At 36.5% G+C, this 72,089-nt stretch overlaps 1 protein-coding gene across 1 annotated transcript; it reads right to left on the reverse strand.

The window, feature by feature from the left end:
• Nucleotides 1-27,180: 27,180 nt before the first annotated feature.
• On the reverse strand, nt 27,181-50,597 carry Slc5a7 (solute carrier family 5 member 7). The gene is made up of 8 exons (XM_046420280.2): nt 50,375-50,597; nt 47,213-47,326; nt 46,278-46,433; nt 40,511-40,659; nt 36,757-36,900; nt 35,448-35,601; nt 32,892-33,109; nt 27,181-31,217 (listed from the first exon to the last, which is right to left on the reverse strand). Exons 1-8 carry the CDS (start codon nt 50,550-50,552, stop codon nt 30,588-30,590), a joined length of 1,743 nt encoding a protein of 580 aa, XP_046276236.1. The 5' UTR covers nt 50,553-50,597; the 3' UTR covers nt 27,181-30,587.
• Between the last annotated feature and the right edge of the window lie 21,492 nt (nt 50,598-72,089).

The following is a 72,089-nucleotide window of genomic DNA, read 5'->3' on the forward strand; positions in this document are numbered from 1 at the left end:
TTAAACTATGATTCACACACAAAGAAAATTATATTAAAAATAAATCATGAGTATAAACAAGCAATTTATTCTATGGGGTTGATGTTTCACTAAAGTCTAAACTATGAGTGAGTTTGCAGTCAAAGAAAAAGAAGGCAAGCCAACACTGGAAAAGGGAACAATTGCTCAAAAGCCCAGAGGCACGGCATAGCAGGCTGTGCTTGAGGATCCACCAACATTTTAAGATTGCTGCCTGGTGGAGTCTGAGGAGGTAAACGCTGAGGAGGGCATGGTGCAGTGCACTTTCTGGGATATGAGACGGTCTTTGGGATTCATTCTCTAATCTGGAGCTTTTAATCAATTTCTCTACTGAGTTTTGGTGAGGGCCTTCTGGTTTTATCATAATATGGTGGATAGCACCATTGTGGGAGCATGGGTCAGAGTGGCAGGGACCAGCATGTGAGAAGAGGGATTGAGAAGATGAGCCAGTCTCCTGGTTCACAAACCATTCTCTCAGGAGCTAACAGGGTCCCACAAGACCTGAACTAATTCCTTCCAAGGGTGGAACCCTCAATAACCTAATTACCTTCCCGTAGGCCCATCTCTTTAAGGTCCTATCACTTCCCCAAACTGCCACAGTGGAGACCAAGATTCCAGAACATGAACCTCTAGGGGACAAACCACATGGAAACCGTAGCAGTAGGGCAAACTCTTCACCTTCTTAGTGACCTTAGCTCTACTCTACATCTGTAGGCTTCTTGTGGCTTTTCCCTCTATGAACTTGAGGTCATCAGAGAGACCTTTGCACTGCTGACCAGCTGACACTCACTTCCCTCCAAACCTGCATCTTGCCATGCCCACCACTGGCCTTTCCAAGACGTCCCTGGCTCCCTGTTCAGAACACTTCCTTTTTTCTCATTCCAGAGTTGAGACTGGTCTATTTCACCCTCTTTATTGAATCCTGTCCTTAGTGGAAATTTTCTGAGCATTAGTTTGGAAGTCAAATGAGTCTCTCTCAAAATCACTTGGTTTTACAGTCAGTTCTGCCATAATGAAATATATGCATTTCAAAAATTGACTGTGTTCTGTAAAATTACACAATAAATTCTGTAGGACTCATAGAAAAGTGGAGTTGGAGACAATTTTCCAAATATCATCTACTGCATGAAAAATTAAGAATCTAATAAAAATGGTAAAACCGTATGTACATTTCCAATAGTCAAAAAATACATAAATACCACAATAAATATGGCACTAAATATTGATAAAGCCCCAGTCTTGGTTGGAAGTAGACTTCACAGAGGTACAGTTTATGCATTATTATGACGTGCAGAAATAGTGTGATCAGAAACGAACAAAAAGTTGACCTGAGAAATGAGCACACAGAGAACAGAGATTGCTAGTGTGTGCCTATAGGCGTTGTGTTTATTACAATATCCCCATTCATCATGGTACCATTTCCAGTATTCATCTAGTGTTTCTAGTAGACAAAATCATATGTAAGAAACACAAAATTTGCATTATGCACAAGTTGCTGCCTAGTACACCCTTGCCATTGGAACAGATTGAGGGATTGAGACATGGCAAAACTGAATATACTTCTTCTCTGACCTATAATACTATCCTACTTACTAAGATTCTGTTTTATTCTATGCCCATCCACCTTATACATTTTTTATCTACTATGTGTACTATGTGGCTTCCTTGATCATCTACCAGTAGTTAAATTTTTTGTGTGTACCTGAGCCTGGGTCCCTCACTCTTACTTCTAGAATCTAGGAACCCCATCTGTTATGACTTTGATACAAAGTGTCTCCCCAAAATTCCCATGTAAATGCAGAAATATTGAGGTAAAATGATTGAATTATGAGAGCTATGCCCAATCAGTTCAATTCTAGTTGGAATGGACTAACTGATGTTAACTGTAGGCAGGTGGGGCAAGGCTGAAAGGAAGAGATCACTAGGGGTGTACCCTGGGAAGGTTCATCTTTCTCCTTTTTCTCTACTTCCTGGCCACCATGAATAGAGTAGCCCATCTCCACCAGGCCCTTTCACCGTGGTGGTGTTCTACTTCATCTTGGGCCCAAAGCAGTGGACTCAGCCCATCATGGACTAAAACCCCTGAAACCATGAGCCAAGATAAATATTTTGTTCTTTAAGTTCGTCTTATGGAGCATTTTAGTCACAGAAATATAACCTTGACTAACGCACCACCATATACCTACCTGTCTACTTGAATCTGCAGATATTACAACCCCTACCACGTGCTTTTTCTCACTGGCTCTTTTGTAGAAAGGGTCATCCGTCTGAGGCATAGCTCTCAAATTGGCTGCACATTAGAACCAACTGGGGAGCTTTGAAAGATCACAGTGCTCACTCAGTGTCCCAGAACAATTAGTTAACTCCATCTCTGGGGATGGAGTTCCAGATTAAGATTTTTTTCAAAAAATCTTCCTCACTGATTTTAATGTGTAGCCAAGTTTGAGCAAAACTGGGTTAGAGTGCTGTTGCTCAAACTTTTATGTTCATTATGATTGCCTGGGAATATGCATAAAGTGCAGATTGTGTGTCAGTGGGTCTGGGATGGGGCCCAAGGTTCTCTACTTCTAACCATCTCCCAGATTTCAGAGTGCTACTGGAGTATAAGGGTTGCATTTTGAAGAACAAAGCCTTACTAGGGAATCATGCAATACCTACCACCTTATTTATATTCAGGCATGGTGTTTCATCTGCCTTAAAAAGATTTTTCTCCATACCTGCCTCGGCATGTGGGTCTGATTGGTCACTGGGATGCTGCTTCCCCTGAAGTGGCCTCAATTCAAATACATATCCTGCCCCTACATATGCCATTCTTGTTTGGTGATCTTCAATTCAGATCTCAGGACTTTCTAAGATATACTATTTGGAAAGCAAGCTTATTATTGAAAAACTCATGGGAATAAAATAGGGGCAAGTTCTCTGGAGTCACACAATTCTAATCCCCCCATATTTCCCCTCTAGAAAACTGGTAGCATCCATGTCACTGGGACCTTTTTGTCACACAGTAAATGGCACAAGTAGCTTTGAGAACTGGGATTCCAGAGGGCTTCCTCTGTGTGTGCATGTGGGAGGTTTCTGCTTAGTAACCCTGGGGAGGTGGGGGAGGTCAAGTCCACAGTAACCTGCTCAAACTCCCAAGGTTGTGATTCATGTTATAAAGTGCTAACTGAGAGCAAGGGAGACTGATTTTATTGACATTGATTACCTGTGTACTGATTGAGAAAAACTTTAGTCACATTGGGATTTATCAAGGTGGTGAGATTTTAACTCATAAGGAGATTTCTGTAGGCAGCGCCAGTGTCTGTCTGTTAGTAAGGTTAAAAGTAGGACCAGGGGGCTGAGGAAGTGTTATGATTGAATTAGGGACCCCCAAAAGACCACCAGAAACCAAGATCGATGTAAGCAGAAAAGAGGTGTTTATTGTGAGCTAGCTCGGTCCTCCACACGCACACAGTAACTGGTGACGCTGAGAGGCCCGAGCCCAGGGTTTGCAGCAGTTTTATACATTCTTTGGGGGAAGGCAGGGACCCCACATAAATCATAGCATCTCTTAGCAAATCATCACACACCGCAGGAAAATCAAACAACAACTCTAAAACATGATTAGCACATTCACTGGCGGGAACAAGTTGGGTAGGGGTGATTGGTCAGTACAAAAGGGGTATTCATTTGAACTGATTGGTTTAAGCCAAGAGGGGTGTACGTGCTGAACTACATGGTTTCCCAACTTGTTATCAACCACCATAAACCACTGGCATCCCAGGTATTTCCCTGTCTCATGCTGATTGGTGGCAGTAGGGGGCTGCTATGGGTCCCCACCTAGCCTGACTGAGTCAGGGACACCTGGTGCAGCAGATCTCTCCTGTTATTTTTAGATAGACAACTCAGCAGGGTGGGAATGTGCCTAGGAGTGCTCTGTGGGTCTTTCCAAGGACAAGGGTCACACTCCCTTCCTTGGACAGGCTTTGCTCTGAGGTAGGGGCTGGTTTTTCATCTATTCCGTTTTCTTTCCATTCGGAGCTATTCCTCTGCATAAGTGACCTCTTACCTGACACGAAATGCTGCAATTCCATTATGGACCCCAAAATAACTGTGCTGTAGCACAGTCTCAAAGACAAGAGGTTATATAACTAGAAGTGTACTAACACAATACCAAGTTGTCTTCTCACAGAAGCTGATTTGTTCTTTACATAATTTCTATAAGTAGTGATTATTGTGCACATTCTTCGTTGACAACTACAGGTTCAGATTCTAGTGATGATAATTCAACTTATTCTTGTGAAAGTGCAAACTCTTTTCAAGCTGGATTTATAGCATGTCCAGCTTCACTTTGGCCTTGGTCCTCCCCAGGTCTGATTTTAGCTGTGTGGGTGAGAGCCCATGTTGCCTGGCTGGCAGATGTCATAAGATGGACTTCTCATGAAGTTACTATGCTTGTTAATATCGAATTCAGTAGTTATGAAGTGGGTAACAAAGATCATGTGAGCACCGGTCATCTGTGGCTGCCCCACATATTTTGCAAATTGCCTATATATATATATATATATATATATATATATATATATAATATCTCCCTAAGTAAATCCTTGTCTAATATCATAACTACAAAAGTCCAATGTTTTCCATATTTGGGGGAGCACACACCTCTTTGGTGGAGAGAGCTGGGAGACAGACCTCTCCTCCTACAGATATGGAATACAACCATGTCTCTCTTCCTGGGAGCAAAGGCTCCCAGACATAATCATTTTAACTTGGGTAAAATTCTCAGATCTTAAATCTCATTCTCTGGTACTTTGTACTTCCTTCACCATAATTTTTCCCCTATTTTGTGTCTTTTAAAGTTACTTTATTTTCCCTCAGAGTCCATTGTAATCTTTTACAGTTTTGGAAAACGAACCCTGGTTCTTCTTTAAAGACCCTACACTCTTTTTTGGTTTCCTAGCTTGGAACTTCCCTATCTCCCTGTTAACCTCACCTCTTATGTTATGGGACATGGAGAACACATGTTCTTTTTTCTTTTTTGCTATTCATTGCCACTTTGAAATATTATTATTGAGATTTTTGTTTTATTTTTCATTGACGGAATAATTGTGCAAATTTGTGAGATGTAATTTGATAGTTTAATAGACATTAATATATATTGATAATATACCTTGATTATCATACATTAATATACATTGCATGCGATCAAATCAGAGAAATTAATTTTCTTTCTTTGAAGATCAAAACTCTTCCTCTTATTAACCCCTGTTCTTGTTGCTATAATTGACAAAACTTTCTATAACTCCTCTTCATTCAGTAATGTCTTCATCAACAGCCGCTTAAACTTTCCCTAACGTGCCAGTTTAGGCCTTTGTTTTAGCTAACATTTTCAACTCTAAATTCGTATTCCCTTGGCTACCTACCAAATTTACAATGGCCCAGAACTTTGAGTATCTTTTTTAACCTAGGCCTTTACTGAAACAGCACATGACCAATTTGACTTTCTAAATGCCCCCCTTCCTTGCCATCTGTCTGGGAAGTGTTACTCTACTTGGAGATTGCAAACACTGTGCAAGCTCTCATGAACTAAAATAACATCCATAAAATGTAATCAATTTCTACATTATATTCGAGGATGTAAATAATATTTTTTTCCATAAACAAAATAGTCTTATTTTTACAGTTTTGTTTCCAGAGAAAACCATTCCTTAGGCCTACAGCTAGCATTTATGTATCATAATTTTGCTTTCTCTTTTATATACTGATTATATGGTCTGTGGAGCAGAAAATAAAACAACATCAGCAACAACAACAATCTGTTTCTTCTCATTCTGTCCATTACATCTGGGATAAGCAAATACCAAATATAATTAACATGCATCCTGAAAGACGATCCTCAGCACCAGCAAATTATGAGAGCAACCTGGAGCCAGGAGTATATTTACATAGGCACAGATCTTCATGCCTATCCAAAAAAGTGTGGTGTGTGTGTGTGTGTGTGTGTGTGTGTGTGTTTGTGTGAACTGTCATAATATAACTGTCATAATATATGTCCTGCAGAAGAAATTACATTTTTAAGAGATCCATTCTTTTTACTGACCTGAAGGAACGTATTCCAATAAAGAAGGCTGACTTCTTCCCTTGACCAAATTGCTTTCTCTATCTTCAGTTTCTTTAATATAAGATGCTGCTTTTGGGAAGGCAGACTTAGCTTCATTTAATCCTGCTGTCTCCCCTGCTATACCTACATCCTGGAGAGCAGTTGCAAGAGGATTTTGGGCCCTGTCCTAGGGAGTTACATAGGAAGAGGGCTATGCCCATAATAGTTCTACCTATAAATGTCTCTGGCATTTGTCTGTTCCTAGGCTTGTGTTCAGCCTCTGTAAGTGATGAGTTGATTAAGGATTTGTTTTTCCAAAGTCCCCCAAGGAACGTTTTTCTGTCTCTGCCATTCTATGTTAAGTAAGCAGCTCCTATTTAGCCAAACTCCTAGTCTTGTTTAGCCTTGTCTGATTTTTGTAATCTCCACACCAAGTTTAGTGAATGTGTCCTTTAATAAGTAGATACAGAGATGTAGGATATGAGTCCTGTGTGCACGACCCATAGAGGTCTGAATCCACAAAGCACTATAGTTCAGGAAATACTTAAAGGTAGAAGACATTTACTCTACTGTCTCAAAAAAGGGTTTGAAGATATTATTGGAATTTAATTTGGGGTTAGTGTTACCTGCCTCCTCTAAGTGCCCGGGCTGCACACTACAGAAGAATAGGATCTGTAGCAGGCACATTTGTATTAGAACCCCAGAAAACCATGCAATAGAAGTTTCAGCAGAAAATTTACTTCAATTTTTCTGAAATGTGCTCAGTGTCAAAAAATACATACAAAATTAACATAATGGCACAATGGGCCACAGAAGCAGCTATAGCCTTAATATTTCCTCCCTTAGACGAATGTTTCAATTTTTTAGTAAATTGCTTTTGTGAAAAAAATATTGTCAGAACCTTCATTTTGATTTATAGTCAATCAGAGTCTATATATATATGTACGTATATTTACATAATTATAGGTATGTATCTGTAGCTTTATCTTTTCACATTACTGAGAAAATAAGCAAGGGTAACAACTTCATACACATATATATTGAAATGTTAATATATTTAAACTCATAAAAAATTTGTTTCTATGGTTTGTGGTTGCAGTTCTACCAGGAAGGGCTTTTGTGTGCAATTTTATAGCAAATATTACCTGCCAAAAGAGTGAGATTTTAATAAAGTAGAAAATTGATAGAGGGCTGAAAATTAAGATTATTTACAATGAGAAAGGTTGATAGATTTACAAAAAAACTCACAATTTCTGTGTGTCAAACAATGATTACTTACGCAACTTTTTCCACTCTGTAAATGAAACAAACATGTTCTGAGAAGAAACAGATATCTAAGTTAAGGGTTTTTTTTTAAGACCAAAGTGCTGGTGTCTGTTAGGATTCTAATTCAGTATTGCACGTGATTTAATTTAAAGAGCTGGCCAGCAGAAAACTGTAATATTTTCTGAAGATTTAACTAAAGAGTCAAACATTTATTTATTTTTTCAACCAAAGTGTGTGCAGCAGGCCCGTCTAGCACTGAGTGTAGGTCACCAAATCCTGACAGGCTTATTTGGGAACTTTGATAAGCTACTGGTGATGGAAACAGATGCTAGAGGCTTGGGGAAGGGAAGACAAGAGGGCAGGCTTACATTCTGAGTCAAAAATGATATCTATCTGTAGTTACTTAAAAATATGTGCTTACATATTTCAAACAAGTATTAGCTAAATTAAATTCTATGCAGATGTTGGATATCCCTAATTTGAAATATCTCACTGTACCCCATCAATATGCATAATTGTGTATCAATTAAAAAGTAATTTAAAATGCTAATTTTAGAAACAGCATTTGACAATGCAGAAGCTTTGATAAATCTACATTTGACAATGCAGAAGCTTTGATAAATCTACATTTGACAATGCAGAAACAAGCTTAAATTTCTGCTCCTTTTCTTGCTTTTTTTTTTCAGTACTAGGAATTGAACCCACTCTACCATTCTATTACTGATCCAAATTTTCAGTCCTTTTATTTTACTTTTGATTTTGAGATGGGATCACTAAGTTGCCGAGGCCGGCCTCAAATTGGTGATCCTCTTGCCTCAGCCTCCTGAGTCACTGAGATTACAGGCATGTCACTGTGCAAAAGAAAAAAAAAACTGTGAACTCAAGAAACCCCACTAAGTCTGCCTCAAACAAATGTAGTTACTTTCTCTGGTGATGTCTTTACTGTACATACAATCCAATCACAGGTATACCAGAAGCATCACCTTAACAATGAAATGAATGCAGATCTCACTGTGTTTCACCAACGTTTCCTTATAACCACAGACTAGGATAACAATCAGAGTTAATAGTGTTACAGGTCATGGGCCTTCCACAAAATTGAAGCTGTGTGAAGGTCCCGCTTTAAATCTCAATTCTTATAATCATGCCAGAAAGATTTTAGACTTGTCAATCAGAGTAACAGGCATGAGTTTATTAGGAAGGAAAGAGTAGGTCCTCTAAGAGAGGAAAGCAATAGAGTTCCCCTCCTGCCCCCTAGTTTTACTTCAGGTCCCAGGGGAGTTTCCAGTCTAGCTCTTGCCTTTTGACTGACAGCAGGATGACACCAGATTTTTCAGTCCCGGTGTGCATGGCATCTCCAGGTCTCATTGGCTCATGGCCAACTGGTTCTAACTGAAACCTGTTCTTACAGGTTTTATGATTAGTGGGATCCAGTCTGTGTAAGCATCACAAAAGTACCCCTTTCTTCTCACTCCTTGATTTATACCCAAAGGACTTAAAATCAGCATACTATAGTTATGCAGCCACATCAATGTTTATAGCATCTCAATTCACAATAGCTAGACTATGGAACCAACCTAGGTGTCCCTCAATAGATGAATGGATAAAGAAAATGTGAGATATATGTTCAATGGAATATTACTCAGTTTTAAAGAAGACTGAAATTATGGCATCTGCCAGTAAATGGTTAGAGTTGGAGAATATGATGCTAAGCAAAATAAGCCAGTCCCATAAAACCAAAGGCCTAATGTTTTCTCTAATATGCTGATGCTAATTTACAATAAGTATGTGGGGGGGCACTGGGGAAGAATAGTGTTACCTTAGATTAAGAAGAAGGAAGGGATGGGAAGGGAGGGGATGAGGGGATAGGAAAATAATGGAATGAAACAGACATTATTACTGTTTGCATATAAGTGACTACATGACCAATATGATTCTGCAACATGTACACTCAGAAAAATGAGAAATTATATCCATCTATGTATGATATATCAAAGTGCATAAATACATTCTATCGTCATGTATAAATAATTAAAACAAATTTAAAAATTAAAAAAAAATATATATAAAAAAAGGTACACCTTTAGGGGAAAGTCATGTTCTTATTATTGGCATTTTGGGCCTGTTTTTCTCCTGCAGATGACAGGAAGTTTGCTGAGAAATGTAACATATATCCTGTTGACTTAAACTAGTAGGTTTTCAGATAAGCTGATTTTTAGAAAAGAAAGCATGTGGAAGCCAGCACAGTTGGCCCAGTTGATGGAATTATTTCTTAACCTCATGTCTGGACCACCCGTATCTCTCTGTCCCCTACCAATAGAATCCACCTCTATTAAGCAGACACCAACTCCACAGAAAACTGAGCAGTAAACAGCATTTTCTTTGTTTTACTTTCCCATTCTGTTGTAGGGACAGACGAGGCAAGGCTCCGAAGACAGCAGGAAACAGTTTTATTTGGCTGCAGCCAGGTTCAGAGGGCACAGCTTTTGCTGTAATCAATCAATCCCCTGAACCCCGAGTTCAGGGAGTTTCAGGGTTTTATACCCAGCGTTTAAGGGGAGGGGCTCAGAAGTTCACAGTCTGCAGAAGTTCACATAAAAGCAGCTTTTTCTTTTCACTGATCTGGGCAAGTTAACTCTTCAAGGACAACACCTGAGAAGGGGAGAGCTTCTCCCCTTTCTTTCCTCCCCTGACAGCTGTTACCATGGAGCCCATTTGTAACATACCTTAAAAATATAGACATCTCTGTGAAGCCCAGCTCAAGGCCAGAGGCCTTGTTTGCACATTTCTTCAAAGTACTATACTGGATACCTTTGTGAAAAACTAGTAAGGGGGTGTCCAGCACCTGGAGTGCTGGTATCTTCTTGGCCAGTGGCCAAGTAAGCAGGGTGACATGAAAATAGGAAGTTTATCTACAATGAACTCTTTTGCTGACAGTCTTAAAATCAGCCATGGTGTAGAAGGCTTTTCTGTGGAGAAAGGGGTGCCACTTCAATTCCAAGGACATCTCTTTGCATATATATAAAGATATATTAAATAAATTAAAGAATAGAACAAGTAGAGCCTGCAATGGGCCAGGCAGTATTCCAAGGACTTCTGAATGCTCATTTGATACAGGTGGAAATGAAGCTCAAAGAAATAAAGTAACTGGAAACGCTGAGCAAGTCCTCACATCAGGGTTTGATTGGTAGAACCACTCCAGCGTTCATCACCCAGACCATTCCACTCTGTGCACAAAAAAGGAAGAAAAAAAAACTGCTTTTAAAATTCAAAACATATAAATTAATATTTAAAATAGATGTATAAGTCTATTATAGCTGATTTTCCAAGATCCACGATTTTGCAAGGTTTATAAAACTTCATTAGTTTCATCTTTATCCAACATAAAAAATTATAATCACAAGTAAAGCAAAAAACAATGAAAAATAAAAGATAAAATTCAAAGTATTCATTGTGTACCCTAATAAGTGTGGTCTATAAACCAAGGTTCTGTAACAGTGGTCCACTCCACCTTTTGAATATAACTCTGAGGCTATTTTTTTTGAAGGTACACCTTTTTTCTTTGCCTCTACAGCCTCTTCCCCTCCCTAACTTGGGGTGGGGAGATTACTTTGAGTTATCCACATTCCACAGGAAGAAGGTGTCTGCCAGAGGATGTAGGAAATGAATATCTCCCAAATTAACAAGTGAACCCTAAATCACTGTCAGGGCAGCCTGGGGCCCCTGTCAGGCACACTTGGAATGCAGCCTTTGAATGGATCCGGTAAAATCCCCTTTCTTCCTGTTGGGCAGAATCACAGCCTCTGAGACAGGAGTCGTCTGTGTTTCTTTCTTTGCTAGCAAAGCAATGAAACTTCTTTTTCCCTTTTTTTTTTTTTTCCCCAAACCTTGTCCTCTTTATTGAATTGGCATGAGGGACAAGGACTGAGCTTTCAGTTACAGTACTATGCTTAATGCCCTTGATATCCATATGGGTCAATCCAAACTCAGAAACTACAAACATAGAAAGACTCACAAAGATTCAGAAAGCTCTGAATCAGTGTTCTGAAAAAGGCAGGAACTTATATTGAATGAAGTGCAAAGGCAGTGAAAATTCTTTTGTGGGGAAACTTGTATTGAAATTGAGAGTAGGTGCAGGAACTTTGTGGCCAATCGAAGATAAAGGAAGGAATGTATATAGTTAGAGAAAATGTCCATGAAACAGTTTAATAACCTCTTGAAATGCATCTTGAGTCTCTGGACACATTGTAGCTCTCTGTTCTAGATGACTGCATTCGAAGGATGAAGGTGACCAGAGTTCATATTCTTAGGCAGCAGCTGTATCACAAAGCAAGGGCTGGGAGTGCAGGCAGCTGCTGTGGTCCTTAGGCACCCATTTTTTTTTTTTTATCTTACTAGAGTGAATTCAAGGAAAACACAGAATAGCAAGTAAAAGTTTAATAGAATGAGAAGTGAAGGTGACATATGTAGAAATTGTATAAATGAACCAGTGCTCACCAAGTTGGAAGTTTTTTTTTTTTTTTTTTGGTTGTTTATTTTTAATATATTTATTTTTAACTGGGGATCAAACCCATGGACACTTCACCGCTGAGCCACATTCCCAGAACTTTTTAATTTATATTTTGAGACAGAGTTGCTTAGGGCCTCACTAAATTGCTGAGGCTGGCTTTGAACACCGTGATCCTCCTGTCTCAGCCTCAGGAGCCACTGGAATTAACAGGTGTGCTCCAAATTGAAGTTTGTAAAAAAATCGAATCTCCTTCAATTTTCCTGCTCCATGAATTAGTTTCAATACCGCTGAAGAAACTTTTCACTTTAGGTTGCCAGAGGATCTGGTTGTGACATAGTTTGGGTTGTATGAGAGGACCCTGGAAATTTGGTTATTAGCAATGATGACACATGTTGTGAAAACAGCAATTTCCCTTGAGAGGTTAGAATTATTTATAACTTGGGGGGGGGGGGGCTTTGACATACCATACCCCACTTTTCTAAAGCTCCTCTGCTCCAATTAGAGCTCCCCATGATTTTAAATTATAATTCTCTCAAGGGATTTTAATTGTCTACGGCTTTGGGAAGATAGGGCATTCCAGGTTTCCCTCCCCAAATGTTTTCTGGTTGCAGTTTTATTTATAACTCCTGAATTTTCCTTTATGCATATGCCTAATCTCTTTCCTTCATTGTCTTCCATCATTGCCCCCCCCCCACATCCGTTCATGGCTAACTAACCTACCTAACATCTGGAATCCTAAATAAATCCTGCATCCTGATGGCCTCCCAAGTGTATTTTGAAAAACTCTTCCAATGCTGCATTCATTGTAACTTTTTTTTTTAATTTCCATACCAACATGATAAACAGGAAAGCATTGTTATAAAGAGAGTGTTTGGTGTGTGATGTGTCTGTTCCCTGTGTTTGATGTGTTAGTGCCAGTGACCTTGCCTTCAATTTGAGATTGATGGCCATGTGCTGTGTTTCACTCCTTTTCACACTTCTCTTTACCCAACATGAGAGACTTGTAAAATATTCCACAAGAGTGTGTATATTACAAGAGCAAACCTGTCACTCAAAATTCACCCGGAGTCACTCTCTGTCACTCATGTAGCCTGAAGAAAAGAAAATGTATCTACACTATGATTTAAATAAAGAACTATATTTACACTTCATTGATGATGGTTTCTCCCAAATAAAAGAAAGTCTTTTCAAATTCTCGAAGACTCAGTGGGCCTGTTAAGGGGTAAGTTATAATTTATTCTACAAGTTTCACAAAGGTAGTTGTCTATGTTAGTGAAAATATTTGAGATCAATAAATCCTAATGCCTGGGCAACAGAAGAGGCACTTATTTATGAACTCTGCAAAGTGAACTGGACCTCTGGGTTTTTACATTAGAATTTTTTAGGAAATATTTTACATTAGATTTTAGGTTTTTACATTAGAATTAGGTTTTTACATTAGAATTTCCTGAGAAACCATTGTATGAAATGCTTTAGATTAAGTAAGGAGAATATTCCTCTATAAAAGTAGTATCCCAGACATGAGACAGGACATATATGTGTACTATGCACACACACACACACACATTTTACATTTATATATTTGTACATATATAGAGAGCATACATATTTTATATATATGTAAAGACACACACACACATACACATACATGTATACTTTATTTTTTATAAATGATAATGCATTGAATATTGTGTGGGGTCGCTCTCATCCACAGAGGAGGTCCAAGGAATAGGGTAGAGGAGAGTGTGGCTGCGGAGTTGCTATTCAAGACCTCTGGAGACCAAGCAGGAAGCAGGTCTGATTTTATTGGACAGTTATCATGTATATGTACTCAGGCAGCCACCAATGCAATTTCTGCTAACTGTCCTTGCAGCGACCAATCCAGGAGCGAGCCATGGAGCAAGGCCCTCAGACACCCTTAATATATGCCACGCATGCAGCACTCCATGCCCTTGTCCCCACAGAATATTGCAATTAGAATGACTTTTTTCCAGTCAGTAAAATTGCCTCATAAACAGGACTGGGTATCATCTTTCAAACTCTCCTAATAACCAGAATCACCAGAAATAATTGTTAAATATTCACATTCCTAGACCCCAGGAGCAAGACTAGAATATTTTTATACAGTGAGCATAGGATTAATGTTGAAGAATATGGTTACCTACCTGTCCTCCGGCCCCATCCTAAACTTTGCTTATTACAGGGCCCTGCCATGGCCAAGAGGCCCGCCAAAATTAACTAGCTCCTCCCAGGACCAGGCTCTGCTAAGGCCATGTAAGAGCCACACCCACATGTGGCCCCACTGCCATTTTTCCCCCAAAGATGTGCCTCTCAGGTGCTGAATAAAGCATCGATTTTCCATGAGGTCTCCCTCCATTTTCTTTTTTGTCCTCTTTTGTGTGCTTTCAAATGTGTGTTCATGAGATTCATGAGTGAAAAGAAAAGTTATTAATCTAGAATATAATGTTGTCAGATTCAGAACTCAATTAGATAAAATGCTTCCTGTATCTCATCATTCAAATGTTGTGCTTTGTAGGGCAAACATTTCATGGGTCTTTTTAGTCCCCTGAGTTGTTGTTCTTATAAAACAAAAAGATACTCTTCTACTATCAGCTCCTGGTTTTTGATTTGCTCTTAACCAGTTTATTACAACTTCCCAGTTTGGAGTACATTTTTCATAAAGGAAAAAAAAATGGAGAAGTAATAAAAGAGCTTTTTATTATGTGATTATTTATAGTTTACAAAACCCCTTAATTCTGATATTTCAATTGATCTTTACAATACCACATTTTATAGGAAGCAAAACAAATAAGCTGTGGATTATTTTGCACACAGTGTATTTCAGTACAAACAGGTATAATTAAGGAAAATTTTGAAATTTTTTTTTAATTCACCAAAAATTTATTAAAGATTCCAAATTTCAACTTATAAGAGAACATGCATTTTTTTTGTTTGTATTGATGTTTTTACTTTAAATCTCATATGTATTTATTTACTATAAATTATTTCACATATAAAAGCACAATATACATCAACCATAAATAATAATATCTTAGCACTCACATAAGAAATAAAGAACTGTACAATTTCATTTTTATGAAAATGTGCAGGTAGGCAAAGGTACCTCAGAAAGTAGATTGATGGTTTTCTGGTGCTGGAGTTTGTAATGAAGGCCACTTGAAGCTGGGTAAAATTGATTTTTAGGTTGATAGAAATGTTCTAAAATTATATTGTGATGATGAACAATTCTGTAAATATACTAAAAAAACTATTGAATTATACACTTACACTGGGTGAAGGAGATCACTGAATCATTACAGTAAGGAAAATAATTTCAAAATGTTACCTTGAGTTCTCAGGATAAGTAACAGATTGACTAACAAAATGTTTTTAAGGAAGGACACTTACAAACCTTCAGATCCTTATCTCCTTGAATGGTATTACATGCTAAATTTATGAATAGGATAATTGTGTAAAGTCCCCTGGCCTACTAATAGATTGGAAGTGTAAGAGTCCCCATAACTAGTATAGAATTCACAAAATCTTCTAACAAGTTTTAGCCTTTATACCTCACAAAATATTCAAAGAAAGGAAACTAATTTGCTATCTTATTTTAAGACATTATTTGAACGATAATATTTTTTTCAATCCAGATGGCTTTTCTTTCTTTCAATAATACAAATTTGTTGCTAAAATTATACTTATTGTTTGTGAATGAATATTTTTAAGCAAACATAGATGTGTATATAAAAATCACCTATGGTTCTAAAATCATAATTGAATATATGCAAAATCTCTGAAGCAATTCAGTGAATAAATTCAATAATTAGTGTAACAACACTTGAAAATTTTTTATAATGTGCTTTTTTTAAATGAAATCCTCCACTTTACAATAAATATAATCGGAACTGATACTATTGCTTGATCTTTCATTTTTATGACTACCCAATAAATATGTTGCCCAAACTCATAAAATCAAATGACTTGTTCTCTTACCAATCCAGGAGCATGCCTACTAGCATCAGGGGCTTTTTCCCTTGGCCAATGACACATGGCATATACTGGTTGGATGGTACATGGAACTATGATTCCATCCCATGAACTTACTAATATCCCATTAAGGAAAGAAATCTGAGGTCCACAAGTCTCTAGGCATTTTAAAGTTTTCTCACAACTAAATTAACACAAGCAAAACAAGGTTCTTAGGGTGTATGGGTTGGCTTCTGTTCACATCTGTTTGTAATTGAGATTCAGAATGACAGATTATTTAATTTTGTTGCTAATTACCACAGATTAGCAGAAATATCTCTAATAAGCAATTAAAAAGGCAAAGGCAGGGCATCCTATATTTACTTCCATCTTTCTATTCAACTCAACTTCTGACATATTTATAAGATTCATGGATTATGACACTTCTTCCGAATTATTTTAAGTCCTTAGTAAAATGTGTCTGAAACAGTGTGAAACCAATGGCATTTTCCACAGGCAAGAGACCAAACCAGGAATGTCCACATGAATCATGGATGAGCTCACTTGGTCATTAATGAGGGCTGCTCATGAGGTGACCAGGAAGGATTAATACAGAGATATGGAGTCCTTTACCATACAGATGATGTCAGTGGTTTGCCTTGGATGAATTACACCTGTTGCCTGGAAAATTAAAAACATGTTCACTTTTTGTTAACATTTGTATTTGGCAGTCACACCTATGGTATTGGGAAATTACACTTGGAGAATAATTGAAGTATATTTAGCTTCTCCCTTTCATAAACTCTAAAAGGACTTTTTTGTAAGTTTGCCAGCTTTGCTTTGTTCACCCAATATACAGGGTAAAGATGCAGGATTGAGGAAAACAGAGGTGACTGATGTTTTTTTTCCTACATCAGGAAGAGTAGGCAAGCTGATCAGAAATTTTGAGAGGAAATTTTGGGGTATCTTAATAAAAATGCAGCTTGGCATTTTGTTCAATAGGATTCTCACTGTATGCACTGACAAAAATATTCCTTCTTGGGGAGTTAAAATCCCCAATTCTGTGGGACTCAGAGATACAGGAATGAGAAATACAAATTGTCACTGAGCCAGTAGGAGAGATGGCTGAAAGGGCCATCCCCTTGGTTCCAAGGCTCCATTTATTTTTCCCATTGGAATCAGAGTACCGTACAGAGTTATTGTCTAAGCTGAATACCTCTATTCTGCAGAATGGGACCCTATCATTGTAAGGTGGTACCTCTGAAGCAATGCATCTGTTATCCCTCTAGAAGCCAATTTCTAATACAACAGGCAGTCAGTATCTGGATGAAACACTATAGACCAAAGAATCCTATGGTCATAAGCCCACTCCTGTATCTTTTTTTGCTGTATAGTGAGAGCCCTGGTGGTTTGACATAAACTTATAAGGGATCATGCCTTGGTATCTGGATGCTCTGTAAAGCCTTGCATAGTGATGCTATCAAGAAAGTCAAAACATAACCAGGGTATGTATCTATTCTTGTCAGAATGAATTTCTTGCTCTTCCAGAATGGAAGGAGCCCATGGAACTGACTTGCCACAGGGTGGCTTGTTGGTTTCCTCCAGGAATGATGCTGTATCAGGACTCAGGATTATTCTCTGTTAGTGGCAGATCAGATGCTGGAGCAGTGGTGTGTAGATTAGCCATTCTAAAAGGGATGTCCTGTTACTGGTCCTGTCGATAGCCTCCATCTCTACAAAGTGGCCACTTCAGTCACTTGCTACTGTGTCAACACTGGAGTGGCTGATGGCAGGAGATGGTGGACATCTTGTGTATTTGGTCTTCATTCCTCCTTGAGGCAATGCCCTGAGATATGGGACTTCACATTTTGACAACAAGTTCACCCAGGAGATGGTGTGAACTTGCTATTAGAATGACTCCTATAAACATAGAAATGTTTTGACTTAGCTCAGTGGAGTTGAAATGTCAAAATTGTCATCATAGATAGTAAGGGAGGAAGTTAAAAAATTGGGGGAATAGGCTTTCTGGAGTGAATATGTTAAAATATTCCTGGAAAAGCCCAAAATCCTTAGAAAAGCTTCATCATAATAACAATGTTTCATGAGAAGGTCCAGAGGATCTACTATTGACCAGAACTATAAAGAATGTGCTAGTAAGAGGGTCTGCAGAATCACTAAGAAATTCAAGTGATGCTTTCCCCCATAGGTAAGGCAGTTATTGGAAGGGGCTGACAATCGGTTAAGATGCATAGACCCCAAAACAATAGTTTCCCTGGAGATGCTCAACTATCAGATGATGAGTGGCGTCATTACTGTAATTAGCCAGAAGATCAAATGGCAATCAAGGGAACTTGGCTTATATAAAGGTATGGAGATGCTATACAGACACAGTATTCCTGGACATTGTACAGCCCATAGATGAGCAAGAATAATTTTTCTTTTTCTTTCTTTCTTTCTTTTTTTTTTATAATGGGGAAGGAGTCAGCTATCTTTGGCAACATCTGAGTCTCCTTGGAATGGTAATTAGTGTGGGTACTAATTTTAACCCTTTTGGTATTTAAATAAAATCCAAAATTCAGATAGCCCTGTGTGTCTTGGCTTTCAAGACTTAGAGATATGTTGGAGTCCTGTGGATTCAATATTTCTGAAATAAAAAAAAAGAAGAAGAAAGATGATGTTCTTTTATGTTGCTGACACCCTTGAACATAATGAGAGCCCTGGTACTGGCTGTAGTCATTTAGCATCCTCAGGGACATAAGAGAAGTTTTATTATACTTCTGAATCAAATCAGATAACTAAAAAAAAAAAATGGCTACAGAGTAGGAGGTTATGGTGTGTAGTGTCAGAAAGCGAGGAGTACTCTCCAGGTTATATTCTCCAAGGAAATTTCATTTCCCAGTAGTTCTGTGCAGCTATATCAAGTGTGTTTGTTTGTATGACCTTCACCACAATTAAAGTACAGAACAGATCTGTCACCCCGAGTTTCTTTTGTGCCATCAGTAAAGGCACACCTGTGGGTGCTTTCACTTTCTTCTTCATCTAGATTGTCTTAACTCTATCTTAGAGTCTCTGCCCTCCTGTGGATCACTTGAACATTTTTTAGAGTTCTTTCTTTATTGACTTACAGTGCCTTTGATTATATCACTTTCTATAGTGTTTTAACTGGCATTGTAGGTCTTGCAATACATGTATGAATACTAGCCTCACAGTATGCTGGTATCGGTGTTTCACCTCTTAGAGTGAATAGGTGTAAAAAGTTTACTTCTATTTGGGTCCCTTCGTCCTCTCCATTTAAAAGATGTAATTACCCTATGTATTTCCCTTACACAGTGGGCACTACACCAAATGGTGTTGTGATTATTGCTTTGATAATCAAAGGAATGGTCCTTTATCTGAGAAGGCTTTTATTTCCCCTTCATTTCTGAAGGCTATTTTTACCAGGTAATAGAATTCGTGATTGACAGTGTTTTCCCTTCTGTGCTTGAGACAGGTCATGTCACTTCTTCCTGCCTTTATGCCTTCAGATGATAAATCTACTGTTATTTGAACTCAAGTTCTCTTATAGCCATATGTCATTTCTCCCTGGCATACTGAAGAGCTGTTTGGTGTCTTCTGTTTTCAGAAGTTTCAAAATGATGAGTCTTGGCATCAACTTCCTTGAGTTTATTTGCTTAGCTTCTTTGAGTGATTTGCTTAACTTCTTAATCTATTTAGGAAATTTTTAATTGTTATTTCTTTGAGTACTTTTTATTATCATATTCTCCCCTCCCCTTCTACTGATCTGAGTGCTAGATCTATGGATTATCACCCCACAGGTTTCATACTCTGTTTCTTTATTTTTCTATCCATTTCTTTTTGTTTCATAGTTCTATCCATTTCTAATGTTCTATCTTTAAATTTACTGATTCTTTTTTTCTGCATTATTCATTCTGCTATTTGGTCCATCTAGTCTTTTCGTTTTTGTTGTAATTTTAGCTCTATAATGGCTGTTAAGTTCTTTTCAATATCTTCTATGTCTTTGGACATATTTTCCAAATTTTTTTCCCCCAGAATATTTTGTATTTGCACGTGGAAGCCTTTTAGGATGGCTGCGTTAAATTCCTCGTCAGGTAATTCCAACATCTCATTCATCAGAGTGTTGGCTTATCTTCTCATTCCAGTTGTTATTCTCCTGGCTCTTGGTATGACAGATGAGTTTTCAAGGGATCCTGGACAGTTTGAATACTGTGCTTTCAGTCTCTGTGTCCCATTTTGATCTATTTTAGCAGGTAGACACCTAGTCTGGGTTTAGGGCTCAGGTCATGCCCTGCCTGGCTGGCTGTGATTTCTATGACAATTTAGTGTTTAATTGCTGCAGCACTGCTCTGGGCTGCTTTATTTGGTGGGTGCAGCTGGGGCTCCTACCTGATCTCTATCAGTATCACATGTGTGCCTAGAGCATGCACTTCTGCAGCTGGTGCAGCTAACTCCTGCAAGAGTGCAGATGCCAGGCTGGAGTGGGCAGAGAGCTCGTCCCCTAGCTGCCCTGTGAGTGCTGCCTGTAGGACAGAGGACATCGTAACTGGCTGCCTGGTGCTTCCTAGGTGGAGGGCAGGAGACACTCCACAGGGCACATCTCACTCATGGGCTCTTCTGTCTGTTGACAAAACCTCAGCAGTTTGGCCTCTAGTATGAAAAGTCCCAGGCTCCTCTTGACAACTCTTGCCACAGAGTGGAAACAGCCATTTCCCCTGCAGAGTCCTGACTTACTTTAGTTGGATCTGGTAATTACTGGGTGGTCTGAAGACAGTTAACTATTGCTGATTATATGCATGAAACTTTATCATTTGAATGTGTTAAGCAATAAGGGGTAGCTACCCTTTCCTGACCTCACAAACTGGATTTGTTTCCCTTTTTATTCATTTCCACATGTGCCCATTCTCCCTTTTATAGCACTTCTCCCTCTTAAGATCATTTATTCAATGTCTATTTCCCTTGCTAGGTGAAATCATATTGGAATCTATCATTCTGTAGGTCAAATATAGAAAGAATCTGCTACGGCTGCTGTCACCAGGACCCGCAGTAAGCAGTGTAGACTTGCCCACCTGCTAGAAGAATACGAAAAAGCAGAGCAACTCAGTTAAAAGAAAGCGCCAAGATGACGGGCTGTTGGGTGCTACCCGGAAACAGGGGGGTTCAGAGATCCTGCAACGGTAGCAGAGAAGACAAATGAGAAGAAGGAGGAACCCAAGTAGCTTTGCGGCTTTGTCTCCAACCCCCTTGCCCTTTGCCTGTGTGCCTGGGGGGGCTTGTGTTTCCTCCTGTAGTGCCCAAAGGTCCCCGCACCAATGGCATCCCCTTTGCCCTGAGTCCCTTTTGTGCTTCCTTACCCTCAGGTAGCCTCTCTCCCCCTGAGCCACTCCTGAGTGTGAGGGGGATTAGCCATTCCGTGTTTTTTATTCCTGTGGGGCAGACCCCAAAGTATTAAAAGTAGCTTTGCAATTCCTTAAAAAAAAATCAGCTACACTTTAATTTCCAGGTTTTGATAGCCCGTTCTTCCTTATATTCTATCAATTTCCAGTTATTCTTAATCTTAGTTACATATTAGAATGATGCGAAGAAAAATAGTGATGCTAAGCAATGCTTCCAGAGATTCTGAATCAATTAGCCCAATGTATTGCAAAATCTTCCTGGTTGTCTCTAATGTACATCCAGGATTAAGAACCAGTGTTCTAGGTAAAAGACTCATTCATTCCATAAGCCTAGAATCTAGACTTTTTATCTTTATTAAATTATTTATTTATAATTTTTTGTCTTTAATAAATTATTTATTCATTCTAATTTGTTATACATGATGGCAGGATGCAATTCATTTCATATTAAACATATAGAGCACAATTTTTCACGACACGGGTTGTAGACAAAGTATGTTCACACCATTTGTGTCTTCATACATGTACTTAGGGTAAGGATGTCTAACTCATTCCCATCCCCTTGCCCTCTCCCTTTCCCTCCCTCCCTTTTGCCCTATTTGAGTTCCTCCATTCCTCTCATGCTCCCTCTGCCTATCACTATTATGCCATTATGAATCAGAATCATCATATCAAAGAGTCCATTCAGCCTTTAGTTTTGGGGGATTGGCTAACTTCACTTAGCATTATATTCTCCGACTCCATCCACTTACCTGCAAATGCCATGATTTTATTCTCTTTCAATGCTGAGTAATGTTCCATTGTGTATATATACCAAAGTTTCTCTATTCATTCATCTAACGAAGGGCATCTGGGTTGGTTCCACAATTTAGCTATTGTGAACTGTGCTGCTATAAACATTGATATGGCTGTGTCCCTGTAATGTTCTGTTTTTAAGTCCTCTGTGTATATTCCATTACGCAGAATTTGTATAAAGAGCTGAAATTGAATACAGTTAGCTCTCCTATCTGCCAATTCCACAACCATGAATTCAACCAACTATGGAGAAAAAAATTGTGTCTGTGCTAAGCATGTACAGAATTGTTCTTGTCATTATTCCATAAACAACGCAGAATAACAACTATTTCCACAGCAATTACATTGCAACTAGGCAGGAAATGATTTAAATCATAAGGGAGGATGTGTGTATGTGTATGCTGTATGTAAATACCATGCCATTATATATAAGAACTGGAGCATCGTGGGTCTTGGTATGCACAGGGCATAGGGTAGTGAGGGAGGGGATGCTGGAACCAATCCCCGCGTGGATACTGAGGCAAAACTGTATATAGGAAAGTAATTAATCACTCTCCCACACAAGCTCCTCCTGGCTTTCTCTTGCACATTATTGCGCTCACACCTTAATAGGTGTAAATCTTTGGAGTTTGCCTGCTGAAGCTTCTAGAGAATCTGCTGCTTCTCTCTCCAATTCATTCTATCCTGTACATGCTGATGGTCACTGCCCTAGTGCAGTCCTTGTTCTGTCTTTTAGTCTCTTTTTATATTTGTTTTCCAATCAGTATCCTGCTTTCCTTTTCTTGCTCTTTACTCAGTTCTGTATTTCCATACATTCAATTTCATGCATTTTCTCAACTTTCTCCACCTGATGTTTGAAGCAATGAAGACTAAGATGTCAGTATGACAGAAGAAAAGGGAAGATAAAGGAAATCTTGAGAGGATACTGTATGTTGATTATAATCAGAGGTTCAATTTAGAAAGATTGGGATAAGGTATGGTGACTCAAACTACAGTAAGAAGCTTGTCAGAATATGCATGCATTCAGAATCCAGGGATCAGCCCCCTGATGGCCGCACTCTGGTAAAAAGGAAAAATAGTTTGGAATGACTTTCCATTTTCTCTCTGAGGGATGGTCCTCTTCCTATTCTCCTACCTGATCCATCCTTCATACACTTGCAGACTGTCTCTGTTCATTCAAATTTCATTTTAAGCCAGTTCTTTCTGGAGGTCTACCATGCTTGCACAATTTAAAGTGCCCTTCCTCCTCCATCTCTCCAGCCATTACACCCTATTTGTTCTCTTCATTTGTTAGTTACCTTGTTACTCTTTCTCCCCTTAGCACTCATTCCCGCTCCTAAGTGTAATGCAAACTGCTTAAACAAAAGGACCTTGACATTTTTACTTATATGTGTATCTTCAAGTTCTAAAACAGCATAGGGCAGGAGTATAATAAAAATTTGTTGAATAATAAACAAATGGAGGAAACACATATAGAAAATAACACAGTATTTCAAGGATTTATTCTCAACATAGGCTGAGAGGTAGATGTTCTAGAGTGGGATAAGATAGGTCAAAAGTTTCAAGGGGGCACTTGTTGGAGATTTTGGATTTGTCCCATGCCTGATATTTTTGCCAAGTAGCTAGATAAAGTGAGAAGTTTATTTATAGCAAGCCTTAACTGTATATTATTATCATCACAAGAAAGTCTGAACACACAAATACAGGTAAACTATCCATCTCAGATGATAAGAAAGTGGGATGTGGAGGGGGTGGATGACTGTTATTTTTCTAATTATAAAAATGCATCCCACTTTATCTTTTGAGAGGAGAAAGTGGATAGTTATGTAAGGGAGGTGGTATCAGTAATCACCTGGGAATGCCAATGTTATGAGTGTGGGAATACTTCAAGTTGCAATGAACACTAAATTTGAGACCTTGAAATAATTAAATTTGTTCTGGTAGGAGTAACGAAATGTGTCTGGAGTGACCTGTAGGGCAGCTGTGAGCAATGCAGGTGTTAAGTTTCAAACCAGAGAGCTACCTTAAAGATCATTTACAGAAGTTTGTATAATTTACAGAGAATGATTTGAGACCAAGAAACATTCATTAACTCACTCAAGATCGAACAAGAGAGAGAAACCAGGACTGAATGCAGCATCTCCCAAAACCTAAGGAGGAAGCCAGGGGACTCTCCACAGTTCACTCTGAAGGGACATCAGTGTGAATGCTGAAAACTTACTTTTACCTAAGATTTCATTTTGTAAAAATTTTTAAATTTTGTTTATTTTCAATGTTGTTTTTCTATTTTTAGCCACACTTCTAAGAAACTAATATCAAAATGTTTATATATAAGAGGTCTAAAATTAGGAGGTGGAAAAGTGTTTTTATTTATGTTACATTTTTATATCTTAATTTCAAAAACCTACTTTCTAGGTCTTTGTGGTTTTCTCTGAAAAAAAAATGAAATATGGAAAGTATTTGCTAAATATATTTTTATTTAATGGAAATTTTGTTGTCTAAAATGAAATGAAAAGGGAATTGGTATAAAATAGAAGCCTATGTAGGTTAGATTATTTTTTTTAAGGGCTAAATTTGGACTTGATGTTGACTCACAAAAAGCAGATCATGCAATGTCCATTGTGTGTGTTTGAACTCTGTGAACATGAACAAATGTGTTTGGTGCTGCAATGGCTTTTCATGGGTTCAGCCCACATTGTTCCCTGCACTTAAGTCATAGCTTACATTCTATGCCGATGGCCATCAATGCCTGGGACATTTTAACCTATATAGAGTAATATGGTTTGCAATACTTCTTGACCTTCGTGTTTTAAAATTTCATATAAATCATGATTGGCTCAGTACTGATTTCTCACCAGACCCAGAACACACAGGTTTATGAACTTTAAAGGATCATTTGGCTAGTTCTCAAATTTAGAAAATTACTCTTGCGATCTCTCGTTATTTTTACACCTTTTAAAAAATTTTTCTGAGTTATTTTATGTTTTTTAAGGAAAAGATCAGAAATTTCCATGACAACTAAAGTAAAGAAATTTTCACTGACTTTTCTAAACTTGCACATCTCCCATGGATTTCCTCTATTTCTCACTCTTATCCCAAAGAACTCTTAGAAGGTGGTATTGCTCTAAAATCCAATGTAAATTAAGATGTAGACTTTGCCTAAGTCACAATGGAGCACAAATTGGGTGCACACATAGCATGAGAATTCTGTTAAATCATGTCCTAAAAAAAAAAAAAACAATTAAAGGGCGAGGATTGTGGCTCAGTGGTATAACGCTTGCCTAGCATATGTGAGGCACTGGGTTCGATCCTCAGGACCACATACCAAGAAATAAAATAAAATAATTCATTAACAACGAATAAAAATGTTTAAAAAAACAAGTAAAACAAATATGATCTATCCATTAATGTGCTTTAAAAAGTGACTCCATTTTCTTCGTGTTGATAAATAGTTGGATAAAAGACAAGGTTCAAAGTCAAAATGATTTCCCAAATAGCTACATATGTTTTTTCCACAATTTTCCCAGTTGGAGAGCTGTATTTATTATTCTACATCTCTACACATTTTAAGCGTTATCTACCACATTACTTTGAATGCCTCATATAACTTAACTAATGACAGGTACTTGTCATTCCCGTATGGGAAATTAAGGCCCACAGAGGTTATGTGACTTAACTAAGAGCATACAACTATGGAGGCCATATGTGTCTTTCTTTATAGCTCTATTCTTGACTCCTGTTATAAAATTGTTCTGTAATTCTTTGAATGGCTTCCAAATAAGAAGATAATCAAAATCTGAAAATATGAGAGACTTTGACAGTCTAATCAGAAGACTTAAAGATAAAAGTGATATCCTGAGTATTTCAATTATTCTCCAGGAACCTCCCTCCATATTAAGGCTCAGAAGTGATTCCTCAGTCATCTTTTGGTGTTTGCCTGCTCCAGATGCCTTCATAGGACAGTTGGGGAATGTTCACCATGATCCCTTTCAAGACCACCTACTGTTCTACCATTAGATTTAAATCCTACCTGGCTTGTGTGTTTCGTTTAACTGCTTCTAAATCATAAATTGATGTCAACACTGTTTTGCTTCCAAAAATACATCATGCAGTACCTCTTCTAAAAAGGTAACTATAATTTACCAACCACAATTCAAAACAGAATTACCTTATACTCCTTGATTTTAGAGAACTTAAATAATCCAACATGACTATTTTCACTGTTTGGGGGTTTTTCCAAAGATAGCTGTATTTTAAATGCTATAAATCATCATTGTTTTTCATCATCATTTAAATGGAAAAATCATCATAATTTTTCTGGGGCTCCCTGGGTCTCTTTCAAGAATGTCTATCTTAGGAAAGTGCTAATGATCAAATTCAAACTCTCTCCCATGATGTTTAACATACACTATCTCCAGTGTTGATACTGATACTTTCTCTTTCCTGGGTCCTAATAATTCCCCCGATAGCATAGATTTGTGATAAAGCAAAAATGCATGCTTACTGTGGACACATAGGAGAATGTCCACAATGACAGACAAGTGAGTGTGATGTTTCCCTCCTGTAACTACTTATTCTTTCCTTTGTTCCTCCTTAAGCTTATTCTGGTCCTTCCACCCAAAGACACTAATGGTTTTGATAAAGGCATAAGACTTCGAAGTTCTCTTGAGAGTATATATGATTTCATTTTTAAAGACCCCCTTGAAGAGTTATATAAGAGATATGCAATGCATATTTATAGCATAATTAGGAACAGTTCATCACTTAATGACTGGCTTTATGTACTATATCCACAACTATCTGACAGCTATTTGGTTTTTAAGATTTACATCTTCTTTTTGTTAATACAATAGATATTTTGTGTGCCAATTTCTTTGATTCAAAGAAAGTTGTGCATAGTGGTAGAACAGCTTTTGAAAGAAAGAAAATTTACATCTTGTTAGGAGATATGATACTGTATATTGGCCTAAGATCTATGCAAGGTGTGCTATTTCCATTTAGCATTTGCTTATCCTCAGAAATGAGATGGTTCATTTCAATTCCATTACATGACTATCTTCAAGCACCATTTATATTTATTTTAAGAGAGGTCCCCAAAAAGTCAAACCTGGACAATGATATCCTGAATTGCACCAGCACAATTTAATACAATACGTTTACATTTAAAACATTTACATGTATAGTTGCAAATCTTATTTTAAGCATAACTATATATAATATTTTGACAGACAAAAATATATGATTTAGAACCATTATATGCATCTGTCTGTTCAGTAGCAAACTTATAATAAATTATACATTATAGCAAACATAATAAATTATATATTATACCAGAGTAAATATTTTGAAAGCTAAAAAGGAAAAATTCATAATTCATGTTTAAAATATATTGCTAATTCATTATTTTCAAATAAAAAAGCCAATAGCCATTACATCAAATTTAATTGTTTCAAGCTTACATTCATTTGATATTCACATAAAATTCATGACTTGTAAGTGTAGCAATGAAGTTTAATTTTTGACACTGAGTATTTGAAAGCTTGTTTTTTATATATCAGTCCAGCAACAAGCTTGATGTTTTGAATGTGGGTTGGGGAAAAAAGCATTAAAATTACCCAAGAAACATGTTACAATCAGTGCAAAATATGAAAATGTGTTTTATTCTAATGCTTTAGCCACAGGTATTGCCTCCAAAGGTTAATATAGTTGGTGTCTAATATGTTCTGGGTAATTTATTTTCATTGAGGATGAAGTTTGAAGGTACACTGAATGAGGCTGGAAAAATTCAACACCATCTACATTACCCATGATGACAAAACAGAGCTGGCCTCCTCCATCTTCCTTGGAAATTGAAGGGGAGTTTATGCCTGAATGTTCAGATAAATAAAGATCTTGAGATTGTTTCATTCCTTTTGACATTTTGGCACTTTAAAAATCACTTGCTAATATTTAGTGCATTTATAAATCTGAAAATGCATTAGTTTTTTATATACCTAGTTTGAGAACAGATGGGAAATAATGGATTAAATGAAAGTCCATTATCTTTTAACTTAAATTATTTAACTGGTTTTAATAGTTGGACAGGTTAAACCTTGTATTTCCCTGTATCTTTCTATTTTTACAAAATGAATTAAATGGGAAGAAATTTTAATATTAGTTATTTTTTCACAGAATTTAAATATGGTTGTTAGAACAATTGTTACTCAAGAAAATTGTTAAAAGCAATGTCTGTGGAGAGTATGCCCTCCTGTTGAAGGCTACAGTGTACATGATGTGCTTCCTGATGCTAATAGTGTATACCTGTGCCTCCATGAGCTGAGATGAATGTTTCAGTGATGGAATGGACAGAGTTGCTATTTGGGTACATGGTACATGTGGAATACCAGTTTTCCAGGATCTGTAGTCCCCATTAGTCAATACTTTTACATGTCATATGTTTTTATCTGTTTTTTTCTCTAATCAATTTCCTTTCCCTGGCTCTCTTCTCAATCATGTCTCAGTATCTTGGATTCCTGTACTCAGTTTCCAAAAGTATACCCCTCACAAGTACTCCACAGTACTGAGTAGATCCTCAAAAAATACATGAATAAAAAATTATCTTCATTTAGGTATATATGGTTTTCAATAAAAAATTTTGAACGCATTGTCATATTTATCATCATGTTTCAATAAAGCACTGTAAATATATAGGACATGACAATATGTAAAATGATTTCATTTCACATTTAACAAACTACCTTGGGAATTTAACTTGTTTTTATAATGAAGAAAATATTTGTTTTGAGATAATTCTAATTGAAACCTAAAAAAATAAAATCTATTCTATTCATTGTACAGACTTAATGCCAGACATGGAGTTAACAGCATTTTGCTTATGAATCACAAAAAGGAATGTTTTTTGAAAAAAAAATGCTTCTGTTTCAAAATTCAGACTAGCTTTCTTTATTGAGTAGAATTCCCAGAATATTTTTCAGCTCATAAATTTACTCTGATTTTGTCAATACAGCTCCAGTTATTTCAGTAATGTATGATTGGTGGTCAAAGAATTTATAATTCTATAATGGATAAAAACCATTATATATATAGATATAGTATATGTATTTTAACTCCAGAAAAGGAGTGAAATAATAATGACTGACCTCATGAAAACTATGTACACATCAAGTGTTAAAATTGATGGCTTCTTCCTTTTAGAACTTATTTTTACTTTTCACTTTTGCTCACATTTTAAAATTCAATGTGAAATTTATGTCCAATATCTAAACCTGGTTTATGCAAAAAAGTGCCACAGAGCAGATCCCTTAATACTAGGTCACCTCATTAATGAATATAAAACAGTAAGTGTGATTTGTTTTTCCAATTTTACTATGAGGAGGTGCTTTGGGAACTTCTGTTAATATATGTTGATCTATAGTCTGTCTCTCATCAACCATAATGGTATTGCGTAGCTACTGCTCATTACCCATGGCCCATTTTCACTTCCAATCCTGATTTGAATAGTTACCCAAAATACTATTTCTTTTATCATGCAACAAAACTGTATATACTTCAGTTGAAGATAAAAATGTATCTTTTATCTCTTCATATCACTTTTTGTTTAATGTCCTTCTTGATTTATTGCTGTAAATTCGCCTAATAATTTTGCTATGCTCCAAGTATTATTATCTACACACATGCTAGTTATGGATGTACTCAAAGGATCCCAGTGTTCTTTTGCCAAAATTATCTCTCTTTTCTATCATCTTGCACATAAAAAAAAGTGCCACTATGAAATAATTTTTGTGTGTTTGCTTTGCCTGTGCTCAGAAAAATACATGCCATTACTCAAAGAATGACAGATTACAGGGCTGAGTGTGTAGTTTAGCAGCAGAGAACTTGCCTAGATGCTCAAGACGTTGGGTTGGATCCCCTGCGCTAGAGGCCGGGAGTGGAGATTGCATATTCAGCAAATGTTTCAGTGCAGACCACGAAAGAAGGGGTTAATCATCATATCAAGAAAAATCAACTGATTAACTCATTACATCATTCATCAGAGTAGCTGTGAGTTATTCTCAGAGCCTCAGTCTGACAATCTGACTCACCAGTGCATTAACACTGGTCATTAAAAAGTGCATTAACAAAGTTTGGATCAAAATCATCCAATTTCCTTTCTTAGGCTCTTTCATCTGCACACTATTTTTCCATAAAAATGATACACAATTGGGCCATCTTTTCTTTGGGGCATTTTCATTTTTATATTCCTAACAAAACTATCTAGTGTCAAAATAGAAACTACTAAGGATGAGAAATAAAATGAAATTAAAAAATAAAATAAAATTCATAGCTGCTTCCTTCTAGCTTAGTCTGTATTTGTGCAATTGCACATTACTTTTCCTGAATCCCTCCTTTAGTACATATTCATATTTTTTGCAAGGAATTTGTTCTCTTGAACGTTGTTTATAATTTTAATATGTATTATATGTGCCATGAACCATCTTTCCAGGACTATCCTACTATAGTGCTCTGTTTGCAAAAGCAGTATTTTATTTAGATGGTGTCATTGTAAATTATCTTCAGTCCCAGAGCCTTCTGGACTGGAATCGATGTCAAGAAGGGCCTCTTTATTGGTGAAAGTTGAGCTGAGAGTTATGCTCTGTCGAGGCTTCACAGGTGCAAGTTCATTTAATTTAATATTTTCATTTTTGACCAGAATTGTCTTATCCATGTTTTCTTCACTGTGCCTTGCAACAACAGCATCAAATACATCTAATTTGGGTGGCAAGGTTCCACTTTCAAATAGGTATTTGGTTAGATAAGAGATACCGATGTTAGCTAGGAATGAGGTAACCATCGCAAGTGTTTTAAATGGGAATCTCTGGTTATAGATACCGTTCTTATCAGAGTAATAACCAGGGTAGAAGATCAAGGGCTGCAGGTACAAGTATGGCTCCCCTCCAGTGATTCTCAGGAAAAGCCCAGAAATGTAACCTGCCACGGCCCCGTACGTGTTGGTCCCCTTGACGAAGAGCACACAGAGCAGCTGTGGGAAGATGATGATGTAGACAAGGTCAGAGCTCAGGTACCAGAGCCCATACACGGTCTTCGTCAGCAAGGCCATGGCTGTTGCAGATGCTCCAAACACAAACACAGTGATTCGCATGACCCAAACAATTTCTTTGTCTGATGCCTGTAAGAAATTGACGATGATCAGCATTGCACCAATATGTGGACTCATGTTGGTGAAGATCAGGATGCATCTTTATTTACCCTTTACAACTTGTCTAAAGAATCTCCCAGGGCAAATGATTTTCTCTGTGGGCAAACCCAACCTAACCTACAACACCTGAAGCTCACAATCTTGATGAACTCCCAGGTCGTTGGTGGAGTGGGGCTTCTGGGTACCATATGCATGAAACTAGATCACCACATCCTTTGCCTGAAGGCACAGGGGAAGAAGATGAGCTAATGTGATATCATCCAGGGACAATGGGGCAAGGGAGAATTTTGCTTATATATTTTCATGAATAGTCTTCATGTGGCACTGAGAGAGCTGTGACTATCCTTACTTCCTCTCTTTGTCGGAGTACTACCCTATATAAGACTAACCACCTTCTGGTGCCACACAAAAGGACTTTTCCATGACATTTTCTTGTTAAAACCACTGGGACTACTTTGTAATGATGACCTAAAAACACAAAGAGACCAAGCTCAGTAGGGAAGAAAGGCTCTCCCGAGGTGTTCTTGATCCCTCAGGGACTACAAAAGCCTTCTGTTCTACAACCACTTGATTCAGTAAAGAAAATTAAATCGAGGGGATATTTTATGACAAAGGTAGACTTGGGAGTCTAAATGAAGAGCAGTTCAGAGTTTACACAAATATGCATAAAATAACTTAGAGTGTCCTGCTTTTACCAGTGTTTTTCCGTCTCCTACTGTGCTTAATCAGACTAAATGGTTTGCTAAGATATTTTAAGATGCAGTAATCTTTTGTCAGAAGACAAGAAATTTAATTATGGCAACATGATGAAATATCTTGGAAAATAGTTATATTGATTCGTTCCTTTAAGTATAACATGAATGATAGGGCTGGGGTTGTGGCTCAGCGGTAGAGAACTCGTCTAGCACATGAGAAGCCCTGGGTTCAATCCTCAGCACCACATAAAAATAAATAAACAAAATAAAGGTGTTTTGTACACCTAAAAAATAAATATTAAAAAAAAAACATGAATGATAAAATGTATTGTTAATATGCATTTTCAGCACATGTAAGCTCAGTGTCATTTAAACTAGTATACCTAATCAAAGTTTACAGAATATAGAATTACAGAAAATGGAATTAATATAGGATATGAACACATACATACAGATTAAACATTCCTTATCTAAAATGCCTAGTATTAGTAATGGATTTCATATATTTTTGGATTTTGGAATATCCACTTATATAATGAAAGATCTTTGGGATGGGGTCCAAGTTTAAAAAAGAAATTAATTTAGGTTTCATATACACCTTATGCACATAGACTGACATGCAGAATTTTTAATAATTTTGTGTATAAAATTTTCATAGTGTGAAATTTCTTGCTTGTAACAACATATCAGTTATCAAAAAGTTTTAGATTCTGGAGCATTTCAAATTTAACATTTTGGATTAGGAATGCTGAATCTGAACTTGATAGGGTAAGATAACTTGAAGTACAGGTCTGTCTTCGAATGTGTAGCTTTTTTACTGCTTAGTTACAGCACAGGTTGAATATAAGGAATCTATAAGCATACATATTCTACAAACATTAAGTACAATGACAGCAGAAATAGCAACGATAATAATAAATTACAAATTAAAAGAAAAAAGTGTCCTTACATTTTGTCTGAAGGAAAGCTGGTAGATGTTCCGAGCAAACATTGAACTTGCTGACAAGATGGAAGAATCAGCTGAAGACATAACAGCAGCAGACACAGCACCAAGGCCAAAGAAAGAAATGTACACAGGGCAGAGATACTGCAAAACAATTGGTAAAATCATGTCTGCTTCTTCATTCGTCTTGGGATCTGGAAGCCCATATGCAGTCTGGTTCCAGTCTGTTGAGCAGAAACCACAAGCGTAACAACCAGAGGCATATCTTCTCTACCCATCTGGGTCATGCTGTTTACTAGGTAGTTTTGAAACCAACTGAGCATCACATACGTTAGCCTGCTTAAGTGGAAAGTCCATGTGATGGCCATGTGGAAATGTCTTACATGTTCTGACCTCTAAAGGGTATTGATTACCGTCAGTCTCATTCATAACATCTGTTTAGAATATGATGATGACATACATACTCCTTTTCTGCAATGTGGCATTATATTACATAGAATCATAGAAAACAAATGCTCTTAGACTGAACCACAGAATTTTCTCTGGACCACTTCCTTAGGCCTAGTTATCTGTGTGCAAGAGACCACAGCATGGCTGTTGTTACCTCTCATTTTTCCTGAATATAAGCTTAATTTAGGAGCCATCTTGGCACAATTTTTCTAATTTCATTTAATCTTGTGTAGAATTTTACTTACAAGAAGCAGGAGACTTGCTAGATTAAGAACTGACCATCTTTACTGAATAAAAATTATACTCATAAAACTGAGATTTTTTCAGGAGGATTTTGAACTAAGGTCTTTGAATTAAGTTAAGAGGACTGAAGCATATGTTTATCTTAGAATATGTAGCTTCTTTATTGCTTACTGTGTTGAAGAACGCAAGGAACCTGTAAACACATATTAATATAATTCCTTTTTTATTTGCTGAACTTCCTTAATGTCAGAATGATAGGGTGGTTTCCTTTGGATCCTGCTACTTTTCCTTTCCCCATTTTCCATTATGATCAACATTAAAGCCATGCTGAAGCGATGCCAACTCTAAAGCCTGAACAGAGATGAAATGATCCCAGAAATAACTGCTAAGTTACACTGAATCCAGAAAAAAAAAAATGCCTTTATGCTGTTTTAATCAGTCTGTTTTCCTACCACCCTCCAAATAATCTCCAGATCTGTCTTCTGCTTGTGAAATAAATCCTGTTTTTTTTTTAATTTTCCACCCCCCAAAAGGCAGACACTGCACATCTTTTTTATCTTTTTGAATGTTCATTTATGTCATGAACCAACAACTGGAATGAAAAGAGTATTCTCTGAACCATGACTGCTCTTTCAAAAACTGAATAATCCAACAAATAGCTCTTGAATTAGAAATCAGAGTCACCATGGGGGCAACACCCTGGGTCATCTTTAAAAAATACAATGAGATAAAAGAAAAATTGTTTTTTAACTGTTTTATTTATCTCTACTTAGGTTACTCTTTTGAATTGGGTTAATGTGATGTGTTTTAAATGCTCTTAAGAGTTGTATTGCGATCACATTTAGAATAGTCATACTCTAAAGTATGGAAAACACTGAACATGCCAAAAATTTCCATTGCTATCATTATGTTAGTTAAGGTCTGAAGTTTATGCCCTCCTAGTTTATTTCATTTCTAATCCCAAAGAGTTGAAATTAGGTATTACAGGACCTTGACGGAAGAGTGGGTCATGAAGGCAGAGCCTTCCTGCATGTGATCAATATGCTTATGAAAGAGGCCCAAAGGAGCTTGTTTTTCTCTTCCACCGTATAAGGAACATAAGGATGCGGAGCGATTAAGTTCAAATTAAAGGTGAGAGTTTAAAAGTGTTTCACATAAGGGATAACAGGGGAAAAAAAAACATTTCTTATTGTGTTCTATCTCTCTCTCTCCCTTTCTCTTTTACCATTTAGTTTCTTAGCTTACCTTAATCCATACACATACTCACTTATTTCTCCAAGGGAAAAAAAATAACCTTGAACAAACTATTGAAATCATAGGTAGACTCTGAAGTTCAGAGTGGTCTGTGGGTAGTCATGACGAAGACAGGTAAATTTTTCTTAAGCTGGTGCCTCTCAACTTTGGCTTAGCTTTGACTCACCAGGGGGGCTATTACACACACACATACACACTCACTCACACACACACACACACACATACTAGTGTTTGGCTCTATCTTTGATTATTAAACACCCTGTGGAGTAGGCCAGGGGCAGATGTTTTGTAGAAAGTCCCTCTCCACTCCTCAGGTGAGGTCACTGTGCACCATGGTTGAGAACCACTGGGGACGGAAGTGGATACAATAGATAATATAGCAAAATTGGGGAGGAGGTGTACTTATGAATGTTTGTCAATGGAGTAAGCAATCAAAAAACGTGGAGATGGCTGAACTATAACACAATTTGCCGAATGCTATACAAGGCATATAAGGAACTATGAATGAAGATACATTTACTATGTGGGGGTAAGAGGGAAGTAAAACAGGGAAGGCCACCAGTGGTGGAACTGGCAAATTAAGTGACAACGATGGTGAAGCTCCAAGAGATTTACCTGTTGATGCTCCAATGGCCCCGATGAGTATGGCTGGCAGAGCCATCACCAGGCACCCAAAAGCTGCCAAGAAGGACAGCACTTGAGCGTAGGTGGCTGAGGATGAAGAGAGGACTCTCTGGAAGTATGCCTGCCATGGGATTCCACCCAGAATCTGCATGAGAACCCCAAAGATTCAGAGTGAATTGAAGGAATTTCACATTTATTAATATTTTTAAACAAGAGGTTTATAATAATTGGATTTAGAATAGTCAGAAGTAGGGCCAGGAATCTCAGTTGCTGTGATTATGTTTGTTGTAATATGAAGTTTGTATGGTGCATGTGTCTATTGAAATTCTAATCTCCAAGGTGATGAAATCAGGTACTAGACAGGGATTTGATTATTAGGTAAAGCCCTGGGAATTGATTAGGTCATAGGTAAAGCCCTCATGAATTCCTTCTACTCTGTGAGAACACAACAACAAGTTTTCTGAAAGTATGGTCTTCATCAGGCACTAAATTGGCCAGCACGTTGATCTTGCAATTGCCAGCCTCCAGAACTGTGAGAAATACATTTCTGTTGTTTCTAAATCACTCACTTTATGATCATTGATTATAGTAGCCCAAGAGGACTAAGACAACATTATTGCGTATTTTTGATTGTGGAAAATTTCTTTAATTTGTTTTCCTTAGTAATTAGACAAGACAATCCTTGTTTTCCCTAAATTTACTGATTTAAGTTGCCTTAAAACTATCCAGAAGACCTCAGTTGGTTCTCATCCCAAATTTGAACCATAAAAAATTTTATCAAAAAATGATTGAGATTCTGAAAGTATGAAATGAAATCTGAATCAACACAACCCAATAAATATTTATAGACTCTAACCCTGCACCAGACATGTAGTGGTTGTATGACACAAACTTGAAAAGGGCATGGTTCCTGCTCCGTAATTTCCATTCTACTAGAAGAGTTAATGCATTACATTGTTTTGCAAAGTGCCCAAGAACATAGAGAATATAGCGGAATGTCAGGGAGAAAGTCAGAATTTTGTTTATACTCGTTTTTACCTTACAGCTAAATGTGATATTGGGCTTTAATTAAATGACATAACACATCCTTGCTTACAGTATATATGAGCAATCTATGAATGCACTTTGGAGATGAGCTCAGAAATGGCCATGATGGAGCTTTAGTGGTAAAATCAGTATGTGGTACTTATACAGAAAAGGCCATGAGCCAGCAAGTAGATATTTAAGGATAAATACGAAAATCTTGAAATGCCTTTGATTGACAATTAGACGACCTTCCTCAGGTCAGAGTATTACTTACCAACAACAGAAAACTATCAAGCCACGTGTAGATTTCATAGGACTCAATGGTCCCCAGCCAGGGCGCCTGGTATTTGGCGTGTACAGCAGTAAACCCAATGTCAGAGACCGCAGGATGTGACAGGGCAAAGGGGACACTGATCCACTGGAACAAAGAGCAACATTGGAGTTTTAGTCTATGATTTTAAACTTGATTAATATATTGCAAAATTGATACACCTAGTTTATTTTTCTTGTGCATGGCATGGCTCAGTACTTCCCCTATTCAAAGAAGAACATGAAACTATGTTCTCTGTGGGACATCATGGAATACAGATTTAGTCAACCTAAAATAACACATTATCTACTTCTGCTTGATTATGCCATATCATATAAACTATAGAAGCAGTCACCTGAAAACTTTGAGAAGAAAATACTACATTTAAGACATAACAGACACACACACACACATACACACACAGACACACTTTTATGTTTTGTGTGAATTAGGGAAAGATATCCACCCATTAAAGTGACATGGAAAGGTTTAAACGAGAAATTTGTTGGTAAAACAAGTGTTGAAGAATGGGCCCAATACTAATAGGTAAAAGAAAAAGAAATCAAAAGGGGAGACCATCTGGAGGAAGCAAAGCAAAGAGTGGAAGAAAACATATACTTCTGGACTTACCCTGGGGTCACACAACAACAAACATATCATAAGTTGAAAAAATTGCAAAGCTGCATTGAATCCACCCAACCTACCAAGCACCATAGCTTAGCCACATTGTGCACTGTGGAGTGTCAGTTGTTTCCCCATATGATTATGTGACTGACCAGGAGCAACGGCTATTGCCACTAGAGAAAAGACTGCGCTCGCTGTGTCTAGGTAGCTCAGGAAAAGATCCAAAATCAAAATTAAAATTGTGAAATTGTGGTTTTTAATGAACATGCTTCATTTTTGCACCATAATAAAGTAAAACAAAAACAAAACAAAAAAACAAGTTTCCAAGTTGAGCCATTGAAAGCAGAAGACTAACAGTATAAGTTTTATGTTTTGTGTATATGTGCATATGCCCACATCTGTTGGGTGACAAAGTTTGCTGGCATGGAAGTAGCTTAGGGGAATGGGAGCAATAAAGATAGACGTGGAGAGAACCTTGAATTGCAAGCCAAAATATTTATATTTTGCTTTGTATGCAAGTGGAAGCTCAAGGAATTTGCATGCATTTTATGTGGAACCAAGAATTTAAGCCAGGGGCCCAGCATGGTGTCTGCATGGCTGTAATACCAGAGGCTCAGGAGGCTGAGGCAAGAAGATTGCGAGTTCAAAGCCAGACTCAGCAACTTAGCAAGACACTAAGCATCTTAGTGAGATTGTCTCTAGATAAAATACCTTTGAAATAGGGCTGGGTATGTAGCTCAGTGGTTGAGTACTCACCCCTAGGTTCACCCTGGCACCCACCCCCCCAAAAAAGTTAATCTAAGGGTGCTCTACCTCTGAACTACATCTCCAACCCTGTTTTTTTTTTATTTTTTTTTTTAATTTTGAGACAGAGAGTCACACTAAATTGCTGAAGATGGCCTCAAATTTGCAAAGGTCCCACCTCACCCCTGGTCACTGGGATTGTAGACATGTGCCATGTGCCTGGCTAGAAGAATTTCTTTGGAGTTTTTTTTTTTTTTTAAAGTCAGTGAAATTTCCTCTAAATTTTAACACCATAAATATTAAAAATAAATTTAGAAGAATATAGTAGTATGGAAGGGCCATAGATGGTTTCAGTGGGCCCTGGATAAAGCAGTGACATTAGGAATGGAAAGATACTGGCACTGAACATGAAAATGAAGAGAGTCAACCGAGAAAGGTCAGAAGGAGGTCAACAGGGAGGTCAGAGGAATCTGAAAATGAAATCTGAAATTTATAACTTTGGAGCTGCCAGGGTGATGATAAAGTCCAAAGAATTAGAGAAACTGGAAAGAAAAGATGGTTTGAATTATAAGTTGATTAATTAATTACATATGCATGAACAGCAATTAAAGCTTATTTAGTCTTATTCAGCTAATTCAATAGTGATTTCTTAACAATTCTTATCTTCATTTCTTATCAATTTAGTTACATTTTGTAGTCAAAAAACATTCTAACATATATCCCTATATATATTTGACCTACCATCTTTACACCTGCTTACTTGATTTATGTACCTGTGTATTTTAAGTTCTGGCATCATGCAATGCAATGAGAAATCACATACATCACTGATGAATAGACTTATCCCCTGGGGCTGTGTCTCTTGGAATAACAAGTGCATCAGTTATGAGAGATGCCATTGCCAAACGAACCTCGCTTCCTACACAGTGAAACAAGATTTACTTCTGTTTTCTCTGTTTCATAAAGTTTATGATGATGTTAAGTACAAATCAGAATTTCTGCACTGTCAACTTGATTTTGGCAATTTAAAAATAAAAAAAAAGTTGAAGTTATTGAATAAATTAAATACTCTCAAATTCAATTAAAATATGACTGAATTACATTCCACGAAATGCAAATAAAATGTCTAGGAGAAAAAGAGGAAATATAATCTTTGCTAAGGTATATAAATTTAGGGTTAAACTGTAAATCTAATTTTAGTTAATTCTTTTAAATTTTCCTCTAGAATATTATTACAAATGCTAGAAAATTGAAAAAAATAGGAATGGGATTCATTCTTCATCTCTAAGTGTCTAGAATAAAAAGTAAAATAGAGCGAAAAGCTTTTTATTATAAGAAAAATAAAGAAAGCTGAGGAGAATGAAGAGTGCTTTGACTCTCTTTCAGAAAATGATTCGTCTTCAGCATTGGCTGACTCTGTCTATGGCCTTTGACCAGGGCTCTGTCCCTGCAGGGTCTGTAGCTGACATAATGTATGTGTTTGATGAGATCATGTATGTGAACCCACAGTGACACCTAGAAGAGTGGCCACACCATTTCCTTTATTTTTCTTTTGATATGTCTTATGTGATGGATATTATTATATGCATAATTATAATCTCCCTGTTTTAAGATGTGAGTTTGCAAAGAATCAACATTGACTAGAATGCATCTAAGATGTGCAGAGATGCTTTTAATATAAGACACATAGTATTTGTATTTCATAATTATACAGTACTCTTTCTTAATGCACCAAACCTATATTACCTAATTTAATCCATGACTTAAGAACAATAGATAATACAGATAATTCCTTATATAATTAAGCCCTTTCTTTGACCCCAGATATTAACCATTATAATTTGAAATCTATAGTTTTTCCAATGGGATATTTTTCTAACAAAATAAGTTTTCAATAGAATTTCCATGTCCTATGAAGAGTCTAATTGATAAACAGTCTCATAGATAAATGAACACAAGGACAGGAAAGAAACTTGTGTGGGTTACTATCAAAGTTTTAGTTTTCTTAACTGTGGAGAAAGTGTGATATCATCAGTTCTCAAAGGGTGTCACACATAAGTTTCCATCAAATCTAGCCATGAAGAAAACAAAGACCTAGATCTTTCTGAGAATTCGTCATAGCACACATTTTTCTGTCCACCTCTAAGGAAATAACTACAGTTTCCATCTAATCAATTCATAGAAAAATACAAAATTTCAAAAAGTGTACAACTTACTATGTATTACTCATTATGGAAAATATTAATTCCTTTGCTGAGTTGGTATAAAACACCACATTATCTTTTGTTAAGAAAGAGAAAGAGGAGGAGGGGGAAGACCAGGAGGCAAATCTGAGCAAGGCTCCACTTACCAGTCCTACAAAAATGCAAAAGAGTTGAACAACGTCTGTGTAGGCCACAGAGTAGAGACCACCCACCAGGGTGTACAGAGTGGCAATGAGGGCCGACACAATGACCGAAGCATGCACATCAACGTCAATGATCACGCTGATGGTAGCTCCTGTGGGGACAAAAGAAGAAGTGAGAGCACTGCCATGGTCTGGGGTGAGTTCTGGCAAGGCCACCCTGTGGGTTCTGTTACAGCAGCTATACTTCCCTGTGTCGTACACAGTGTACTGCATGACCTTGGCTAAAGTGAACTTTTACACTGAGACCTTTGTATGTTATCAAACGGACTATTATCTCTTTTTATATATATTCAAATACATGAGAGACACCCAAAACCTACTATCACTGAACACCCTGAACAACCGAGACATTCGATTCCATTCCATGAATTCACAATTTCACCCTCTGAAATTCTGACTTAATTATATGCAATATATTTACTCATATCCATAAGGAAAACAAGCCTTTCTGAGCAATTGGATCAGTCATTTCCAGTTTTACAATGATTATTCATTGGCTCTTTTGCATTTAGTTTGCCCTCCGCTTTCCTGTTATAGCTGGTGAACCCTCCGAGGTGCCAACAATTAAGACAAATTTGTAGAAGAAAATTTTATAATTGTTAAAACTTATCTTTCAACTTTTTCTCCCTCAAAGTCATAAAGGATCATTTTATTTTATTTTGCTGGTGGGACATACAAGTTCTACTCCTAAGATATCAATATAATGAAGAACACTAATGATGAATATCATATTTTTAGGCCATTTCCATCATCAAATTTTATATTCTTAGAATTCAAATTTATGTTTCTTTTACTTTACAAGCTGTTTATCATGTTTGTTGATGCCTATGTTTCCAGTAACAATTTAATGGTGTGGAAGGTTTGGCCCATTTCTTGGACTAATGGCTTCTTAACTCACTTGCTGCTTCATAACTCATTAATTGCTTTTCCATTTTTTTCAAAACTATCTTGTTTATATTTCATCTTATTATAAATGGCAATTCTAGGTATGCTAGCAGACATGAAAGAAATCTGATTTTTTTACACCATCAATTGTAGCCAGATGCCTCACAATCTCCTTCTTTTCCTCCTCCTCCTTAATTGGCATAACAATATTTACAATATACATGGATGAAAATCCATCATCCTAAAGAATAATTCAAAGTATTTTGACCCAAGATATCAATACAAAATATTTTTTGTGTGTATTTTGGCCATGATAATAATATAACATTATCCTCCTGGATAAAAAAATCAATTAAAAGAAACATCTACTAAGGAGTTGCAGAATAAAAGACAGAGGAGAGCAGTTAATTATTTACAAGTGACTTTGGGTAATTATCTGAGTTATAAGTGTATAGATATTGAAGAGGTTATTTCCCCCTGAAATCCTATTCTTGATAGTTGCCACTCTTTGCCATTCCTTTTTGGGTGTGGTTCTCCACTTTAATAACATGTATGTTATCACCCCATAATATGAGAGGTTCAATTATAGAAAAAAAATCACTGGACTGAGATTTGCAGTCCTATAGATGTCATCATTTGGTTGTAAGTTAGTGATCTGAGAGAAGTTACCTTCCTGTTTATTACTGTGAAGATTGGGTTAAGATTTTTATCTGAAAAATTATATCAATGGTAGTGAATAAAACAAAGTTATTCTAATAGATCTACTGAGAAATATAGTCTACTTATGTAGATATGAAAATAAATATACTGTGAATAAAGTTATAAAAAAAATCTCTGAATTTGAGCCATCTACAGTAGAAGTATACATTTAAAAGGTATAAGGTGTTGCCCATTTATACCAAACATAGTTGGTATAACTTTGCTCTCAGGTCAAGATAGCAAGCATGCCTGTCCTATCAGCATTAGGTCAGTAGCTGCGTAGTAATCAAAACTGGCACGAGATTTCTGCAGGATTCATGAAGCCAATTCAATAAACTGCAGGATTTATCAATGTGGGATGATATATCAGGATGAAGATGTCTTAGGAAGCCACAAGAAGGCTTCCTGAGAACCTTTATGATGACAGGGTGTTTCAGGTTAAGAGGGCAGTGAACTTGGCCATGAGACCTTGAATCTTGCCTCAAGAGCAAGGGACAAAATACAAGAAGGATAAATTCTACCTTGAACCAAATCCAAAAGAGGTTATTCAGGGGGAAGAAGAAAAAGAGAGACAGGGAAGAATAGGAAAATGTAGAATCACACAGTTGACATCTGTGAATGTAGTTGTCTTCAAAGTATTTTCATGAAATTGGTTGTATTTGAAATATACAATTTAAAAATTATTTGGTCTGCAGAAGCCTATCTTTACATAAGTGTTCATAGTAATCATTAAAAAAAGATTCTCCTATATTTCCGCAGTAAACCATGCATATGCACAGTGAGGTGATAATAAATCTTACACTTGTCTATTCTTAAGTATCCCAAGTTTTTTCTTATAAACACTAGCTCTGACTTACTCAAGCTATTATTTTTTGAAGAAAATATGGGTGATAATTTAAAAGTACATATTCTGCCACAACACAGATTTCAAGCAAAAGCAATAATATATATTATTTCATATATGCATGTGTTAACATGAAAAAGAAGAATGCTTTACTGAATATACTGAAATACATACACAGACACATATATCCAACAGAAACTAATTGTAATTAAGTTCTGAGTTTTGCCACTATGCTTTCTATTTCTAAAATACTTTGGAAATATTAGCTCATTAATTCTTTTCCTCTTTCAGGACTGTTATATAAATTGATCTTTATTCAGTTAGAGTGAACATGTTGTATTCTGTTAGATATTTAGCCCACTCCTTTTTTAATACCCAGCAGGTAGTTTGTTCTTAAAACCAAAATTTTCTAGTATTGAAACCAATGACAAATAAACTCCCATTGCTTCTCAGCTAATGAGAGCAAGGTGGGAAGAGAGGTGTATTTTTACACATAATTTAATTAGGGTATAAGCTTAGCAATGATTGGGGAGTGTTATTATCTTGCACCAGGGCAGTATGACATTTTCCCATGAGTTATTACTGTATATTATAACCATCAAATTCTCTTCTTTCCACATCAAGTAACTTTGTTTCTACAGAGACCAAGAAAATAATGTTAATGGGAGTTTGGGAGAAAGGGAGAAAAAGAAGGCCATATGAAATCATAATAATAAAAACTAGAAGATGGATTTATATTCTAGAACATACAAAATAGGAGGAAATTTATCTTTCTTTTGTTCTAACCCCTTAAAGTTTGGTGGTATTTCCATTTGTAAGAAAAGATGGGAAATTACATTTAGATGAATGTATGCCCAGAAGGCAAACACTGACATAGTCCATTGAAGAAAGCTGAGGACCTTCCAACTCTGCTGATCGTCAAGAAGGACCTCAGCACTCAGTGGGATGGTATACATTCGCTCTTGGTCACATGAGCCTGAAGATCTCCCTTGGTTCCTCTGAAATTTCTTGTTTTCTAGATCTCGCAAGGAAACTGAAAATCCAAAGGCCAAGTACAAGTTCTTAGCATTAGTTGATCTTGGGTTGTAAGTTAGACTCTACTGAGTCTAAACTCAGTATCTACCTCCCTAAATGTGTACACAACCCAATATTTTAAGACATAATGGAATTACACTGGGGAGGGGGGAAAAAGCAATATTCATCTTCTTTTGTCAAAAAAGTAGAGCTCAAAACTATTTATTAATTTATTATAGTTATTCAAGGGACACCATTCTTGCTCTAAAGAAATTTATAATCCATTGTGTACAGTAAAAAGTTGGGCATGAAGTGAACAGGCAAATTATCATACAAAGGGAGATGATAAGCCCAATGAGGAAAAATTGCAGGTGCCTACGAAAGCCTGCAGGGAAGGCTCCTAGCAAATCTGGAGTACTGCTCCCTGTAAGTGCCAGGGAGCTTGGTAATTAGGGAGGCAAATGGTGAGAGAGAGGGAAAAAAAAGAGGAGAAAGGAATCCAAAGCAGGGACACCTGTGCTTGCACAGTGTCAGTAAGAAGCAAGAGAAAACCACAATTCAGACAGAAGATAAAGGGCAAGTGGGGTGCAGGGGATAATCAGAGGAGAGAAGACCCAGGTCATAGTTAAGGGCCCTGTTCAAAAGTTTGGTTTTAAGCAAGAAAGGGGACATGATGAGATTAGAATATGAGGTTAGAATTTAGAAGGATGAGTCTGGCTGCCATGTGGCGCCCACAGTAGGGCAGACCTGCAAACATGGAGTTGGCTGCATTAATACAGGTAAGGGAGGCTGGGAGTGGCCTGGCTTATGGCAGGGAAGAGGCAGAGGTGGATGGAGGTAGGGGTGGGGGCGGGGTGGTTGATGGAGGAACCAGGTAGGAGTGCAAGCAATTAAGGATGGGTCTTAGAGCTGAGATGTATAGCCTGCAGGATGAAGGTAGGTCTGCAGCAGGTGAGGTTCGTGTACCTTAATGTGGGCACTACATCTCCTAGCTGCTTCAGCAGCCTCAGTCTCTCAATCATAACGGGCCCAGTTAGTTCCCCTGTAGGTTTTTGAAGGTGAAGAGGAAGTCAGGGGTGGGGAAACTTTTCATTATTCATCAAGAAGACATTTAACCTGGCAGGGAAGTCCAAGCTACATTCTACCACACTTAAATTTTTCCACTAATAAACCATAGCATTGTGCTTTTTACAAATATCATTTTATTGAAATATCTCAAGTTAGGTGATTGTGCTTACATTACTTGTCATCATGAGAAGGTGGGGAATATTTCTTTGGGAGTATTATTTACAGTTGAGACTCACACTGGTTTTATATTTGTTTTTGATTAAGTATATTTTATGCAAAAAGTCAATATCTCTAGAAATATTAATGCTTTAAAAATGATGTGGTACTATTCTTTGAGGAATTTAAATAGACCATGCCTATGCTTTATATCAATTAACAAGGCAGTTATCAGAAGAAAAAAACCAGGAAAGATTAAAAAGTTCTCAGTTCACATAAATGAGACTTCTAGAAAAAAAATGAAAATGGAATTCACTGATTCAAATTCATTCACCAAAAGTATCAAAAATATTCTCCCTAAACCTGGCTCATGGACAGTAGTTTTTTGTTTGTTTGTTTTTTTCTTTTGTACCACTTAACCACTGAGACCTATTCCCAATGCCCCCTGCCCTTTTTTAAAATTTTTTTATTTTGCAACAGAATCTTACTAACTTACATAGGGCCTTGATAAATTGCTGAAGCTGGCTTTTAACTTGCATTCCTCCTGCCTCATCCTCCCAAGCCACTGGGAGTATAGGCAGGCACCACTGCACCCAGTAAATATTCTTTTAGATAAATTGCATTTTTGTTTCTGGTGGTGCTAGGACTTGAACTCAGGGCTTCACACATGCTGTGCAAGCACTCTACCACTGGGCTACACCCTCAACCCTAAATAGCACTCTTAGTTTTGCTTAATTAATGATGTTTTGTTCAAAATCATATACAACTTACAAAAGCAACCCTGAATCCCTATAAAGTAACTCATGGCTATTGCTCTAATTATGTAATTCAAGTTAAAAACAAATGCACTTGAGATTGGACTTATTCTCTACAACAATACTGCAAGTAAATGTAGAATTTCAGTTAAGTTTTTGTAAATATAAATATGACTTAGGATATGGTTTTAATAATTTCTAAGACACTAAGACTGAAGAAAGTAAAGTTGTTGGTCTGGTGTTCAGGAAACTGGAAATGAAGGTAGAACAATGTTCCATTGGTGCTTACCTAGTGCAGAGAAAATTGCTGCAGCCCAGAACATTTCTCCCATTAGCGCAGGGATGAATAGGAGTCCACCCATGCGCTTTCCATAGATCTGCTGAAATGGGTCTAGCATGGTCACATATCCCTTGGAACGCATGGGTTTTGCAAAGAACAGACCACCTAAAAAAATTACGTGAGTGTTTATGAGAACATTAAAAATTCATAATATAATAGTCTTTGCCAGCTTTTTACTATGCTATAATTTCTTAAGGGAAATGAATTTTTTAAAACACTGTACATATTGAGGAACTAGTCTGAAATATACTCTGAGTACATTACCAAGAAGCATTCAGCAACCTAATATAAACTCCTTAGTGCATTTAACAGATGTATCCAATGGACAACAAAATGTTATAATTGAGGCATATGAAATTTAAATATATGGAGTAGGATAGTGTTCACTGAGATGGCTTGGTGCATTTGTATCACTCAGTACATTTAAACATTTGAAAAAGCACAAGGTCCAACAGAACAATTTGAGGGGGAAAACTAAGAAAGAAAATAAAAGAGGAACCATTTTATATAATATTCTTGGCCTTTTATAAGTTTAATTTACAAAAAAATGTCAGGTACAATAAAGTTGATTCATTTTTAATGATATGTCCATAATATTTTTGAAAGAATAAAATATGATTATGCTAAGAAATTCACTGGTTTAAAAGTTATAAGATCAAAGGTTTTTTTTTTTTTTGTTATTTACATGTTCCATAATCAAGAGATTACCTAAGCATTATTATTCTGTTGCATATCAATTTCTTGTAACACCTACTTAGAACTATCTGGTGACATTTTTCCACAATAGTTATTCACACTGTTTGATTTGCTAACCCACTTGTTATTTAGACTTTTATTCTTTAGGCTTTACTGAATGAGTCAAGGAGATTTAACTTTCCACTTACCTAAAACCAGACTAAGTGAATATCCAATTGGTGCCTGAGCCCAAGCTAGACCATAATCTGGTACATAAACTGCTTCAGCTGTCCCATTGATATACCCTCCTCCAACCCACGTGGCTGAAATAGAATGAAGAGAGAGGTCATGACATATGACATTATCTTACATGTCATATTCTAGGTCTGATTGTCCAACACCAGGCGACTAGTCCCATGGGGTCATTCAATGTGGCTACTCCAAACTGAGGAATTCTGTGACCATATGTTTTCTTCAGATATATGAAATTTCTATAGAATAATAGCTGAAAGAGGGAGGTCAAGGAACCAAAGGTCATTTTTTGTTAAAATGAGTTTGGGCCAATCATGATCTACAAACTACTGCTTTCCTTAAAAAAGATAATCAAGTATTTGATCCTTGTTGAAAAACTGAGGTTAAAGGGACTCTACATTCCTGCAGCTTATATTCTTCAAAAATACAGTCAAAATATTCAAAATGCTATTTATGTAAAATGTATATAAAGTTCTGAGTGTCAAAGGCTGTTAAAAAAGCTTATCAGATATGACACTGAATTTTAGGCTGAATCATCACATAGAGAATAAAATTTGACTTTAAGGAATTTTCTAAACTCTCATAGAGTATAAGTAAAATAATTACGTGTATTTGATACATAAGTATTTGACAGATAAGTGCTTCTGTTGCTTTCATGCCAGAATTTATCTGGCTTTTAATCTAACACAAAGCAAAGAAGAGATTGTGTCTTGGGGTTAAATTGCTTTTTAAAAGATTAATATGAAAAGACTTTCCTGCAGAGTAATTTTAAGTACATTAAATGGAAAGTTTATATACAAAATCTTGATGTGGACAAGATTTGTATTTAGCAAACACTCCCATCTTCAGAGTAGCTTTTACATCTGGTGTTAATAAGTAGCAAACACCATCATTTGCTTTTCTCATTCTAAATCCTGCTGAAATTGTAGAAAGAGTCTCCACTTGATACACATACACACTGAGTATAGAAAAAGGACAGAAGAAAGAATTCTCACAGACACAGAACCTGAGACTTGGTCTTCCTGCTAGGTACCTGGAGCTGCTAACACACCAGCACTATTTTGCTGCATAAAATTAATAAGCGGATGGTCTTACAAACACAAAGCTAATTCATGGTTGTTTTTTTATTGTGTAGCTCTCCTGTCCTTTGTCCAAAACAAAAAAAAAATGGTGTTGAACAATTGTCCCTATTAATAATATAGAAGTGAAGACTCCATTACTTACTATGCTTAAACTAATTCCCTTCATTTTTTATCAATCTTGTCTTTTCTATGCTATAATTTATTGTCCATGCCTGTATATTTTATATTAAATTCATGAGTGAGGACTTGAACATTTTAAAACTGTCTGATTTTTAAAGAATCAACATTTTTTGAAATATATAAGTAAATGAAATATATATAAGTAAATGAATCTGATAAGGTTTAAATAACATGGTTCGGATTTTAAGTGAATGATAATATTAATTAAGGATCTTCTGACACAATGAAAGCGAGAGAGAGAGAGAGAGAGAACTTCACAAACCAAGCTAGACCATGACACTTCATAAGAAATACTGTTATTCTAATATATTCTATATAGTTTCATAAAGTATTACAGTGAAAAAATAAATCTATATGGTAAAGGAACAAATCCTGAAATTTCTTTATGACCATATTAAACAGAATATTAAACTAGAGTAAGAGGACAATATTATTATTATTATTGCAAATAACAATTTGCAATGAGTAAAACACTTTGATATACAGCAGTTCATGTATTACTTTAGTGGGATTTGCAAAATAAGCAGCTTTATAAAGAAATAGAGTGAGCCCAGTTAATGAGCTTATGTGGTATAGTACCAAGGGCCTGGGGCGTGGCCATCAGAAGACCTGGGTTTGGGCCTGGCCCTGGTCCTGGTTAACAATGTAACCTGGATCTTCACTTAACCCCACAGCCCTTTCACAAGGCTATTACAAACAACAAATGAATCCATCTATAGTTGGTGAAGAGTTAAACAAAGAGACTGTAAATGCCTGGAAGGTAAAATCTAGTGTGTATATAGAACATTGCAGATTACAAATGGACAAAGTCAAGACTTTCAGAACGTAGATGCTATTTTTACAGTGCTTTGGTAAACTATTTGGTATACAGGGTGAATCATTTTAAATTGCACTTCAGGATTGAACCTGGACATCATTCAGATATGATTTCCAATGGGTTATTTTTCTAATGAGAACTGAGAGTTCCTGTTAATATAGATTATATTGCTAGTGTTTAAATGTTTACCAAGACTCACATAAGATGTGTTATCAGTGAAAGTGTAATTTTAAGTTGTTGTTTTTCAGAATTATTTTCAATGACTAAGATGACTATAAAAAAGAAAGAAATTGACCCACATACAAAACCACCTCTGGGCAAAGCAAAGACAGACAGAATACCAGCCCCTCCTAATACAAAGAAGGCTTGAAAGGGAGAGAGAGCTACAGATAGTGGCTAGGGGATTCCAGAAAGGACACACCCTGGCTTTTCCCCTTTTTATCAAGTTTCCTGGAAATCCCTTTTTCATTGTTGTGGAGTCATAATATCGTCTTCCTGTAAGGAAATTAATTACTAAATAGGAAAATTAGGTTTCCAAGCAAGGGATCAATCAGTTTGCGATTGTATTGCCTCCAAATGGATTTATTTAGGCTAAAACCCATCACTAGTTAGTATTCACTGACATTTGTCACTTAAGATAACTCAAAGTCACAACTTCATGCATGCATTACTAGACACACTGAAACACTATCATATTAATTTACAAATGCATGACTTGTAAGACTAGGGCATGTTTTCATTCCTCCACTTCTTTGTCTATACTGTTTCCACCCACTAAATAGAACAGAAAGCCGAGACTTTTTTCGTTGGTATTAGATTCATTGATTTATTATAAAATCATTTATGCAAGAACTAATGAGTTGAAACCATTTTGTTTTCAAGCAGATATTCATTATTTTCAAAATATATAACCAGCAAACCTAAAGAATCCCCAAAGGACAAAGAGCAATGTTTGCAATGACACTCTGAGACCACATGCTGTATATTCAGAGAAGCCAAGCAAGGGTGAACTGCACCAAGCAAGCAGCACTGGAACCTACCTGTCATGGTAAATCCACCAACTAACAAGCCAATGTCTCGCCCACCAACTATTATGGCTTCACTGCGTTCTTCTGCGCTGCCACTGTTTTTGGTTCTCCATGCAGCCCATATTCCAACCAGCAAAATGAGAAGGTAGAATATGATGATAGCTATCAGTCCTTCCACGTGGAAAGCCATTTTTAACTAAGGGTCCAGATTCTTCCACAGTTGGCTACTTCATTAAGACTTGTGGAGAAAATACAGTAATGCATTAAGAAATAGCAGCCTAGCACTGTGCCTACACAGGCAGCCAGGATAAGCCAGCTGGCTCCTGGGCGAACCTGTGCCACTTAAAGAAAGAGTACACTGAAGTCACGTGTGAAATTGGCCATGGCCAACAAGTGTCCACTATATTATCCTACCTCTATTTAACAGTTTAAGGATGTCCTGACTTTTCAAGAAACAAAAATAAATAAATAAATAAGGAAATATTGCTTAACAAATAGAACCATAAACACTTTGTTTCATAATTTTTTTTTCAATTTAACATTCACCTTGAATCTTAACTCAGTAATTCTGTCAAGAAATCATTTCCAAAAATTGTGATTGCATTTGCCTTTTAAAGCTAAGTTACTATACTAGAATTATTAGTATCATTAGTGTATCATCAAGCAATATACCAAGAATTTTTTAAAATGTGTTCATTCTTCTACTAGTTCTTTGAAAAGATTTCAGGAAATGCCTCCAAAAGTACTCTGACATGGGGAGGGGCAAGGGACAAACTTTAGGAAAATCTATTTAAAAATGCTTCAGCTCCACATTTTCAACAAGTTCCTATGGGTCAATTTATTGTGTCAACTAAATATGTACTTGTTGTTTAAAGGGTTCCGCCTCTTTACCTTCCATTGTTCTTCCTTCATTTCACACATCCCCATTAGTGGTATCTATAAGAAAACGATTTAAAAATGTGTTGCCTAAAATCATAGCAGAGGGTCAAGGGTATTAAAACGCAAAACTCTTAAAAGACAGATGTCAAGTGCTAAAGCCTTAGCGGTCTGGCATTCTTGTTCTCTTATTTTGTTAGTCTCATAGCCAGGGCTATTACATGCACCCGATTCGCACACAGAAGTTTCTGGTGGAAACTCAGATATTTGTGCACACAAGTGGCAGGTGGGTGATGAGACCTGGGGCAAAACTACTAACCTCCCTGCAATCCAAAGGTGGCAAAAGAAGCACCGCGGACCGGGTGGGCTGCGCCATTGTGAGCAACCCAGTGGGCAAGTTCTTTCTCCAGCTGCCGTTTGGAGCTCCCCTGGCCCCTCTCTCCTTTCTGGACCCCTCTGCCGGTATCTTGCACCCAGACTCAGCAGCTCGCACCTGGAGAGCCACAAGTGCCTGAGAGCGGAGCTGCCCTGGCATCTCCACCGAGAGGCCAAAGAGCCACCTCCCTTCGCTCTAAAACTGCGGGAGCCGCGCTCGCAGAGTCCCAGAGGGAGCAGCCCAGAGGCTCCAGGGAGGGAGGCTGGCTGCGTTCCTACCTGGAGCTATCGCGGCGCCGGGAAGCGCTCCGCCGCCGCCGCCGCTCTCCAGCCGCCGCCCCAGAGCTGTGCGGGCTGTGTGTGCGGGGTGCAGTGAGGACGGGAGGGACCGGTCGGGGTGCCTGCTGCGGGGGCAGGGCCAGGCGACCGGGGTCAGTGGTGGAGGCTGTCCATCACCTCGCGTCTCCAGGACCCTGGAAGCGCGCAGAGTTGACAGGTGCGGGAGCCGTTGGAGGGCGCGCAGCGCAGCGAGGTGGTGATCAATTCAAGTATTGGGAAAAGTCCCCTTTATAAGGGCGGCAGGCGGGGGCGATCTCAGATCTCAGAGGCGGACGTCAGAGGAAAGTGGTGCTGGGGCGTGTGCTGGGGACTGTGCCCTCGCGCTTGATGGGGGTGCGAAGGGGACTGGGGCCCCAGGGGCGGGGACCAAGCCTGGATTCCGGGCCACCAGGGTTGGCTGTGGTCTCCCTACCTCCAAGGCAAGTCACTGCCACTGCCCAAGAAAAGAGAGTGTAATTCCCTAAGGTCCTTCCTGATCTAACTTCCCCAGAGGTGACCTGAAGCTAAGCACTGAGACACGGAAAGAGGATCAGAGAGGAGGCTCATATTCTGGGCTTCCCAGACCCCCAGTAGCCAGGAGCTATTTCCTGAGGCTTCTCTATGAAGGCCAATCCCCTCACTGCGCTCTACACCTACCCCACATCCCGCACACACACACACACACACACACACACAGCCCTATTTCTGGTGGGCCTCTGTGGAGGCTGATCACAACATTCCTTCTGATGGAGTCCCTAAGTAGACACTTCAGAAAGATTTGGGAAGTGGTCCTTTTTTTTTTTTTTTAAACATTCATACCCCTTCTCTTAAAAATAAGGTTACAATGAAAAACTCTAGGAGTTATTGATAAATAGAAAATTAGCCCACAAGCTGGACAGGATATCTCTCCTTACAGAGCCAGCTATGTGCTTGCCTGCTAAAACATCCTGTTTACTGTATTACTTTACATATATAAGAATATATGTATACATATACATACATACATACCTAGACATATAAATACATCTATAGATATGCATTTATATTGATGAATATGTAACTAGTCTAGGTAAAAAACACAGATGCAGGTATATATGTGTATACGTGTGTGTAAAATATATATTTTACATATGTGTATATGAGTGTAAAATATATATATGTGTGTAAAATATATATATATATTTATATATGTGTGTATGTGTGTGTAAAATATATATATATTTATATATGTGTGTATGTGTGTGTAATATATATATATATATATATATATTTTTTTTTTTTTTTTTTTTTAAGGAAAAAGGGTATGGAAGAGAGAGTAGTATAAAAGAGCCACAAGCCACAAAGTTACAATCCCTGGGGCCAATTTCTCACTTCTTTCCATATTCCACTATGGCAGTTTATTAAAGAGTGAAATGTGCACATTAAATAACTGATAGAATGAGTAAGAATACATCTTGGCTATTGTCCACCTTCCTCTAGGCTAAATTTCAGACTAATCTTCCATGGTTTTACACTGGATTTAGAAATGATCTTTCAAATTTATGTAATTATCTTTTTCCTTTGTTCTCTGTATAAATGATCACTGCATCTAGCAGCCTTCTTTTAGTTCAGTGAGTTTAAAACAGGGCAGAAGGCCTGCATGGACAGTGATATCAACTGGATTTTGTGATTAGCTAAATGCTTTTCTGGAAGACTTAGCCTTTCAAGATAATCCCATTTGTATACAGGAAGGGCAAAAAATTTAAGATATTTTAAAGATCTAACAAAGGGAAGACAGAGATGGAATATCACATAATTACTCACATATTTTAAAATAGACTAATTTATTCATTCATTGTTTTGTTTTTAACAGTTATAATCAATTTCTGATTCTGGACTTTGGCCATGTGTTTGTTTATATTGTTCCTTCCAGAATGTACTGAAAGATGATGATGACACAAAGCTTACAGTTATAGCAGGACAGGCTTGGGCAATTGCACAGCTTGAAATAGAGCATGGAGCTAAGGTCAGGGAGTATGACTCAGGTGCAAAGAGGGACTGAAGAGGTAGGCGCCTGTCCTCAGAGAACATCATCAGGCATTTAGGTATGAGAATCCAGAGTGCAGCCAGTGCTCACGCTCTAGGGAAGGGAGGGAAGGGGGGACCTAATCCACTTTGAGAAGCTGGGCATGCCAGACTCTAGACTCAGTGCCAAATCTGAATAGGGACAGTGACCTTGAACATGGCCAAAAAAAATCTGGCCTGGCAGAGCCGCTGTCCTTCATGATAAAAAACACCAATTGAAAATGACAACTTCTGATGTATTGAGTCTAGTTCTGGGGAGACATTTCCTCATCTGCCCAGTCCTGTGAGCTCCTGTGTCTGATACACAGATGATCCTGCATGTGCATTTATGTCCTAGGGTGTCCCCTCCCAGACACCTTTTTTTCTTGTCTTGAACATGCACCTCTTTCTCTACTACTCTCCTGAGGATATGTAATCATGATAGTAGTTAGGGAAATAGAAGTCAGTAGGAGATCAATTCCAGTCTTAGGGGATAAATAGCAGGTTCTTGCATTTACAAATCATTTATTTACGCTCATTTCCTAAGTGCCTTTTATGTTCCAAGCACTGATCTAAGTACTGAGAATACATGTAGAAAGTGATATATAGCCTTTGCCCTGAGCAACTTATCATCCTTGAAAAGAAAGAAGAAACAAGCAGAAGCTTCATTTCAATATACTATTATAAATTCTGTTTTAGGGGAAGCAGAGACAATAGGTCTTAATTAAACTGAGCTATTCTTCCTGGAGGAGGAAAATATTTGCTCATTCAGCAAACATATGGGAGGACTGACTATGTATCAAGAATCATAATAGGAACTGGGTATATATACACATAAGATTCCTGTCCTTAGTGAGCTTAAAGTCTATGATCTTGCTACACCACATCAAATCTGTTGCAGCATCAGCAACAATTTTCTTCCCAAACATTGGTCATAACTTGAAGATGGTCATAACTTAGTGTATACATTTTCAAAATGTATTTTGAAAATAACTTCAATATAAATCAAAATACATACAGTTTTGAGGACCCACTTTTCCTTAAGTCACTTACCCTTCATAGTGTCCAAGTTTCCCCATACAATTTTAACTTGAATCTTGTATAATTTTGAATCAGTTATGTTCTACTTCAATTATAATTGGTTGGTTATTTTTCAAACTGGGGAGATCATTGGTATTATACCATGCTTTCAAAATTACAGATCTTGAGGCCCTACAGAATTTTACAGAATTCTGATTAATCTCAAGAAAACATTTGGGAATCTGTTTTTCCTTCAAAATTTCCCAATGATGATAGCTGGTTTGGGGGGATTCTACTGCATTTCAGAGTAGAAAGAACTTTTAAGTCAAAGCAGAGTAATTTTAGCTCATAGTGATTAGTTATGGAATCTTCTCCCAAATATTCTGTCTTCTTTTTGTTTTTAAATTTTTTAATTGTAGATGGACACAATATCTTTATTTATTCATTTATTTATTCTTATGTGTTGCTAAGGATCAAACCCATGCAAGTAAAACTAACATGTGCAAGGCTCTATCACTGAGCTACAACCCCAGCCCCGATATTCTGTCTTCTTTAAGCTATACTTTTCTTATCTGTAAAGTAGAAATAAAAAAATGTACAAGGTGATTGTTGATCTCATAGCAATGTGAGGATTCACTGAAGTTTATATAGGTAGTCCCAGATTGACAATGCTTTGACTTACAATTTGTAAACTTTACAAGGGTATGAAAGTGATAGTTTCATCCACTTTGAAAAGTGATAGAATACCCTCCCTTGGTCCTGGCAGTGCCAGGGAGACACAGCTCTTTGATCAGTTCACTTGACCGTGAGGGTAAGCAGCCTATGTTCTATACTGTTCTGTATAGCACTCAGTAAATTACATGAGATACTCAACACTTCATCATAAAATAGGCTTCATGTTAGATGATTTCGCTCAAGTGTTGACTGCTGTAACTGTTTTGAGACATTTAAGTTAGGTTAGGCTAAGCTATGATGTTCAGCACACAGAGTGTACTAAATGCATTTTTAACACTTTTAATATGTTGTTTTCAACTCACAATGGATTTATTAGGACATAACCCCATTATAATTCAAGAAATATCTGTACATTATTTTCAAACACCAAATGCAATAGGTGTTTTCCTAGTGGTGCTCAGTAGTACATGGTAAGCAGTTGTTGCTTCTGCCTCCTCTATTTATTGTTGCTTGGATTCATTGTTGAAGCTGCTGATGTTCCAGCCTGTGATGGTAGCTTATTGCACAGCTGGTGTGCTGGACAAATGTCCCTGCCCACAAAGAAATATTTTGCTAAAAATAACATCAGAGTGTTTTGGGGTTTATACATTCTGTATACCACATCACAGACTAAGGTCATTTTAACTAATCACAAACTAAATTCAGTGGGTGCCCTTATAGGTAGGGCTGGGAGATGGATGTGGCAGTGATACTGCGTAGAGATACATGTGGAAGAGACCTGGAGCTGCTTATTTCTCAGCCACTCCTCCTGCCTGGGCTTGACATTCTGTCCTTGCCAACTGTTCCCGGTTCCCTTGGGGGAACACCCTTTTTTTTTCTGTACCACCTCATGTGAAGTTAACCTTTCTTCAGGTTTCCAGAATTCTCACAAATATGGATTAGAGAGAACCTTTAAAGATCCTGGCTGATGCACTGACGGAGTAATGTGTTCCTCTCTGGGGCTGCTGCGAGGTATCAATTTTCTGTAGATTGCTTGTCTGTTTCTCTGTTATCCTGTGAACTCTGAAAACAAGAAAGTCATGTTCCATTCATCCTTATATACCAAACACTTAGAACCAGTCCTGGAACATAACTAATCAAAAATTTAGATGCATCAAACTGCTTTATTTTCCCAAAGGTGAGAGAGAGAAAAAGAGAGAGGAAGAGAGAGAGAGAGAGAGAGATAGAGACAGAGAGAGAAGAGAGAGATTCAAAATATAAAAATAGGGCTGGGTTGTAGCTCAGTGGTAGAACGCTCACCCAGCACATGTGAGGCTTGGGTTCGATCCTCAGCAGCACATATAAATAAATAAAAATATGTGTCCACCTACAACTGAAAATTTTTTAAAAATATGTAAATATATGATAAATCATTCAATCAAAAGCTGTGGTAAAAAACAGAAGAAGCAGAAGTGGCCATTTTAGTGGTGATGTACATATACATTATTGGGGGTTTAATTTGCATTAATTTTTATAGGTCACATATTCCTTTGGTGACAGATCTCTTGCAACCCAAATAAATGACTTTTAAAAATTGTGCAATCTAAGCTTCAGCACTGTTTTTTTTTTTCTTTTCTTTTTTTGGTAGTAGAGATTGAACCTATGGGTGCTTTACCACTGAACTACATCCCTAGATCTTTATTTTTGTTTTGTTTTGAGATGGGCATCTAAGTTGCTAAGTTGTTATGGTCTAGATATGTGTTGTTCCCCACAAGCTCATGTGTGAAACAATGCAAGAAACTTTAGGGGTCAAATGATTGGGTTGTGAGAGCCTTAATGTAATCAATGTGTTAATCCCTTGTTAGGGACTATCCGAGTGGTGGTGACTATAAGTAGTAGGATGAAGATGGAGGAGGTAGGTCATGGGGCAGAGTATATTTGGAATTTCTATTTTGTTGGGATGTTGAGAGTTCTCTCTCTCTGCTTCCCCAATTTGATTTCCTGACCTGCTTTACTACACTACACTCTTCCACTGTGATGTTCTACCCTCACGTTAGGCCTAGAACAATGGAGCCAGCCATCTATGAACTAAGATCTCTGAAATCACGAGCCTTCAAATAGACTTTTCTTCCTCTAAAGTTCTTGTCAGGTTTTCTGGTTAGAGCAGCAAAAAACAGCCCTCACTAAGTTGCTGAGGCTGGCCCCCAACTTGCAATCCTCCTGCCTCAGCCTCCCAAATTACTGGGATTACAGGTGTGCGCCACTCTGCCTGGCCTTATGCTCAGTTTGTTATTTCTCTATTCCTAAATTGTACATAGTTTTTATTTAAAATCTTTATATCTTATATTACTTTTGCAATAATTATAATAAAAAGTTGAAGGAAAAAAAGCAAAGTTGTAAATTAAAAGAAAATTGGTAAGGAAGATGGAGAAAAAAATAGTTTAGGGATTAGAATTTGTGGGGGAGAAGCTGTTTTGTTGTTGTTTTGGAAAAGAACCTTTTACTCAGATCTGAACATACTATACTAGACCTCATGTTCTGACAATAACATGAATAGAATTATTCACTAGAATACGAATCATTTTGATTTAAATGCAATTGCCCAGCATATACTATTTTTTTCCTTCTATCTTTATGATGAATGGCATATGATGACTAAATCTTCAAACTTTTAAAAAAAGCAGTTATATAGCAACTGTTCAGCTGTACACCCCCACTGAGATCTACAAAAGTGTAACAGTGAAAAATAATGTATTTTAAGTTCAATGATTTCTCTCCAGTGTTGGTATCATTACTATTGTTCTTGATAATTGTATACGTCATTTTTCATTTTGGACATTTTTCTAACATTTTGTTATGCAAATATTCAAACAAATATCAAGGTTGAAATGTATCAAAGCTCACACCTGTATACACACTACCTAGATTCAATCTTTCACATTTTTTTAAATCCCATAACTATCTGCCCATATTTCATTCCATTTATTAATTAATATCATTTACTCAATGCATTTCAGAGTAAATGGCATAAATGCAATTCCCCCTAAATATTTCAGAAAGTATATAATTAGCTGAAGTTCTTATATATGCATGGTATTTTTCTGTTAAATCAGAATTTATATTCAAAAAAATCAGGAATCTTAAGATGAAGATATTACATGAATTGATAAATGCAAACATCAGAGTAACTCAAACCCTGACCAAAATATAAAGCGTTACTCTCGCCCCAGAACTTTCCTTATATTCTGAGTCAATCCTCACCTTTATTCCCTCAGAAAAAAATGGTGTATGCATTTTTATTTCATTAATTTTGCTTGTGCTCAAACCCCATGAAATGGAATGATACAGTACATATTTGCACTTAGCATAATAATTTTGAGAATTTTCCAGGTTGTTAAGTGCGTAGATAAGTGTTCCTTTTTGCTGTCATATTTCATTGTGTGAATATACCATGATTGGTTATTGAAGCTCCAACTAATGGGCACTTGGGTTCTTTTCAGATTTAAATGATTATGCACAAAGCTTCCGTAAACAAGTATTTTTTGTGGACACAGTTAAGACTTTTAAATGTTTCTTCCAGCTCTTGGTGTTATCATTCTTGTTTTAAAATTATATATATATATATATATATATATATATATATATATATATATATATATACACACACACACACATACACACACATGTATATGTATATACATATATACACACACATACACACACACACACACACACATATATATATATGCTATTCTGGTGTTAAGAATAGAATATATATGCCATTCTCATTGTATCACAATGAAATATATCATTAAGAATTCAATTTGGATTTTTTTTTGAGTCCTTTTTCCATGTTCTTGATGATTTTTGAGTTTATGTTTATGTTTTCAATCTTTTATATTTATGGTTTTTTGACTGGACAATTTTTACTGATCTATCTCTAAATTCACTCTTTTTTTCTGTCATCACTATTTTTGCTAATACCCCATTCAATGCAAATTTTGTATTTTGTATTTATGGGTTGTGGAATTTGTATCTTTTCCTTACAAAATGTTCTCTCTGCTAAATTTTCCATTCTTTCATTCAGACTGACATTTTTTCTCACGTAATCAAGAATATTTAATACTTTAATATCCTTGTCTACCTATAATGCCAACTGTGTCAAATTCCTTGTTATTATATTGTCAATTGGGAATTGGTCACACTTTTCTGTTGGTTCATTATTGAGTCATTTGTCTTGGACAATGGGAACGCTTGGTGTCAGAACCTGTTATATTCTTCCAAAGACTTATTTCATTTATCTACTCTTTTATATTTGAATAATGGCTTTGTTGCTCTAAAACTAATTTCATGGGGTAAAAAAAATCACATAACATAAAATTAACCACTATAAAGTGAGCAATCAGTGGTATTTAGTGCATCTACAGTGTTGTGTAGCAACCAATTATATTTATGTCCAAAATACTCTGAAGTGAACCTTCTCCATAGTAGGCAGTTCTCTCCACCCACTCATTCCTCTCAGCCCTTAGCAACCACCACTCAGAGGAGCAATTTTTTTTAATCTAATCTAACAATCTCTGCCCTTTTTGTTTTGATACTTTAATCAATTTACCTTTAAAGTAACCACTAATAGAAAAGGATTTGCTTCTGACATTTTGACCCTTGTTTTCTATATTCTTGTCATTTTCCCCCTTCATTTCCTCCATTACTTTTTCTGTGGTAAAATGTTTCCTACTCCCCGCCCCCCAATTCAGATACTAAAGATCTAACTTTCAATGTAACTCTGGATGCAGTCATTACACAGGTAAGGTTAAATGAGGTCACACAGGTGGTACCCATTTCTAGTAGGACTAGGGGAAGAAACACCAGAACTCCCCTCCCCTCCACTCTCCCACCCCCACATACACAGAGAGAAGACCCTATGAGGGCACAGTGAAAAGGCAGCTGCATACAAACCAGGAAGAGAGGCCTCACTCAGAACCAAACCTCTGACACCCTGATCTTGGATTTCCAGCCTTCAGAACTGAGGAAAATTGGTGTTTTTTGTCTAAAGTCATCTAGTCTATAGTTCTTTTATTGTAGCACAGTCTGAATAATACAGATTTCTGGACTAGGATGTGAGTTTCTGCTGTAACAGTGAGCTGAAAACGTTGAAATAGTGTTGGAAGTATAAAATAGGTAAACTCAGGAAGAATTTAGAGATGTATCTAGAAATATTATATATTGCCTCAGTGAGTGTTGGTAGAAATATGGACATTAAAACTAATTCTGGAAAGAACTTCATTAAAAAAAAGAGCAGTAGAAAAGGATTCTTTTAGTTTTGAGAATGCATCTGTCATCAAATAATAAAATGTTGACAGACATATGAAAATTAAAAATGCTTCTAAGCCAGGCACAGTGGCACATGCCTGTAATCCCAGCGGCTCAGGAGGCTGAGGCAGGAGTTCAAAGCCAGCCTTAGCAAAATCAAGGCACTAAGCAACTCAGTGAAACCTTGTCTCTAAAAAAATACAAAATAGGGCTGGGGATGTGGCTCAGTGGTTGAGTGCCCCTGAGTTCAATCCTTGGTACCCAAAAAATAAATAAATAAATTGAATAAAAGTGCTTCCTATGAAGCACCTCTGGCCATGGGAGCAAATGTGGCCACTCCTAAAGGGCTCAGCATCAAATCAAAGAGGATTATTTGTAATCCTTAGAACTAATGAAATTGACCTTGCTAGATTTTGGATTTGCTTGGGACCCATTACCCTCTCCTCATTCCAATTTCTTCTTTTTGAAATGGAAATGCCTACCCTCTGTTTGTCTTACCATTGTATTTTAAAATATGTATGTTGTTTGTTTTCACAGTTCTGCAACTAGAAAGGAATTTTTTGAGATGCATTATAAGTCCTGCTCATACCTGATCACACCATTACTAATAAGACTTTGGATTTAAAATTAAGGTTGGCAAACATAAAATCTTTGGGATATTGGACTGGGGAGAATGTGAGAAAGGCATGCATTTGCATGGGTTGGGGCAGAGAATGGAATGCTATGGATTGAATTGTGCCCATCTTTAGATGCAGCCCCAACACCCAATGTAACTGTACTTGGAAACAGAACTGTTATGGTGGTAATTAAAATTAAAGAAAGTCATACCGTGAGATCCTATTATGTCAGGTCCATTGTTCTTATGAAGAAAAGTAGGAGGAACCAGAACTCTGTCTCTCTGCAAACACATAGAGAAAAAGATGGGAGAGCAAAGTAAGAAAGCAAACATCTGCAATACAGAGAGAGAGAGACCCACCAGAAATCAAAACGACTGGCACATTGACATTAGAATTTCAATATCCAGAACTGTGAAAAGAAATATATCTCTGTTGTTTAAGCCAGCCATTCTGTGGTATTTTTTTTTATGCTTTCCTGAGCAGACTAATAGATGTTATTCACTTTGTGATTATCTTGGGAATAACACAATATCCTTAAGTCCTAATTATCTAATTTTAATTGGTAACAACTTCAGTTGGTACCAATGAGCTTTTTTTTTTCTCATTTATGTTACTATATCACAAATTAAATGATTACACATTGTATGCCCAATAACAAAGATCTGTAATTATTTTTATATATTTGTCCTTTAAATACTGTAGAACGCACACAGGGGAGCTATTAAACAAAATCACAATAATGTACCTATTTACCAATGTGGTAAGATCTTTATATCTTTAAATTCTAGCCTGTATTGTTCCTTCAGGATATTTGCGGGCATCTCTTTGTAGTGGATTTCTTTGGCTTTGGTTTACCTAGGAATACTTTAATTTTTCTATCATTGCTCAAGATGATTTGCAGGATATAGAATGATCATTTTTTCTTTCAGCACTTTAAACATATTGTTGAAATGCTTGCTAGTCTCCACATTTTCAGCTGAGAAATCAACAAATAAACTAAATGTAGTTCCCTTGTGCCTGATAAGCTGTTGCTTCTTCTTGCTTTCAAGATTTTCTTTGTCTTTGGTTTTAACAGAGTTATTTATAGTATGTCTTGGTGTTAGTCTCTCTGAGTTTGAACTATTCGGTGTCCACTGAGCCTATTAATGAGTATATTTTTGTTTAATCATCAAATTTGATATGTTTTTGGCAGTATTTATTCCAATGATTTTTCTGGTTCTTTGCCTCTCTATTCCTCTTCTGGGATTTACACAGTGCATATGTTAGTTCACTTGATGGTGTCAGACAGGTTCCTTAAGCTCTGTTTACTTTTATTAATTATTTTTATATGTTTTTTTTCAGACTTTGTAATTTAATTTTTCATCTTCAAATTTATTGATTCTTCTATTTAAATCTGCTATTGAACCTCTCTATTGAATTTTTATTTTAATTATAATACTTTTCACCTTCATATTTTAGTTTAGTTCCTTTTTATAAAGGAACTAAACTAAACTAAAATAAAATAAAATGCACCTGATGGTATTTTCATTTTTGCTGAGTATAATTTTTCCAGTTTCCTTTCATTCTTTGTCTATGTTTTCCTTTAACTCTGAGATCATTTAAGACAGCTTTTAAAAGCCCTTGTCTAGTAGTGCAGATATCACAAATTCTTCAAGGGCATTTTCTATCAATTTGTATTTTTTCTTCAAATAAAGCACAATTTCCTGTTTCATTGTATGCATGTGACCTTTTGTCAAAAATTGGGTAGTTGAAGTTGGGAATGGAACCACCATTTAACCCAGCTGTCCTGCTCCTTGCTCTATACCCAAAGGACTTAAAAATAGCATACTACAGGGACACAGCCACATCAATGTTTAGAGCAGCACAATTCACAATAGCTAAACTGTGGAACCAACTTGAATGCCCTTCAGTAGATGAATGGATAAAAAATGTGGCATATATACACAATGGAGTATTACTCAGCAATAAAAGAGAATAAAATCATGGCATTTGCAGGTAAATGGATGGCCTTAGAGAAGATAATGCTTAAGTGAAGTTAGCCAATCCCAAACAACCAAATGCTGAATGTTTTCTCTGATATAAGGAGGCTGACTCTTAGTGGGGTAGGGAGCGGGAGCATGGGAGGAATAGACAAACTCTAGATAGGGCAGAGGGGTTGAAGGTGAAGGAAGGGGGCGTGGGGTTATAAATGATGGTGGAATGTGATGATCATTATTATCCAAAGTACATGTATGAAGACATGAACTGGTGTGAATATACTATGTATACAACCAGAGGTATGAAAAATTGTGCTCTATATGTGTAATAAGAATTGTAATGCATTCTGCTGTCATATATAAATTTAAAAAAAATGGGCAGTTGATGATGATTAGAATGTGACAAACCTGGAAATTAGATTTTCTCTCTTCCAACCTAGTTTTCAATACTATGATTCATTATGGATGTTTCTGTAACTTTAAATTATTTTCAGATAATGTTTTGTCAGAGATTTATTTGAATGTTAAAAGCTGAAGCAAGCAATCAAATGAAAATCAAGAAAGGTATAGGAGAGAGAGAGAGAAAGAGAGAGAGAGAGAGAGACAGAGAGAGATTAGCTCTTGAGAACAATGTGTGTTCTGCTGTTGTTGGGTGGAAGTCCTACATAGTCTTTTTGATCAAATTTGTATATGATGGTGTTTAAGTTCTCTTTATTAATCTTACTATTATACTTATTGAGAAAGGGCTATTGAAGTCTACATTGTTTTATTTCTCCCTTCTGTTGCATTGATGTTTTCTTTATATAATTCGAAATGCTGTTTTTTGGTATGTATGTGCTTGTTATGCTTCTTTTTTCTGTGTTTGTTTTTCTTGGTAGTGGAGATTGAAGCCATGGGTGTTTAACAACTGAGGGACATCTCTAGAACTTTTTTATTATTGTTGTTATTTTTTATTTTGAGACAGGGCCTTGCTAAGCTTCTTAGGTCCTCCTTAAGTTGCTGAGGCTGGCCTTGAACTTCTGATCCTCCTGCCTCAGCCTCTGGAGTCACTGGGATTACAGGCATGCACCACTCTGCCCAGATACATGCTAATAACTTATATTTTCTTGGCAATTGACAATATTTTAAGTCCTTTTGACCCTTATACTAGTTTTTGACTTAAGGTCTATTTTGTGTGACAGTGTACCCACCCCCCCATCTCTCCTTTATTTCCACATGCATGTTACAACATCATCTTCCATCCTTTGTTTGTTTGTTTATTTGTTGTTGTGGTGGTTTTAAGACATTTTTAGTTGTAGATGGGCACAATTTTTTAATTTTATTTATTTATGTGGTGCTGAGGATCCAACCCAGTGCCTCACACACGGGAGACACGTGCTCTACCATGAGCCACAACTTCAGCCCTTCTTCCATCCTTTATCTTTCAAACTACTTGTGACTTTGGATCTCAATTGTGTCTGCTATAGATAGCACATTATTGGATTAAGCTTTCAAAAAGTCCACTCTGCTAATCTCAGTATTTTTAATTAAGTTGAATCTATTCATGTGCTAAATATAAGGGATGAGGAAGATTTACCTTTGTCCTTTTGTAAAAGAGTAAAAGTCCCTTATCTGAAAAGTTTGGGAGCAGAGGTATTTTGAATTTTGATTTTTTTTTTCTTTTGGATTTTGGAATATTTTCATATACATAATGAGACATCTTGTGAATGAAACCTAGATCTAAACATGAAATTATTTATATATCATATACACTTTCCCCCCCACATAGCCTGAAGGTAATTTTATATGATATTTCAATAATTTTGTTTGTGAAACAAAATTTTATGATGTGGAATTTTCCACTTGGGCATTATGTTGGCACTCAGAAAGTTTTAGTTTTTGGACCACTTTGAACTTTGGACTTTTGGATTACAGATGCCCAACCTGTACTTATTTTTCACTTAAGTCTTGTCTCATCCTCAGTTTCTCCATACCTGCTTTCTTTTTTCTTTACTTTTTCTAGATTAGCATTTTGACTCCTCTTTCTGTATATATATATATATTAGTTATTTTCTTAGTGGTTTTCTGGGAATAACAATTAACATCCTAAATTTATAACAATCTAGCTTGAAATAATATAACTTGTCTTCAATAGCATGTAAAAGTTGTGCTACTATATAATGGATAATAAAAAAGTGGATATTACAAAAAAAAATCAAAAATTGCAATACAGCATGTACTTGGTTATTGTTAGCTTTTGTTTTCTAGAGTTCTGATAATTTTTTTCTGATAATTTCTTCTTGTTTTTGAAATAGTATGTGCCATGACAGGAATTTGAAATTACCTACTTCATTATTTTGCCAACATTTTTTCTTTTCCTATATATATTTTTTTCTTTTTCTCTAGTAGACAATTAAAATGACTAATATAAAACTGAAAAATCTCTGGAAATTTTTATTATGCATATAAGAAAATCTCCAAGATACAAAACTAAACAAATAGTTATTAGATTTGACATCAAAACATGGACCACAGTAAGTAAGTTGGGCTTCACCAAATGAGAACAAACATTTTTTTTTTTTTTTCCCATGGAAGACTGTGTTATAGGGTGAGAAGTCAGCCTACAGACTGGGAGAGAATATTTGCAAATAATATCCATCTAACGACCAGTTTGTAGAATGTATTAAAAACAAAGCTCAATACTAAAAATACGAAGAATATAATTGGAAAGAGGCCAAAAGCATGAAGGACATTTCATTGAAAGGATATGTGCCTGCAAGTAAGCACATGAAAAGATGTTCAGCATCACTTTCCATTAGGGAAACGCAAATTCAAACCACACAGCCAATAGAATGTCTAAAAAATACTGTTACAACAAATCCTGCAAGACTGTGGAAACATTAGACCTCACACACTATCATAAAATGGCCAAACTATAAAATGTAAAATTTCCAAATTTGTTGTGAAATATTAGATTCATCTTGGAAAATAGATGGCAGTCTCATATAAGATTCATATGTGATTATTTTACATCCATGCATTTGCACTCTTTGTATCTATTGCACAGAAAACTTTTATATGAAACTTAGACAAGAATTTTCATACTAGCTATGTATAATAACTCTAAACTATAAATACCCCATATTTCTTTCAATAGCCAAATGTATAAACAAACTGTGGTACATTAATACCATAATGAGGTAGTACTCAATAATGAAAAACAAAACAAAACAAAGCACTAAAATATGCAATAGATTGCATGAATTATTGGGAAATTACATGTAGGAAACATCCAGTTTATGGGTTAAAGTATTATTTAACTCTATCACATTTTCAATGACAATGTTCTCGAATGGAGAGAAGAATAGATGTTGCCAGAGATTGGGGTTGGGATTTGTAGGCCAAGGAAAGGGGGGTATTGTTAAAAAGGTAACTTGAGGAGTCCTTGGGTGTAAGGAACCTGTCTTCTATTGTCTTGGTTCTGCTGGTAAATGCACACAAATGAGTTCAAGTAGGAGTGGGTAAATCTGAAATCTGATTAAGATTAGTAGATTCTGTCAAAGTCAAAGTCCTAAGAGGTATTATCATAGAAATAAACTGGAAAATTAAGACATAGATTTCCCTGTATTGTTTCTTATAACTGCATGTGATTCTACAGTTGTTTCACTAAAATTTCAATGAAAAAAATATTTTTAAATTGGCAAATCGCCAAAATACTTGAAGAAAAATTTCATCAAAGAAAAACTAAGGGGGCTGGGGATGTGGCTCAATGGGTAGCGTACTCGCCTGGCATGCGCGGGGCACTGGGTTGGATCCTCAGCACCACATACAAATAAAAGAAAGATGTTGTGTCCGCCGAGAGCTAAAAAATACATATTAAAAAAAGAAAAACTAGGAATGCAAATACAATAATATCATGAAAAATGCTTTGCTTAACTTATCATTTGAGGAATACAAACTAAAACTTCAATGAGATACCACTGTGCCATTACTAGAGTGGAATTGCAAATGCCACAAAATGTTAATTTTAAAATTTAATGAGTTCTTTCAATTTATCTCTATCTTTAAATTTTCTTATAATAAATAGTTGGGTAAAATAATCAAATACTTAAGTATTCTTTGTTTTTTTTTTTTTTTTACATATGTTTTAGTTGTCAACGGACCTTTATTTTATTTATTTATATGCAGTGTTGAGAATTAACCCCAGTGCCTCACACACGCTAGGCAAGCGCTCTAACACTGAGCCACAATCCTAGCCCAGTATTCTTTCAATTCATCTGTATCTTTGAATGTTCTTAGAACAAAATGTAGGTGGAACAGAGTCTAACAGGCATGTTCCCACCAATAATAATTGGTAGTGTGTCAGGCGATTGTGTTTAATCCCTTGACATATTTGATGAATTGCAGAGATGCTTCCATTTGTGAAATGGAGCCATTTTAAAATTTTTACAAACTCCTTGATATCACTCAATATTTTGTGCAATGCTATTACTTAAACAATTAAGAAGTTATTATTGCTACTGAATGTCCATATTTTCAGATAAATTCTGAAAAGAAAGATGACTATGGTAGTAGCAAATGATGTGAAGGCCTACTGGATGAAATTTCAAAATGTTCTACTTGATTTTAATTTTATGTTTCAGAGTTTCTGGTTTATATAATTTAATTGAAGGCAAATATGATACCTGGAACAAGTATTTTGTGGATTACTATTTAATTTTTTTACCTTTTAAAGTCATAGTCCAATACAAAAGAAATCTATCAGGTAATTATTTTAAAAATGCCCAAATTGTATACTTCATTTCATAGTAAAGCTTAAGCATCTAAGATCTTTTCTTTTTAAAACCATTTCTAGCCTTCTTATAAAAAATGTATTGTAATAAATTTCAATGCTGTTGGTAAGTTATAATTACATTTCATTCCACTTCTTTAAGGTTCTTTTACAAGAAGAGTGCTCTATTCTTTTTCAGTTAAAACGTCAGAATATAAAGATTTCTGCTGTACTTAACAGTATTGATTTCTATTCATGTGTGTACATGTGAAGCTAATTTTTATTGTACTGTGTATTACTTTAAAGGCAGAAGAGCTTTATTTTTCAAAAGTTTTTTTTGAAAAAGTTATTTTTCATTTTTCTTCAATGTATTTGTGAACTTTTTCCATTAAATTTAAATTAGGCTCTTCTAAGAGTCTAGTGTTACATGTGCCTTTTTATTGATTGCAGAAGGTCTTATTTACAGAGCACATAGATTTTCATGATATATAATGGATGGACTGTCAAATGAATTAAATAAGCTCTTACTAAAGCAACTTCAGAATGAGTCAATGAGTTGCCTGAGCACATTTGGCAACGACTGGCTTGTGATGGCAATAGAAACACTGGATTTTTGAAAAATCTTATTTTTTTAGAGTAATTTAAGGTACACAGAAAAATTGGGTAGAAGGTACAGAAATTTCCCACATACCTCCTACCTCACACACTCACAGCTTCATTTTCAACAGCTCCTACCAGGGTGGCATATTTCTTACAATTGGTGATACTACATGAGCACATTGTTCTCACCCCAAAGTCATGAGTTTACACTGGGGTTCACTGTTGGTGTTGCACATTATACAGGCTTGATCAAACATATTATGACTTGTATTCATGCTTATAGTCCCATATAGAGTAATTTCACTGTCTTAAAATCCCCTGTAATTGATCCATTCACCCTTCCTTCCCCTAGAACCTCACAATCATTTTTAATGTTACCATAAACTTTGTCTCCCCCCGAATATCAGATAGTTGCAATCATATAATACATAGCATTTTTAGACTGACTACTCTCACCTAGTAATATGAATTTAAGTTTCCTGTATGTCTTTTCATGGCTTGACATCTCATTTCATTCTAACATGTTGGTTACCATAACTTTATAATTAAAGTCTTGAAGTTGGTAATGATAGTCCTCCAATTTTGTTCTCCTTAAAATATTGAATTGTCCATTCTGGGTCTTTTCCCTCCCCATAAAAACTTTAAACTCATTGTGTTGATTTCCACAAGCTAAATTATAATTTTTATTGGAATCTCATTAAGTCTGTAAATCAAGTGGAGGAAGAATCAGCATCTTAATAATATTGAGTCTTCTTATTTTGAACATGGAATGTATCTGCATTTTTAAATTTCTTCGTTGATTTATCTTGTCACATTTTGGTAGTTTTTCTCACATAAATTTTAGAATATGCACCTAAGTATTTATGTTTCCTGGATGTTGTGTTAATCAGCTTTCATCACTGTGACTAAAATAACTGACGAGAACAACATAAAGGAGAAAAAAGTTTATTTTGTCTTATGGTTTCAGAGATGTCATTCATGGTCAGCTGACTGCATTTGACTGGACCTGAGGTGAGGCAGAATATCCTGGCAGTCAGGCATGATGGCACATGACAGTGATCCCAACAGCTCAGGAGGCTGAGGCTGGAGGATTTCAGGTTTGAAGCCAGCCTCAGCAACTTAATGAGACCTTATCTCAAAAAATGAAAAGGGCTGAGGGGATGTGCCTCAGTGGTTAAGTGCCCTCGGGTTCAATCTCTGATATGGAAAGGAAGAAAGGAAGAGAGGAAGGGAGGGGGTAGGGAGGAGGAAAAGAAAGGAAGGAGGGAGAGAAGGAGTGATGAAAACCAAAAAGAGCAGAACATCATGGCAGAAGGGTGTGGCGGTGGAAGACTGCTCAGTTTGTGCCAATCAAGACACAGAGCACAGGTGAAGGGGCCAGAGAACATGATCAACCCGCCCAGGGCAGGTCCCCCAGTGACTGACTCTCCAACTAGATCCCGCCTCCCACTAGTCCATTCATCTATTAATGAATTAATCCACGGATGAGGTCACAGCCCTCATGATCCAGTCACTGCCTAAGGCTCCAACTCTAAGTCTTGCTCCATTATGGACCAGGCCTTTCAATGCATTAGCTTTTAGGAGCCATTCCATATCCTAGCCATACCAGACATTAGTTTAAATTCAGCCTAAATCTCCATACTTTAAATTCTTACATAGTGAACTGCAACCAAACATACTATGTAAACAAGTTGCAATCTAATCAGTAATATATTCTGTAACACATAGCTGAGTCTCTCAATCATAGCAGTCAACTTTCAGCCAATCACAATTTGAAAATTGGCTAGACTGTGTCTGTAGAAGGCAAATTCCTTCAATCTTTACCCAAATACTGTATATGCTGCAACCAATCAAATAGTTTCTGTAATTTTTAAGTTGTAGATGAAAACAATAGCTTTATTTTATTTATTTAGATTTTCATGTGGTGCTGGGGATCGAGCCCACTTCCTCATGTGTGCTAGGCAAACATTCTACCACTGAGTCACAACCCCTGCCCGCGTCTATGAATTCTGTCTGACTACTTTTCTGGGTGGACCTCTCTGAACCTCTACTGATGACGTTGTCCAATTCATGAATCATTCTTTGCTTGAGTAAATTCTACTAAATTTAATTTGTCTATAGTTTTAACACTTTGTTTCTGATCTTCATGGAAAAGTTTTGAGTTTCTGATCATTGAGTATGATGTTAGCAGAAAGTTTTTTTATAACAGTTTTCTATCAGCTTGAGGAAGTTCTATTCCTAGGTTTTTAAAGTTTGGATGAGTCAGTTTTTCTCAAGTGCTTTTTTCTATTGATATAATCATGATCATGTAAGTTACATTAGTTGATTTTTAAGTGTTGAACTTGCCACATGCCTGGGATAAAACCCACTTGGTGGTCATGAAATATTCTTTTATATATATTATTGGGTTCAATTTTCTGTTTTTTAAAAATGTTTTTGCATCTGTATCATAAAAGATAATGATCTTTAGTTTTGCTTGTTTGTTTGTTTCTTTCCCCATGAAATGTCTCTATTTGATTCTGGCATTAGGGAAATGTTGGTCTCATAGAATGAGTTAGGAAGTATTAATTCTGCTTCTGTTTTTTGAAAAGAGATTGTGGTATAATTTCTTTCTTATACATTTGGTAGAATTTATTAGTAAATCTATCTTGGTTTTGTGTTTTCTGTTATGGAAACTTATTCTTTATTGATTTAATTTCTTTAAACATGTAGACCTATGTAGAGCATTTATTTTTCTGTGTGAATTCCAGTGGGTTATATCTTCAAGGAATTTGGTTGTTTTCATCAAGGCTATCAAATTTGTGAGCATATAGTTATTAATAGTTTTCTTTTGTTATTTTTTTAGGTCTATTAAACTCTATACTGATACCCTCTCTTCTAGGTTCACATTAATAACTTTGTTCTCTCTTTTATTCTCTCAGTTAACCTGATTAGAAGGTTATTGATTTTGTTGACCATTATTTTAAAATTCCAGCTTTGATTTTTTTTAATTTTTCTCTATCAATTTTCTATTGTCAATTATCATTGATTTCTGCTTTAATTTTTATTATATCTTTCCTTCTGCTTACTTTAAATTCAACTCACTCTCTTTTTTAAGTTTCTTAAGTTCTTTCTTATTTTTAAGTTATACTTTTAATTCCATAACTTTCTAAGTACTGTTTTTGCAGAATTTCATAAATATTATTAAG

This window comes from Marmota monax, unplaced genomic scaffold (assembly GCF_021218885.2).
Source record: "Marmota monax isolate L192 unplaced genomic scaffold, Marmota_monax_Labrador192_F-V1.1 WCK01_AAM20220418_F8-fsc00204, whole genome shotgun sequence".
Taxonomy (NCBI): domain Eukaryota; kingdom Metazoa; phylum Chordata; class Mammalia; order Rodentia; family Sciuridae; genus Marmota; species Marmota monax.

Excerpts from the sequence above, each read along its gene's own strand:
- Slc5a7 (XM_046420280.2), bottom strand. The coding sequence starts at position 50,552 with ATGGCTTTCCACGTGGAAGGACTGATAGCTATCATCATATTCTACCTT. Across the intron at positions 36,901-40,510 it reads TTTGCATTTTTGTAGGACTG|TGGATCAGTGTCCCCTTTGC; the intron begins GTAAGTGGAGCC and ends TCTTTGTTCCAG. Across the intron at positions 31,218-32,891 it reads AGCTTTCCTTCAGACAAAAT|GCATCAGACAAAGAAATTGT; the intron begins GTAAGGACACTT and ends AATTTCTTACAG.